Source organism: Leuciscus leuciscus (assembly GCF_965113295.1).
Source record: "Leuciscus leuciscus genome assembly, chromosome: 10".
NCBI classification, from domain to species: Eukaryota; Metazoa; Chordata; class Actinopteri; order Cypriniformes; family Leuciscidae; genus Leuciscus; species Leuciscus leuciscus.
The window spans coordinates 25,857,103-25,929,191 of record NC_138734.1 but is presented as its reverse complement, the minus strand read 5'-3'; the positions used below and the strand labels follow the sequence as shown (position 1 = coordinate 25,929,191).

The following is a 72,089-nucleotide window of genomic DNA, read 5'->3' as shown; positions in this document are numbered from 1 at the left end:
CGCGGCTCGAACAGAGGGGAAGAGCGCAGGAAGGGCGAGCGTCGTCATGTTTTGCGTAGCGTTAGTTTGCAGGCGTGCGTGCATAAAAACAGGCTCGTTACTGCAATATATGTATTTCCAGTCGCCTGAGCTTAGGAGGGGACTGAGAAATATGTCAGGAATGGAGGTTAGTCCGCTAACACTCTACTCTCCTTTAGCCAGTGACGGGGGGGTAGCTTTCTTGTAACGTAAAGGAAGCTATAGCCCGAGACCGTCCGTTTCTGACATCCCTTGTGAGCGGCGCCGTTTGCGCGGCTTGACAGAGGGGTCTGACGTCATCTGCTTCGTCCCCTGAGGCGACGGCAGTGCGGGCAATGGCCGGCCGCTGCGCGTCGGTGAAGGGCGGGGGAGAAGGAGAGAGCGAGGCTCGCGGGAGGGGCTCCGGCGAGCGCTCAGCTGTCATACCCGGCTCGCTGTACGCAGCCGCCCGGGTAGAAGGCCAGGCAGAGAGCGCAATCACAAGGCGGTCTCCGTCGCTGAGCGTGGCTCTGCACGAGCCACAGGATGAGCGAGGCATTTGAAACAACGCCTCGCGCTCTTTTAGATGCAAAGTGTGTCGCGGGGCGAGCACACAACACACACACATAGAGCAAATAAAGGATATATTCGCCGGATAGCGAAGCAGGCAGGGATAGCTGAAGGCGGCGAAGGCGGCCGGCTTCCTCAGGCAGAATCCTCGGCTTGCAAGGCGCTGGTTTCAACGGCGGCTTCCTCAGAGATCAGCGATGCCTAGAGCTTCGCTGAAGAGACAAAAATCAGTGAAAGCAGCCTCTCAGCCCATATTTATACCCTCTGCCACGCCCCGCCTCGGGCCGTGACGCGTAGGCGCGCTGCTCGCGCTCATTGGGCGTGACGTCACGCCAAGGGCTCAGTGATAGGCTGCTGCAGTTGCCGCAGAGCAGCCTATGAGCACGCTAGATTGCCTGCTCTAGGTCTGCTTGCTGCCGCACTGCGTTGACAAGATATAAAAATTAAGGATAATTTTTTGCTTCATATCTCGAGAAAAGATGACTTTACCCGTAGCGTAAGCTAAACTTACGCAATACGAGAGAACCTCTCGTAAGAGAACTAATCATTGTTATATAGCTCAACACAGTTAGTCTTTGTCCTGTCTCTATTAGAATCAGAATTATAAATATTATAATTTCGTGATTGTTTAATATTCTGTGTAAGCTTAATTTACCTGCTGCTATTATGTAAGTTCCTATGTGAGGACTTTTATTTTGACGCATTTCCACGAGCAATGCACATTGGTAAATGGCGAGCTCATGGTGCAGTGAACGCTTGAGATATGTTTGTGTTACATCAATCCTTCTAATCCCTGACGAAAGCATTGGCTGTAAGTTTATTTGAATAATTTATCTGTCTAGTGTATTGCAGGAGTTTAAACGTGATATAATTGAAGATGTTTATGTTATTGCCGTTCGACGCTGGTGCGTTGTATTGATAATGCTTCTAACCTGAGTTAGCAATGTATCTGTATACATTTTGCTTGTTACACTGTTAATAAGTATGTAATTTTGATTTCTAATACGTTTTTTATATTTCTTTCATTTTATTTACAGTTTTAGTCGGTTCAATGGCCGGTGTTTTTTGCCCATGTAAATTGTCGTTACCATTAAAGGACCAAGACGCTCATATCCTGGCTCTTGAACAGAGTTTGGCTTGCTGTTTGTCTATGTTCACGCTTTGAGAGCAAATATGTGGAGAGAACAGTACAGTCTTATTGTTTAAATCTCGTTTTCTTGATTTACCGCGAGTACCATGTGTGGCAGGTCTAATGAAATATATCCTGCCTGCAGGTGGCTGATTAATTCATTTGAGCTCGTCCTATCAGTGAGCTGTAGTAGCGCATATAAACAAGCTGGTTAGAGTGTATGGTGCCATGAGGCACCGCCCCTTCCCGTGTCGTCATTTTCTGTCGTCATTCAGGTATGTTGGGTGTTGTGAGCTGGTCAATCAATGGCATACTGTAGCTAACATTAGCTTATTTCCAGGGCGACATGCAAGCTTTCGCGGCTGGCATTCGGCTGAGGTTGTACCCTTGATGGTCAAAGTATGGTTGTTTATACTTCATGCCCAGAATGCTTAGTTATTGCCGACGCGCACGCTGTCCACCTGATAGATGGGATGAGCCCACATGCATGTAGTCTGCCTGACTGAGTTGGTCCCCAGAGATCGCACCTAAAAGGTATGTAGTTTTAAATTTGCGCCTAGGTTAAATGGCAATCTGTTGAGAGAAACAGTTTTTATTAATGGTTAGCAGTTAAATCACAGAGTTTGTCTGATTGTTTATTTGTAAATTTATAGATGTAGTATGGACCAATGGGTCGCATCTGCACCACCGATTAGTTTCCGTGCGGTTGACTGCGTGGGACTACTTCTGGAGGCGCTGTTGCTTTGCTGCTTTATGCTTTGCTGCTTTATGCTTTGCTGCTTTATGGCTTTGCTGCTTTATGGCTTTGCTGCTTCATGGCTTTGCTGCGTTACTCCTTTTGCGGTTGCTTTGCTCCGCTGTGGACAAAGGACTGAAAACACTGTCCTTTGTGTTTATTTTAGTGTGTGTGCCTCCATGTGAGCCTTTTATTTTGGGGGGAAAATTTCCTTTTCGTTTGTATTGGCTTTTATTTTGTATTTTGACTCAGAATTTTGTAATCTGTTTAACGTGAAACTGTGAATATTTCTACTCCAATTTCTGTCTCCTGGAGTGACAATTCTGAGTGTGTCTCAACAGTGACATTTCTGTTCCAGGAGCTGAGTGCACAAAGCAGGGGTGGATTGTTGGTGGTGGTCTCCCTCACGAGTGTTGTGTGCTGAGTGGTGTGAGTGTGTGTATTGGTGTGAGTGTATATGCACAGGTGTACGGAAAAGGTGACTTGTCGTGGAGGCCTTATGTGCCCTTATCCACTGCTCTGCCTCGGCTCCTGTCCCGCTGACTCAGGTCGCTCCATGTGTGTTTGTTGAACCAAAAAATTGTCTACATTGAGTGCTGTTGATGTTTGTGCATTTTTATATTGATTATATCTTTAATAAAACAAATTTATATTTTTTTTGTACCCACGTCTCCTGCCGCTTTACTGTGGACGAACCTGTGTTTCCTTAAGTAAACTATATTTTATTTTCCCTGGCAAGATTCCAGGGTGGCGTAGTCGCTAGCAGAGATCATTTATGCTTAAAATCATTCCATTCCATCCTCGTGCCGCTACATGTTTAGAAGAAGCGGAAGCGGCCGTCTGCGGCTGTGCGGTATAATAAAAGCTCCACTTCTCTCAGGCCCGTGTGTTGCGCTTGTCTCTCATTAACAACCGCTCGAGCGGCCTCTTACCGCTCCAACGGCTTTCAGCCCACCCTGCTTCATACTACAGTAATGTTAATAAATCTTATTATTAAGATCTCGTCCACGAATATGATTTTTGCCCGAGTCCCGTCTGATTCTTTTCCACCGGATGTAGAGAGACAACAACTCACATCATTTTGTGAAATCACGCCGTCATCAAGCTATGCCTTTGTTTTGAATAAGAGACCTCTAGCGGCAACAAATTACATAGTGTGCCTTTAAAGGAGACCATTGTGAGAGTTTCAGAGTTTTGTCTTAGTCGACAAGTGTGAGAAGCAGGAGACTCAAGCAAAAGTCTCAATTTAATGTTAATGTAACCTCATCTAGGAGAAACATTTGAGATGTTAAAGATATCTCATTTTTGTTTTTTCTTTCCTCTGGGTAGGGATTGCGTCAAAAGGAGTGGGGGAAAATGTGTTTCAGATTAAGTAAAAGAGTATGCATATTTGGCGTGCTGTCCGAGAAAAGGGGTCCAAGCTCAGAATTTGGCCCGAGCCTATAGTACTCCCTGGCTGGGATAGGAACCAGCCGATAGTGATTTGGGGTGGTGGAGGGATGCAGAAAACTATTGAGGAACATAGGTGAGTCAGCTACGAATATGTATCCTCTCTGGCAAATTGGATAGATAATTTGAACGTGCTCCTCCTGAACTTTTTTACAAAACAAAAAATTATTTAAAAAATCTTTAAAAATGCATAGATATATAACCCGGTTTCCCATCCCCAATAATCATCACAATTTCATGAATTCTTAAAGTACTACAGTACATGGAAATGAAAAGTCCAGAGAAAGTAAAATCTAAAAGCATTTCTGTCCTCACAATAAAGCAATCTATTTTTTCAGTGTTTTGGTTTTGAACAACAGGCTGTTGCATATTTTGATAAAACAGATGAATATGTCAGAGCAGATGTAACAAGCACTCTCACTTCTTGTTTGTGTATAGAAAAATTGGCTCTTTGGAGATCTCTGGCCTTTGGCTGATCCAAATACATCTCATATTGATCAAAGCCACAGCTAATTCCATTACCCAATACACTGAGTCATGCATGCCTCGACAGAGCAAATTATTATGCTTGCCTAAATGCTCCATTAAATCTGTTGGACTAACACTTCATAAGTATGAAGCTTCCTTCTAATAAATAAACATCATAATGTCATCTAGTCCTTCCTCAGTCCTGCACTACACAGTATGCAACCTTTCTACATTAAATACCCAGATGAACTATTACATTTGGCAAAATTTCGGCAGTATACAATAAGAGCACAGAATGTAATGTGATAGGCTTGACCTTCCATTTACAGTGTGATGATTTAACAGGAAACAATGTCGTTTGTAAGTTTTACCACATTTTCCAACTCATGGCCACAAAAACTGATATTTAATCACCACTTGCTAATTTAGAATGGTTTTCTAGTGCTGCATTCAACTTAGTTAAAAATGTTAGGGTCATTAAAATTTGTTTAATGTTTTTGAAAGAAGTAAAAAATACAGTAAAAATTGTCATATTCAAATTGTGAAGAATTTATTTATGTTTACATTATTTATTTTTTATTCTAGTTTTCATCACAATCAAGAAGATGTTTAAAATCATATCTAAATACTTCTGGTTTATCTGTTAATCTGTCATCTCAGTCCTCTGGAAGAGGTTGCATAGGTTTGCGCAGAGATAACTGATAATCGTTTGCACTTTGGAACCTATTTCCGGGAGTGCGTTCTCGAGCCACCAGGCACTGTTTAGTGCGAATGGGTGGCCGGAGCACGTTGAGGGTTTTCTGTTAGAACGGTGTCGTGTTAGCGGCCCCTAAGTTAATAACTAATGATCTTCGCAACGGAAGTGAATCAATCAATCAAAACTAACTTTAGCTAGACAATAACTTTATCCTAGAGCTGCTGTAAAGCCAAAACAATCTCTGTTACTGTAATTTCCTATTATCACTGTGAACCTGCTTTGAAACAATTCATATTGTTAAAAGCGCTATATAAATGAAGGTGACTTGACTTGACATTGCATTATGGGAATGCTGTATTATTTATATATATATATATATATATATATATATATATAAACATTACTGGTGTGCATCTTAAAGGTGGGGTAAGTCATTTTTTAAATATGCTATTTGGAAGTTAGTTGGACCGACACAACAACAAATGTGTAACCAATCAGCATTCGGGGGCGTATGATGGTGGAAGAGAGAGAACAATCAAGAGGGAGATTTGAACTGAAAAAAAGACTGCAGAAATAGAGATGAAACACAATACAAAAGAGAAAAGCTCAGAAGAAATCACTGGAAAATAAAGGGTTATGTCTTGGCAAGAGCTTTAGGACCCGTGTTAATATTAGAAACGTTGTCCAGCACTGGAGAGAGTGGGAAGTGGGAAGGCCTGAAAACAAACCTGTTGCTTTGATTCGGGTCCACACGTGAGTAACACTGGGTTTGAGTGTCATTGTTTGTCTGGAGCTGCTGTGCTGTTGGCAACTAACAACCAACTCTTGTTTGTAATTACTATTGTGTACTGTACGTTAATTTTATGTGCTTCCTTATCATTCGTTCATCATCTGCGCTTTATTTTTCGTTAAGCATTATTCTGTTGCGCTTCTGCTATGATAAACAAACATCCTCTCTTGGATTGCATGCCTAACTGAGGCCATTTAGTCAGAGTCGCCTTGGCAACTGCTAGACTAGTGAATGCGGTGTTTAGAGTCATTGTAAGTGCACTCGACTCGCTTGCAGGGGTATCGGGGTTAGATACCGACTCGGAGCAGGGAGCGGTTACTCTGAGCTGTTAGGATTGGAGTGTGAGTTTTGAAGGTTGAGCAATGAAGAAGGGGTGTTTGTTTGGGTTGATTTCAAACATCAACATTGGCCAACAGCATATTTCAAAAATAACTTACCCCACCTTTAAAACAATATCTTAAAATATGTCAGTGCAAGTTGCTTTCGGTTAAAACAGCTCAAACATGCATTTTAGTCTGGGACTAGGCTTAAGCCTTGTCTGTGAAACTGGGGGGTAGTGTTCATTTAAATAGGCACATCAAATTTGATAATACATTAAAAAATAAATAATGTTTTCCTTTTATCTGAAGAACGTCTAGGTTACTTATGTAACCCCCATTCCCTGAAGGAGGGAACAGAGACCTATCTTGCTCAGTGGATGACAAATTGGGATCTCGTCTGAGATAAGAGGCGACAGGACGTAACGTCTCCATTCCCTCCTTCAGGGAACGGGGGTTACATTAGGAACCTAGATGTTCCCTATCAGTCAGTTACATTCAAAATTACGCCAGTGACTGACAAATTGGGATCCCTAATAAAAATGCCACAATCTTCCCAGCACCCCATGTAAGCCGCTTAATCCCCCCGCAGCTGCTGGTGTGGAAGAAAGGACAGGGCTTTACCTAGAGAATGTCAATCTGTTCCTCTTACCCCACACAGTGAGACTTTTTGGATAACACTGTGGAAGAATGCCAATTCCAAACGGAAAGGGAAACTACGGAGGCCACATCCTGCTCCTAGGGAGGTAACATGTGGAGTTACACATATGGACTGACCATTAGGGCAGTGCTACATATGGTTTCTGTAGTAGATCCTGGTCTCTATGGTAGCTAGGGTGAAGTACAGAGATGGCAGAGCGGACTCTGCCAAGGGAAAGACATGGGCTCGCCAACAGGGAAGCCATACTGTGGAAGAACACACATATGGGATCACAACATATGGGCATCTAGTCTAGCATAAGGGCTGACCTACTGGACATACAGACAGGTGCTAGTTATATACCTCCACCGCGTCTGATTCCTGAAGGGTGCTGGAGGAACTCCATCCAGGTTTCACCAGGCGGGGAACTCACCTGGGGAGCAAGATAGGTGCTTACATCCCATCCTCAGAGGGGAATAGCGCTGCAAGCGAGACACTGAGCCAGTCCTCTTGCCTATTAGCTGTTTGTAGATGATGGCATCCACTATCCAGTGGGCCAACCTCTGCTTAGAGACAGTCTTTCCCTTTTGGTGGCCTCCATAGCAGACAAAGAGCTGTTCTGAGGTTCTGAAGCTCTGCATGTTGTCCACGTACAAACACAAAGCACGAACGGGAAACATCAGTGTAAGGGATGGGTCTGCCTCCTCTGAGGGCAGCGTTTGCAAGTTTACCACCTTTGGGCACTTATCCAGGCGGGGGTCTCGGGATTAAGCAAGAGTTGGGAAGCCCAAATTCCAGTCACGTTTCGTTGACTGAGAATGCCTGCAGGACCCTTACCCTCTTAATGGAAGTGAGCACAGTCAGGAGCGCTGTCTTAAGAGACAGGATCTTAAGCTCAACTGACTGTAGTGGCTCAAAGGGTGTTCTCTGCAAGGCTGACAAGACCAAGGATAGGTTCCAAGAGGGAATGAGGCGAGGGCGGGGAGGGTTCAACCTCCTAACGTCTCTCAGGAACCTAATGATTGGGCCATGCTTTCCCACAGACTTACCGTCTACAGCATTGTTATGTGTGGTGATAGTGGCAACATACACTTTCAGGGTGGAGGGACACTGAGATAGCACTGAGGTGGAGGAAGCACAACTCTGATTGTGCATTTACAAGGGCTTTTTTCACCACTCAAAGAACAGTAGGCAAGGTCAGTAACAGTGCACAGTTCCTGCATCAACTGCATCTCAGAACTTCTCTCTTGAATAATGAGTGCTTTGGCCTGGTGGACTTGCAGGGTGGCCATCAAATGCAGGGTGAGGTGGCCTGTCCAGCAGCACTGTAGGCCTTAGCATCCAGAGCTGCTTTTGCCTCACAGGCGCTGGATCAATGTTGCGTATGACCCCACCAGGTGGTAGCATTTTGCGGGCATAAATGCTCTGCATCTGCACACTCAATCTAGGGAATCCCCACGAACCCCCTGACAGCCCCACCATTGAGGGTAGTGAGAGAAGAAAAACTTTTGAAGCAGATTTTGGCACAAATTTGCTCTACATACTGGAACTAATTTGCCTCCATACTGCCACAGTTCTTCATGCACCTTGGGGAGGAAAGGCACAGGGACTGGGCAAGGCGATTTCCGTGTCGGGCTCCGTCCCCCGAAACCAATCATCCAGCCTCAATTGCTCAGTCCGATCGAGTCTGAGTTCTCAGCAACCCAGCCAAGCATTGCTGTCAACTTGAATCCAATTCAAGCTCAGCATCATCTTCCTTTTCAGAGGCCAATAGCCCTCTCTCTGCGCTGCACTGGGTTGCCATGATAACCCATACTGGCACCCAGCAGCTCGACGGCACACAGCACTCTGAGCAGCAAGAGGTCCGCTAGGATTTACCTGGCGGAAGAGCTCCTGCTGTAATTCTCGTTCTCCCAATTTGTTAAGCAGACTTGCGGATGTGCTTTTACACACATACAGCAGCTGGGCAACAGCTAAGGGTACTCAAGCCATTACAAGAAAGGCGAGTCACGACCAGCGTGCCAACGTGGTAATGTTCTCATGCCGAGAACATGAATCACCCACGAATGCCGTCTCTGCATGCTTATGCCCAGGCATGTGAGACAGTGATCGTGGTCATCAGATGAGGACAGGAAACGATCGCATCCAGAAATGCACGGACAGAGAGGCGTCTTTAAAATGTTGCTCGCCGTCCGCTTGCTCTTTTAGGAAAAAAAACTATTTTAAGTGCTGAAAAACACAGGGGAAAGGATGCTCTTTTAGAAAGCTGCGCAGTGTGCAAAGTTCTCTCAGGAAGGTGACACCAACATTTTGTGTGAAACTTCTTCCTGGTTTCGAGTACTAAACGAACGATGATTGTAGAGAATAATCAGTTCAGAAACGCTCGGCTCCGAAGTGAAAGCTTAATGTTTGAGTGTTTGCATGCTGCCTTTATACCCGTGAATACTGGTAGTGGTTTGCAATGCAAAATCTCACTTGCCAATGTCCATTGGCTTGTTTTGTTACCACTCGAAGGTGATTAGTCGAATATGATTGACTGATAGGGAACCAATTCAATCCTGATATCAGAAGCACCAGTGCAATTTTCATTTTCTCAATCATGGAACAAAATGTCTCCTATGAATAAAACTATAATCTTAGCCACCTGATACATCACACTATCATTCATGTCTGGAAAAACATCATCTCCCAGAAGCTGATGACTGGCATGTGGCTGGATGCTGTGAGCACATCTCCATAAGGCAAAGGTGATGTTTTATGAGCCATCTTTCATTTGCCTCTCTATTCAAAGCCAAATAGCACTTAAACACATGCAAATAACCCAGCGTCAGTAGTAGACTGCATGGCTTTTTGCCAGTTCAGCTGTAGTTAAAGACTCCCCAATGACACCCAAATTACCTTAACCTCACTCACTGGATGGCGTGACCTCCCTTTAACCGCACCGCCAAAATACGGATTGATATTCTGACTCAATTACACCTGAAACAAAATAAACGTGAACGTTTACAGATCCATTAGCTAAACTGAACTCAGCACAGGAAGAGTCAGAAACATCTCAGTTTTCAACAGCAGCACACGTGGTTTCCAAACAGACGTTTGAGTTGACCAGATTTTGCCAAGTAACACATGTTCCTGGATAAACATATTTGGTTGATCCTGAAACAACATTCCTGTCCGAAAATTTTGTCCTAACCCTAAACCTAACCCCACCCATAACTTATCCCTAAAATAAGAGTAAAATTATTGCTTTTGGGGGAGATAAACCCATTATGGTATATTAATAGTCAATAACAATAAACTGGGTTCGGATAGGCTAATTTATTTTAACATTAAAATTTGTTTTTATCATTTTGCAAACATTATGATATATTTTTTTCTTAACATTTAAGAAACATTAGATGAACGTCCAACTAAATGTTTTTTTATTTTATTTTATGTTTTAAACAACTTACAAACTATGTATAAATAATGTTTTTGTGCTAGCATTTTGAGAACATTATTAAAGACCAGATAACTTTGAACAAACATTCCATTAACGTTACTGGTATAATGCTTGTTCATAAGTTTGAGAGAACCTTTCCAGAACGTCCTGAGAACGTTCCCTGTTAGCTGGGATTAAGATGCTTTGATAGGAAATAAGAGTAAGAGTAGTGTCTGGAATATGTGCGCCAAAATTTTAGCAGCTATTTGAATGCCAATCTTATGGTCGTGTCTTCAATATTTTACCAATTAAATAGTTTGCTTCAGTATTTACACATTTGCTGTGGCTTGATTTAATTGGGCAAGTCTACTTATGTGCCTCCACGTTCCCTTTTTAATTTCCTACATATCTAATGAGCAAAGCTGCCGTCATTTACTTTCAGACATCAATGATCCTTTCATTTTTAAACACAAACAATCTCAAACAACAAATCTAATCTATGTTGAAACATGTTTCATGCAACACTGATAATGGGTAAAAAATATAAAAAAATCCTACAATAGGTAATTGTTTTGTTCACATAGATTACACAATACATGTCTGAAATCCTAATATTCAATATTTATAATTCTTCAGATTTTAAGTCCTGATTTTTTATTTTATTATTATTTATTTTCCTAGAGGTTTTAATGTGGACAAGGATTTAAGTTTGTTTGTAAAATCAGAACACCGATCCATTCCTCCTCTGGACCTTCAGCTTGAGGTTAGTCCAGCCGAGAACGGACCACCTGGGTGCTAGGAGGAGGTGCACTGGGGGATGCATTTTAGACCATTTTGAGGCCCACTCAGGAACCGAAACCCACTCAGGCCCACTCTGAAATCTGTCTAAAAATGATGGATTCAAATTTCACTTCACAGGTCCGAAGCTTAAAAACAGTTTAGACCTGGATAAAGGGGAAAATGAAATAAAGCGAGAATCCGGCAAGAACCTGTCGCTCTATAAATTGTCTTGATTGGCTGTAGAATTCTCCTGATGAATGTCGCCCCATTAAAACATTCATATTTAAAGTTTATGGACATTGCAATCTGCTCAAATGATGGTAACACTGATTGCTCACCTGTGACACACCTTGCGGCTCTATGAGGACAGCAGATGTGTGTGTTAATTAAAACATTTAGCATTGGCCTCATGCACTAGATGCCCATCCACAGCAGTGGTTGACTTTGCACAACACTCTCTTAACTGACACTCTGAGTGCCATTATGTCAGGTGCTGTGCTTCACTTATTAATGAAATGGGTCTCTTGGCATACCCTATGATTTAAACTGCCAACTGGAATCCCATTCAATCTCAGGGACTGTTGTAGAGCAAAAACAGCCATTTCAGACAAAACTGCATATCTCAGTTGGCTGGTCATGGATGTTTGCACTGCGTAGCAAAACAGTAGTCTTTCAGCAAAATTCTTGAAGAAGGTGTTTGAAGAAATTTCATGGAATGTTTACATATATGAGCTATAACCAGGGTTGCAAGTAAATGCGAAAGAGGAATCAATTTGGTGTTCTAGTGCTGTCTGAAACACGCCTCTTGTTTGAATGTGTAAATTGCCAGACAAAACATGTCCAAATAATAAACTTTCACTCTTTGATGGTTAAACTTAGCAGTTAATCCGCAAATCACATGCATGCTGAACCAGGGGGCCTGGTCCGTAAGGATCACGGATCAACTGCGATTCGTTGCACCCCTAATAATTAAAGAACACACTTATCATAATGATTTCTATCTTACCAGAGATGGAGAAAAATCCTACTCCAGTAAGTAGTCCCTGTCCCCAACAATGTTGGTACTCCCTCCATGTTTTCTGGTGCATCATTTATTTTTACCACGCATGCGCACCTTGCGCACCAGCTATGTGCACCCCTGGCAATAACTTTATTATATTTATATAATTATTTAATTTTATAATTATATTTATTATATTTTATTATGATTATTTTTATTAAAAATATGTTTATACATTTTATAAAAATATAAAATTACAATATAATTGAATTGAATTGAATTTTCAAGAAACATGATAGTAACATTTTACTATAAAAAAACTGTTTTTTTACAGTAAAATTTACAGTAAAAAAATAGGCAGCTGTGGTTGCCAGATTCGCCGTAAAAATATACTGTGACAATGTTTCCAATTTTACAGGATGCTTTATAAGCATATATTTTATTATGTGATATAATGTTAACATACCTACTTTAACTACCAAAATCTGCCTTTTTAACTTAATATGTACAGATAACCACCATAATAATACAAGTGGCACAATATAAAGCCACATGATGAATCAGAGTTCATTGTAAGCAGCCTGTTCAATACTCATAGACGTGCAGAGGGTCATACACACAAAGACAAAATGGCATCATTGTAACACGCAACACTAAAATTATGCAATAAACATTAACTAAATAACAGAAATTGTAACACAATATTTTTTTTATTTTTTTTACCATAAATTGTATACAAACATTTTACACAGTGTTGCTGTCTCCAAAATATTGAAAGGTTTTGCTTACAACATAATTTTTCTGAGTTGCAATGTGGAAAGTTGTTATTTTGGACATTAAAAATGATTTTAAATAATTACAGATTCAAATCCCAAATCTTGTCAAATATGTAGTTGAAAGCTGTTGTTCATCATTGTGTTTTCAACTCTAGTTTGTTAGTCGTATTTAGTGTACATTTATCTTTTAAAGTGTTCACCCTAATCGATATTGCCTATTCAATTTTGTGTTACATAAATACTGCTTAAATTCCAGTTGTATTATCTGATTATATTAAAGTATACAAATGTAGCCAAACTAGTGTTTCAAAATAGCTGAGGCATGATTCTTGTAGTCTGGAATGGAGATTCACACTGTGGGGTATCAATGAAGAAATTATAGCAGAACCAACTCTGTAAATGAGTAACATCTGGTTTGAAATGTAAAGGTTCACACAGTGCTGTGTCTAAAATAAATAACCTGACTGTGAGCGCATTTATATGGCCTCAGGAGACCGTCAAAGACATAGAGTTTTCCAAATCAACACTCGCCAGGGCAAAATCGAAACTAAAAGCAGATAAAATCACAACAAAATGAATGTGAAGGGTCAAACAGAGATGCCACATCAATACAACGTTTTATCTTTGAGACCTACAGAGAAATACTTATATTTATAAATAACACCCTTTGAAAATGTAGTGAATTCTTTCAATAGTGACAAATGCCTTCATTTCGGAATGATATTGTTATAGATTGGCCAAATTGTTTGTGTATAAAGTGACAAAAAATGTCTTATTTCAAAAAAGAATGGGGATGGTCCAAAATCCCCGTTCCACATAAGTGTACATTAAACTACATATTATGTCCCGATTGCCTGTCGGGCAGCATTTTTGCATCAAATTTCTATTTGTCATTGCAAACTACAAATCAGTATGCGAGCAACACAGGTGACTCAAGCACACACAATGCATTTTAAACATTGTTTACCTACACATTCATACCCAAACAGGAATGAAAGTCAAACCAGACTGAATAGTTTCAGTTAGACTCAACAAACATGCACACGTACACACACCTGTCATAGCCAGTGTGAACTGAAGCATAAGCAGCTGCAATTACCAGGTACCGGCCCCCTCTGCCCCCTGTCGGCAGTGGCCAGCCGTAATTGGCGTACGAGTGAAGGGAAAATTGTGTGGGCGCGCCGTGGTGTCACCGAGTGTCACGTGGTGAAATGACTCGTGAGCAACTGCTCAGACGGCCTGTTATTGGGCCTGTCAGCAATTTAGTGTTGCTTTAAGACTGACAATACAACAGTGTGTGTGTGGTGTGTGCTGACATAAACTGAAATAGAAAAGTGTGCATCTTAGAAAATTTGTATTAGCTTCATTGCTATCAAATTAGCATATTGGAAAACTATTAGTCTTGTAGCTTTATTTGACAATGTCTGACTAAAAAACAAGCTTCATTATAAGTTTTATTTTAGGAAACTTTGGGGACAATTTTATTGATTTATTCTATAAATCATATTTGAACATGTTGCCTTTTTACTGTGAGACAATATAATGCCCTGATTTTTTTATTATTATTTCAAATCGGTCAAATTAATTGTTAACGCTTGTGCGTCAATAAAAAAAAAGTTGCACATAGGTCCATAGAGGACAAACACATCCGTGTCAAAAACCTGCCATAAAAAAAATTGAAGCTTGGGAGCACAGACTTAAGTTTGGTCTCATTTTAAAGAAGACCCCTTGACAGATTATTGTCGAAGTAAAAAAAATAATATAATAATAATAATAATTTAAAAGTTTAAAAAGTGAAACTTCTTTAGTACGTATTTTATTTGAGATAGTTGCCAAGGCGACGTTTCTAATTTGCAGTTTTTTTAAGTTTACGTTTTTCATCAAAAATATACGTGTTTTATTCTATTTCAGCTTTACTTAAAAAAAAAAAAAAAAAAAAAAAAATAATGTTAGTAGTTTTAATTTTAGTTAATGGCAACACTGTGTGAAACAAACAGTTGTATTAACCATTGACAAAGATACATAAAAGCTTATTGTTAATTCATGTTAGCCAATGCGTTAACAACTGTAACCTTATGTAAGTCTCACCACTGGAATTATTGTGCTATTCAACACTACGTTTGACCACATTCCCAGATTTCTTAAAATTACATGATATTGAGATCACTGCCCACACATTATTCTTCATCATGATAATATAGTTATATATTTTTTTTAATTCCAAGTGAAAACCTCACACCAACTGCCTAACAGTGGAACCTCTCAGAAAAAAAAACTAAGTTTGAGTATTCTGGTTATTTCAATGTTTTCTTTGTGGTTTTGTCCCCAGTTCATGTTTTCTCTTATGTATTCCAGCATGCAGATACAGCTAACACTCAGAATCACATGTTGATGCTTTGAAGTCACTTGAGTGTACGTTTCATCTTTCATGTTGTCTTTTTGTTGTCCTTTTTATATATGAGTACTCTAACAAAACAGGCTTTGTTTGGAGGGTTGGTTAAATCAAGACAACCTTCTCTTGTCTGTTTTTGATTTATCTGGATCAGATTGATTGTTTTAATGCACCTGCATTTTGACTGATGTCTGGTTTGCCTGTATACAGCAAAGAAACAAAATAAAGTGTGTTCAGAGATTAAAGTAAATATCGCCATAAAATCAGCCAGTCAAATAAGTCACAACCTTCCAGAGGTTTAAATCACTTTATTGCGGTTTTAAAAATCTTTCTTCATGTTACAGATGTGTGATTATTTCATACGTCTCTTAATGGACGGCAAGGAATTGTGCATTTCCTCATGAACGACTACAAAAAGGAATGTTGCTATTTTTCTTGTAAAAAACAACAACAACAAAAAAAACGGAATACAGGAGCACTGGATAAACACCTTTCACGTAATAGAAAACCCAAATAATTACAGTCTCAGTCAGAACGGCTTCATCCTGTTTCACACTTGAAAAAAAAAGTTCTCAATTATCATTGTTTTTAGGCTAGAGTCTAAATATCGAAGGCACACCCTGAACGCCCCCTTCCCCGCGGCGTCCATGTTTCCAGCTCGCGATGATTGCCAATTAGAGCAGAAATCAATTTATAGTCTCCATTGCTTAATTGATATCATTATGTTTACTGTAGAATGAATAATCGAATATTGTATCATTACATCAAAATGAAGTCGTGCATGAAGCGGGCCCGGCAGGTAGCCGCCGCTGAGAGGTTTCTCGTTAAAAAGAAGTGATTGCTGATAATTAAGGGTTATCATTATATTCCCACTTCCCCAAATGCCGGCATTAGACATTCAGTCTTCCAAGTTCAGCCTAAAAAAACAACAACAACTAAAAACGAATAGTTTCTAACGTGAGATCCAAATCAAAACGACATCAACGTATCTTTCAGAACAAAGCATTTATTTGATAAGAAATCATTTCAGATTTTAAATATTTACCACAAAAAGCTCTTAGCGGGAAATGTTAAATAAATTACTAGTTGACTAAACAGTCATAAATAAACCGAAATAATCATGCTTGGCTAAAGCCCGTCTCCTTAGACTTGTGTTCATGTCTCATCTTTCCTCCAGGTGATTGTGAAAGGCTTTTCAATGGTGTGAGATTGTGGTCCTGCGTTAATAAGCAACTCGTGATTCTGAAGGAGAGAAAGAGAGAGTTATTCGAACAGAAAAATGGAACGAAGGAGTTTGTGATGCAACTTTACAGATGAAATGAAAGCTAAAACACACACTCATGGTCAAGAGTTGCTGCACAAATTCTCTTTAGGAGCTTAAACTCGTGTTTGACTGCAGGCTGGTTCCGTCAATGACCTCATAATGGCGTGATGAAGAAAAATAAATGGTGTTTCGAGCGAATCGTTGGAAAACGCCACCTCTGATCTGACATACGCTGCTGAGGGCAAACGCACGCATAGAGACAGATGGAGCTGCCTCGCCTCTTTCAGACTTATTATGCAGTCGGGAAATACTAAGAAAGATAAATGATTTGGTGTGGGCTGGAACACTAGTTATTCAGATGCGCACAGTTTCTTTGTCATTTCCCCCCCTTCGATTCTTCTCATGGCTGGTATAATTCTCAGTCTCTGGAGCTCATGCCTGCATTCTTATTAATAGAAACGGTCGATGCGCACACAACTTTTAAAAGGCATCTCTTTTTCTTTTTTTTTGTCAGAATGTAAACTCCTTTCTGTATTTCATCAAGCTCACTGTACAGGGTGAAGATCTATATAGAGGACTAGGAGAGACACTTACAAAATACAAGGAGGAATCAATTAGCTGAATGCATTCAGATGTTTAGCTTTTAAAGTATTCTTAGATATTTTAGTGATTCTCATTAGTGTAATACAATTTAAAAAAAAATCGTTTTCAGCATCATTTAAAGGCGGCAAACACGATGCATATAAAAAAAAAATCATCGATTACAAATAATTCGAATTATTATAAAATTATTATAAACAATATAAATAATTAAATTGTCATGAAAATGATATCACTTATGAATATTAAAATCTCTTTAAAAATTTACAAATATTTTTAAATAAAATATAATTTTGTCTTTCTTTGTATTGATTTTGGGGTGAAATACGACCAGGATCAATACAAGGCAGCAAACAAATACTTCCATGATGTATACATAATTCTCAATTTAAATAATATAATCATTTATAATATCCTCAAAAGTCATGAAAATAATATATCTTGAAATATTAAAACTAAAATATTAATATTTTAAATAAAACATTTTCATATTTCTTTGTATTGATTTTGGGGTGAATTTTTATTCACCCAATTATGAAAGTAAATTTCAAAATGAAACCTTGAAAATCATTCACTTTATAATTTGGCGAACACGAATAATTTTTGTATTTAAAAAAAAAAAAAATGTATTCCATATAAAATGAATTCCATGTATTAAATAATTATTAAATTAAATTAAATATAACTTAAATTACAGTTTACATTTTTAAACATTGTGATAATATATATATATATATATATATATATATATATATATATATATATATATATATATATATTATTATTATTTTTTTTAAATGAATAAACAAAATACAAATTAAATAGATTCTTTTTAAGCAGGACCTCTTGTCCTCCTAATTGTATCAGTGATTCTGACAATATGACTGAAGTATATGTTTGCATGAAGCATCTCACCTCAATGTTGTAATCAAAGGCCAAGTTGGCATCAGGCTTCCCAGGTACACTCATGGTAACCACAATGATGCTCTTATTTACACCCCACACCTTCACATAACCCAGGGTTAACCTGTCAACCTCGGCCAAACCATCATTGAGAACCGTGTTAGTAAGAACACCCTATAAATATAAACACACAGCACAGCTGTTACACAAGATACACACACATGCTTATTTAAAGTTAGAGCAAAAATGCTATTGCAAATGATAATTGCTGAAAGTAAAACATCTGGATACGTTATATTATTGCATATTTGTGGGGGAAATGTACTTAATTATCATAAATAATCGCAAAAACTCGACAATATGACCCGTTACTTGAGATTCACTCATTCCACTGAAATTGTGTTGTTTCAGTATTAATGTAACATCTGTGCCGAGACAACTCAAACTAGCTGAGTTTGACCTCGTTTTTACAAACAGTTTTCAACTCCATAGGGCCTTGTTTTTTCCCAACGCTCCAAAAATCTCCCCAAATATGACATCAAACCCACAGGAAGTCCAGAGAGCTCTGACCTGGGCCAAGCGGCCTTGAGCTGCTACAGCATGAAATAGTTTTGGATCTGGATTTTGTTTCTAAATTGAGAGTGGCCACAGATGTTTGGCTTCAAGTGAGATGGACAATCTTGAAGTCCCTATAGGTTTTTAATGGTAACTGTGCATGACCACAATCCAAATAAATCTGAAAGAACTGCACACATAGCGTTCTGAACATATGAACATACCAAAGACACGTTGAAATTTATCAAGAGGGAACCGTTGTTCTGAACAGTATCTGTAAGGAGAAAGACGGGGAAAAAAGAAGACGATTAAGAGAAGTACAGGAAAGGGCCATAAAAAAAAAAAAATAAAAAAAAATGATACAATTATTGTGATTTTAGAAAAAAATAAAATACACACACTTATAAAGAAACATGTTAAGAACATTTTATTTTATTGCGTGTAATGCTGATGAGACCTATTATTAAAATTAAATATGTAATCAGTAATAGTATTAACTATGTGGAAAAAGTTGTAAGTGGTAAATACATGCATCTACTGTACTAACATTTTTTGCAAATCTCCAAAAACAATTCTATATTTTAAAATGAACACCTGGGGAAAGCAAAACACCAACTTGTATTCCTTTTCACACAAATTATGATTACAGGGACAGATTATCATTTAATTAAAACTTACTTTAGAGCGGTTCCTTGCAAACTATTATGTTATGATTACCTCAAAATGCTTTGTGCATGATTTGATATGAGCGTCGCATAACCAGCTCCATATGTATGACTTTTCTGATGTTGTAAACTTATCTGTTAACTTACCTTATTGCACTTGCAGTGCAGAGTAAAAATGTGTTTTTATCTCACGTTTGCTTTTGTTAACACTATTAAGGTTTAGGGCCCTATCATACACAATGCAGCGCCAGGTGCGAGGCAAGTGTTTTTTGCTAGTTTCAGCCTGACGCAGTTATCATTTTCACGCCCTGCGCCATGTTGTTTAAATGGCAAATGCATTTGCGCTCATTTGTGCTCTCATGGGCGTGCTGGTCTGAAAATGATTTTGCTAATTTGAGGCAACTGAAATAGACTGTGCCATTGACCAACAAAAACAAAGATATGGTGGAATCCAGCTTGTCCCGTCGATGGTCTGCTTACGCGCTTTAACCTCACGCACGAAAAGATCCATTTCCTCTCTGGAGAAGCGTTCAGTCTTTCCGATTGGAAATTCCGCCATGTAAATAGCCAATCCGACATGGCGCGAGCACTACTTGCTTTTAAAGGCAATGGGAAATGAGACTCTGATTGGTTTATTACACGTTACGCCCAAAACACACTGAACTATTGCAATACGTACAACAACCACTGAACTTGATGTGTTTTTAGAGTCACTCACTGGACATTTAAATTTGAAGCGAAACGGTGCAAGAAGCAACATAATATCGTTTTGTAGAAATGTTGAGTCTGGGTTGAAGAAATCATCAATGGAATATATATATATATATATATATATATGAATGAAGCCCAAATTCAATCTATACATCATATAAAGCGATCATGTCGTTTCAGAACATTTTGGACTAAAACGCTCACTTCATATGGATTAGTTTTACGATCTCTTTATGATCTTTTTGAAGCGTCAAAGTTTCAGTTGCATAGCTGTCAATAGAGAGTTCTCAGATTCCATCAAAAAGATCTTCATTTGTGTTTCGAAGATGAACGAAAGTCTTACGGGTTTGGAACGACATGAGGGTGAGTAATTAATGACAGAATTTTGGGTGAACCTTTAACCACCCCCCCCCCACACACACAACCAAACATAACCCACCAATTCCCTCTCCATCATCCCAGAACAGGGATCCATGTGCTGATTCTGCATCATCGAGAGCAACAAGCAGACCCAGAGGATTCTTACGACTACAAGAAAAAACACAAAACAAAATTGTGAACACAACATTCATGTTACGACATCACAACCATGAACACATGAACACCCACATTTACATATGAACACTTATTCAGTGTTCAGAATCTTGATCATCTTGATAAACAACAGTGTGAAGTCAAGCCACAGAGAGAGGGTGGAAAATGGACATATAAAAGAAAATTGACTGTTTGTGTTGTAAGAGACTTTTTGAATAAAAATAAATAAATAAAAAAACTATGAAGCTATAGAAACATGGCCCAATTATACATTAAACAAATCTTAATAAAGATGCATGGTAGCTTCTTCACCTGTAGTGTGTGTTGTTCTCTGGTTTCTGCCAGGGAAGGATGTAGCCTCCTCTCACGTGCAGGTTAATTTTCTCTAATGGTGTATCCATATCCACAAACTGTCCTCGAACTCCAACATCTTTGCCCTGGATTCGAAATTGCAAACAAGCAGATAAGAGACCCCAATATATAGAGGACAAAGTACAGCAGGTTAAAATTGTTGCTGAAAGCCAGTTGCATAATGACTGGTTGTTTAATTCACATGCTAACTAAATCTTGCTAATAAACATTTGCATGCTTGCTAATAAAATGTTTTCTTGCATGCTGATAGAATGCTTACCGTGTGGTAATCGTACCAGCGGGCATCTGGCACGTAGCCCTTGACCACAGTGGCGCCCTTCACAAAAAAAAAAATCAATGAGAACAAAATAATAAATAACAACATAAAAAAACACTAAGAAGAACCGTCTATCTCTCTTTCCTGATTGAATATAGTGCTATGTGACAGTGTGTGACTTGTGATTTGCTTATAGCACGAATATAGCGAAGGTGTTTTTGTGAGGATACCTTGTCCAAAGCAGGTGTGATTAGAAGGGCGGGACCCCAGAGGAACTGCCTGTCGATTTCCCATGTGTTTTCATCATTGACAAACCTACATTACAGGACACAGCGCTGAGAACATTATTTATACAACACAGTGCATGCAGATTGTAATGGAAAAGCAGAAAAAGTGGGGAGGTTTAAATAAAAACATGAGATGCAGAAAAAAAAAAATAGAACAGAACATTCAGTCCAATAGTTCAGGCTGCTAAAAACAGAGTGGAAGAGGAAGGTTACACAGGACAACAGGAAAGAGAAAAGCACTGATATCAAAGCAGGCTAAAAAAAAAATCATTAGATGGAACATAATAACAGAAGAGTTCTGATTAGTCATCTCTATGATTGAGATGTAATTGATAGAGAGGATGGACTGAAAATAGTGTCAGAAAGAAAATATGGTGTAATGAAGATGTATTTGGAGGGAAATTAAGGAGCAGAAGGTCTTAAAGGGATGGTTCACACACAAAATGGAAGTTTCGTCATCATTTCCTCACAGGCACTGTTACATTTACTTTTATTGCATGGAACAAGAATAGCATGAACATTCTAAACATCATGGTTTTGAAATAGTATGAGGGTGAGCAAATGGAAGACAAAATTATTTTCATTTTTGGGTGAACTACTCAGAAACAGGGGTACTGGTAAACACTCACTCGTGCAGCATGGGTCTGACCACAGTTTTTCCGTTAACGTGAGCTTCATACATCAGTGTGTACAAATATGGCAGGAGGGTATAGCGAATATTCAGCACATCACGGGACATATTAGCAAACTCTGGGCCCCAGGCCACGGGATCCTGCCTCTGTGAAAGATTACAAAAATCTCATCAGATTAGAAATATCCAACGCTACTTCTGAACACAACGTGAATGGATTCTCCTGCAAACCTCGTCACCGCAGTGTTTGGTAGGTTGCTAGAGCATTACTAAGTAATTGCCCGGGTGTTCTGGGTGCTTACAAGTGCATCCTAGTATTCTATTCTTCAATAAAGGTTATTTGCTGGCATCTATGATTCCATGAAGAACCTTTAACGTTTAAAGGTTATTTATAGTGGAACAATATTCTTTAAATTATTAAAATGTTCTTCAAACTAAGAAACAGTTCACTGAATTGCTCTTTAGGGAACCAAAAATGGTTCTTCAATGGCATTACTTCAACAAAAACATTTCTGGAACTTTTCTTTCTTAAGAGTTTTCATTGGAATGTACATGTTTTTGCTTATCTATTGGTGACATCTTTTATAAATGTTTTCCTCACAAGTTTTGTCTTAAGCTTGCTCAGTAATTGTATTGCACTGTTTTATGTAAAGCTGCTTAGCAATCATATTTATTATAACAACATGTTGACACTAATTCTATCTGTACAGACCAAACTTCTACTGCATGTTCACTTCAAAATGAAAATTCTGTCATCATTTACTCACCCTCAAGTTGTTTCAACCTGTATGGATTTCTTTCTTCTGCTGAACACAAAAGAAGATATTTTGAAGAATGGAGGAATAACCAAACAGTTGATACCCCATTGACTTCCATAGTATTTTTCCATACTATGGAAGTCAATGGGGTCCATCTACTGTCTGGTTACCGACATTCTTCAAAATATCTTCTTTTGTGTTCAGCAGAAGAAATAAATCCATACAGGTTTGAAACAACTTGAGGGTGAGCAAATTATGACAGAATTTTCATTTTGAAGTGAACTATTCCTTTAATATCAAATTTTCAGTAAAGATTTGTTTTCTCTCTATAATTCATTCATTTATGATCCAGTTCCAAACAAATCAAACGGGAACAACAACACATATCCTGCATTATCCATTATGAGATCATGGGAATAAATACTTTAGCCCAGAACTATAGTTGGTAGTATAGTATAGTAACCGTACACCACAGTGAGCATGTGTGTGTGTGTGTGTGTGTGTGAGAATCTGACTCCATATACAGGCAGAATGTTAATTGTCTGCCAGACAGAGAATCAGTTTGCCCCCTCAGTGGCACAATGAGTGGTGTTAAGAGCGGTGGGTGTGAGTTAATGTGCTCACAGATATAAAGGTGAACCATATCTGATAATTATTTCTCAAGTACCACACGTTCACAGGTCTGACCGCTAATGCGTGCATTCTAACACTTAACTTTTTTTTTAACACAGAATTTTCTGTCATTTATTATGCAACATTTCCCCGCCATTGACGAAATATGTACCGGTGTTGTAGTCTCCAGTATAGGTAGGTTTAGGATTAGCTGTCGGGTTAGGATATCGATATTTGGTCGATATTTGGCACAACAGCGGAAATCCATGTTTTTCACTAGGGGGTGCTATTATACATCTTCTGAAATAATACAGAATATCTGGATCCGAAAACAAGTGAAGAAGAAGCAAAAACAAGCTATAGAAGCATTGCTAATGCACATGTAAGATTACGTGATTATCAAATATTTGACGCCATATAAATCAAAACTGCCTAATGTAACCGAATGATTGAAATGTCGAACCCAAGTATGACTGTGCAAGCTTTAAGGGTGTTAATATTAGACAATCTGCTAGGTCTACTAGATCGTTCCGAATCCAATCCGGACAAAGTCTTTGACAAAAACACAATTTTCTCAGCTTTTTGTTCAAAATGTACTGCTCACAGAACTGCTCACAGTTTCTGTATGTTATGCCAAGGCTAAAAACGGCTGTTCGTGTCTTGTAAATGTCCTTTAAACAAGACACATTTATCTGATACGCAAAACTGTGTGAGATATTAAGGCTTGTTTTCAGAGAATGTATCTTGAATATTAGTGTAGTTTGTCTTGTTATACTGACAGATTTGTCTTCCAACTGCTCATGTTTAAAAGAAGTGAAAAATATGCCATTGCATCAAGACAAAATAACTTTATATTAAAGATAAATTATCTGAAAACGAGCCTTAATATATTATGCAGTTTGACTTTAAGATAAATTTATCTAGGCTAAGTCTATTTTTAAACCCACACAAAACATATTTAAGGAAATGATTTGTGCATATGAACATGATATTGTCAAGTTGTTTTTCAGGTTGAATATATAATTAGAATATACTATAGTATAATATATATATTAGTACAATTATGTTAAATATAAAAAAATTAAAAGTGGGGTTTTTTTTGGGACTCAATGTCAAAATAAAAAATTTTGCTCAAAAAACACAAAATAATGTGGAATTTGTAGGACAGGGGGTTATTGAAACTAAAACCATAAAGAACATTTTTAAATTGATATAAAACAAATGTTACCTGAAATAAGTTTAAAAATAATAAGAAATATAATTTATATATAAAAAATATAAATATATAATAATCTAAATTACTGATAAAAGTTACAATAGTATCTCACTTATACGAAAATAACACTGTGTGGGACAACTAAACTTAATTTGTTCAAAAGTTGTTGTTTTTTTTTTTTTACAATTGTAAAATAATAATAGTGATGCCAGCCTTAGTAAACACACTGAATTCTTTGGATTTTTAATGTTTCTAATGATTTTAATGCCCTTTTGACCTGTAGAACCTCTAGTATTTTCTCCTCTCTCCCGCACAGAGCGAAAACTCCTTCTCCTAATGTAATGGGAAAAGCTAATATCTCTGTGTTAATGTGTTTGAATGAACTAGACCTTCCTCCTGTTAGAGCTAACTGCTGCTCGCCGACAAAAAAACCCAAATTATTCCAAATGTACTGCCCTCTGACTCCATTAGCATGTGACTCAGCGTGATGGAGAGACAGCCGAACTTGGAAGCCTTGGCAGGAGCCTAAGAATTATGACCCTCCCTGCAGAAGCTGGTCTATCTCTCTTTCTCTGGCAGCTGCCATCACAGGGAACATTTGCACAGGCAACTGACTTTGCAAGATATTAGGAGTAAATAAGATGGTATTTTCAAAATTATTTCGGCATCTGTTCATCTGTTAACTCCCTCTTTTGTTTTTTGCCTTATGTTGGATTTATGTTTGCTCCCATTGTGCTTTTTAGGATTAGCCTGAGCAAACAAACGTTTTTCTTTTTTTTTTTAAATAGCTAGTAAGCTTTAGTTTACGTCATAGCCATGAACAATTTTTGTTATCACCTGACAAATATTTGGTCATTAATATAAGTCAATTTCCTGCAAAAGAAAAACTTTAAATGATTATGTGTGCTATAAGTGAATTTATTCAGCTTTCAAGAGTAACAACTCCCTTTCAACTCCCTTTTTTGATTTCATTAAGTGTCTCTGTATCTTATTCAATATCCAACATGTCTTTCTCTCTATCACTTTGTAATTCAGGCCACCTCAACGCCCTCCATCCTTTGCCATTTGTCTCTGGATGACCTTCCATTTGCCTCCGTAGCCACATTAAAGCTAATGACATCTTGGAGGGGTAATTACGGCACCAAGGGGACGTGCAGGGATAAACACGTCCGGGCGCAGGGGTAGAGGCAAGCTGAGGACAGTCTCTTATTGGAACTGTCATTGAGACACGCAGAGGGCACATCCACACCGGTGCAAGTGAATGACTCGGCAGTATAAAAGCGGAAAAAAATATGCAGACATGCTGTCTTGCAAGCGCTACTGTGCACTTTTGTTTTAATAAAGCCCTCTAAATTCCCTGGTCACTGTCAGAGCTTATCAAACACTGGAATTAATACACATCATGCCATTTTAAAAACGTTTTTGTTAGCATTTTTACTTTTGTGTTTTTTATTTTTCATTCTCCAGCCAAAATCTCCAAAGACTTTACACATAGAATACTGCATGAATGCTTTTATTTTTCTTATGCCTTTTTGTCATTTTTACTGCATCTTTTTTTTTTTTTTTTTTGTCTCTCTGAAAAGCCTGCGTTAAACTGATTCTTGTTTAAAAACGAATCAGCAGTAAAATGAAATGAACAGTGTCTCACTGACGTGATCTGGAACTTTAAGTATAAAGTTCATCCACGCTGTCGTAATGTTAGGATCACAAGGAAGATAATGTTTTTCCAAAACGGCTTGCAATCCTAACCAGCATCTATATGGTTTAGTTACTGGAGTAACCTTGTGTGTATGTTCTACTACATGACATGCGTGAATCGCTGGGCAGGGCTAAAGAGATAAGGATGTAGAAGTAGGCGTTGGTCTTTCATCGCACTATGACATCATAATGAGAGAAAATCTGGAACGAATCATTTCGTCAGCTTGGTTTCAATAAAAGCTATTTTTGGACTAGCGATATCAAAAACATACACTCAAAAAAATGATTTTTCAGTTTTGTTCACTTTACCTGAACAATTCATGTTGAAATAATGCCATTTTGGCTATTTTTCATTTCAACATGATTGTGTCATGTTAAACTGACTTAAAACTGTCACTCGTTGGTTTAACATAAAGTTTTCATTTTAAAAGTACATGTTTCAATCACTTAGCTCAGTCAAACTGTTGACTGATTAAAAAAATATATATAATAACTTACATAATATTTATAATTTATTTTAAATATTTTTGTTTATTAATTTATAGCTTGATTATAATTATAGAAGTGCAATTAAATGGTTATTGGTGTTTTTAGGTTTGTTATTTGTCTTAAAATTGCTGTTAAATCAGACTGATACAAATAATGTTTAGTAAAAGTCAATCACACATATAAAATGTGTGTTTTTATAAAGTCAGCCGGACTGAATGTCAAAACAGCCTGAAAACAAACCAAATTCTCAACCTAAACGAAACGGAAATTTGTTGTGACGCAATTTGCATATCCTGGCGGCAACATTCGTAAAATACGTTAATGCTGCGCATGTCTCAAATAGATCGCCACGCCATTAACTGGAATATAAGCTTAAAACAAACAGGTACGTGTTCATCCATTTCCATCACTGTTATTAGAAACAATATTATCAAACTGTTTTATGATGTCGGTTGATACTAATGTGTTATTATGACAGAATGCACGATTGTAAGCCTAAATGAGATGGCCGCGCCATAAACTGTATTAAACAGCACACAAACAGGTAACTGTTAACTTAACTCATCTATCCATTTGCATCAGTGTTGTTAGAAAAAATATTAGCCAACAGTTTTGTTATATTGATTGAACGTTATGTATTTATGGCCTGATTGCACTATTTTAAGCCTAGATGACCGCGCCATCAACTGAATTAAACGGCAAACAAACAGGTAACGTAACTTTTTCGTCCATTTGCATCAGTCTGATTAGAAACAATTTTAACAACTGCTTTATTATGTCGACTGATACGGATGAATTTATGACAGAATCCACGATGTTATGCCTGAAAGAGATCACCGCGCCATAACAGAATTAAACATCAAACGGAAAGGTATGTGTCTAAGTTTGCACATGTTTGTTAGTTTAATCATCTATCTTTGCACTCTGTTCATTTTCATGGCATCGATCAAAGATATTATAACAATGTTGTGTTGTGTGGTTGATGGTTCAGTGCGTTTTTAAAGCATTAATGACAATTATTATTGGTTACTGAATATTGTTAATAATAATTTCAATAATGGGTATTTAAGCCTTTGGTTGCTAGAATGGTATGTATGGCTAATAATTTTTAGTTATTCATATTTGTTATTTGTGTCTTTCAGAACCACACACATTTTAAAGTTGTATAAACTAATAGAAATACTGACTGTAACCAGTACAGTACAATGTGTTTTTTTTTTTTTCATGGTCTCATTTTACAACTCCCATAGAGAAAACCATGAATTTGACCATTTTTGAATCTGTTCAGCTATCTGTTGAATATAAGCATAAGACAGTCGTTGAAAGTTGTCTTATGAATCATAAAAATAAACTAAATAAATGTTGCTTAATTGTGTTACATTATCATAATTTTGTGTTTTGCCTTCAAGTGCAAAAATGGCATTGATGTCATTAGAACTACGATCCTGACATGTCTACTATCTCAAAGGAAGAGTCAGCTGATGATTTGAAGACACACAAGGTAGGACACATGTCAGGACTACATTATATTTACTTAGGAATACTTTATCCTTTTAGCATAAATCAGTATGTCATTAGAATAAATGTATGACTTGGATAGTGCACCTAAAAATAAAATGAAAATTGTCATGATTTACTCACCCTCATGTTCCAAAACCATAATTTTGTTCATCTTAAGAAAAATAAATAAATAGTATATTTCATACTTTTTGTCATATTTTATCCATTGGAAGGCTTGTATAAAACTGCTTTATTCATATGGATTAGCTATATCTTTATGTACTTATTGAAGCTAAATATTGATTGTCTATAGACTTTTGATGGATGGTCCATGACATAAAAAAATAAAAAATAATAATCATTTGTTCCAAAGCTGAACAAGATTATTGTGTTTGGTATGATGTGATAGTGAGTAAATGATGACAGAATTTTCATTTTGGGGTGAACTATCCCTTTTAAGTACCACTTTACTTTCTACTTTGTAATAAAGAACCGACTGATGCCAAATTCCATGTTATTAATGATTTTTTTTTTATGCTCTAGAACATTCAACTGATAAACCCCTGACATTTTTTCCCAATAAAATCCTTCTGACAAACTGGAAGACGTGTTGTTTAAAGTACTACAGGGTTTTAAATGGGCACAAACCCTACTGAATAAACACTACTCTGATCCTTCATGCCTTTATTTTAATTTATGAAAATTTAAATGTCTGCCCTCACAAAGGTCGTTTTTATGATATGTGGTGACATACACTAACACTTTCTTTTTTTTCTTTCAATGCATTTAGAAAAAGGAGTTTGACCAGGTGCAGCAGTCACCATCATTGCTGGTGAGGAGGAACGTTGTCTTTAAACTCACTGGATGTTTTGATTGAAGATGAGGTAGTGATGTCTACCAAGTCTTGGTCAGTGCACTGCTGCTGTTTTTTGCACTTATTTATGCCCTTATTTAGAGAACACTAACTTCTCAAAGTTTATTCATAAAGTGCTGTTGAATCTAGAGGAAACATTTTACTAAAAAATGGTCCAGTCTGTTTCAGTTATTTTATTAGTATAATATTATTTTATATTTACACATTTTAAACAAGCATATTTCCTTGTTTGTGCAGTTTTCACTTATCTGGTGAAAAAGTCTGATAATATTGTTTTAATGTTATATATATATATTTTTTACTATAAAGCCCACTGATTTTGTTTTATGCCTGAGAATGTTTTGTGAAGTAAATGTTGTATCTCAATAAATACTAAATAAGAATATCCTCCTGGTCTGTCGTAATTGCTTTGTACCAGTGTTCTTTGATAAGAAAAATGTAAGCAAGATGAGAAAATAGGGAGACTTGTTAATGTTTAATATTCTATTATGTTGGTATTTTAAACAACTTTCTTATATGTAGGTGTTTATGGGTGAGTTACCATTGTGGTAAAGTGTCGAGCATGTGCTTCGGTGAAGGACCTGCTAAGAATTCAAGTTGCTTTAAAAGCAACTCCAATGGGATTGCTAGTGATGCAATCAGTACCATCTTTAGACTGCCAACATCGTATGTATTAAAAGAAAAGCTATATTTAGGTTGATTGTATGTTATTTTAACTCTGTGTGTCTATTAAATAGACACAAATAAATAACTCTTTGGCTGAACATGATTGAAGCATGGACAGTGGTTCCACATGATGGAACCATGTTATCTCAACCCAAATACTTCATGTTGGATAAACTTAAGCGAAGTGAGTAAACTCAATTAAAATTAGACTCGTCCAAATAACTTGATTTAATCATGTCCAAATAACTTGATTCAGTCTTGTCCAAATAACCTTATTCAGTCGTGTCCAAATAACTTGATTTAATCATGTCCAAATAACTTGATTCAGTCTTGTCCAAATAACCTGATTCAGTCGTGCTCGAATAACTTGAATCAATCACGTGGAACCACTGTCCATGATTAAATCATGTTCAACCAAAGAGTCATTTTTTTGAGTGTAGGGAGTAGATAGCAAACGCTATGTCTCCAACTCCCCAATTTATATCATAATTTGGAACAAATCCTAAAGGATTCTAATCTGAATTCATATATGATTCCAACATAACACAAAACAAAAACTTGATCTTCAGTTCCCCATATCCTGTTTCCACAAGGTCTATAATTACCAACAGGATAAAAAGATTTAGTATGATAGCACAATAAAATGTAAAGAAAATACTTTTTAGATTTTAAAAATCCCACAGCTTCCCTACAGATTCCCTTTAATAAAGACATTATTTCAGTAGAAAGCATTATTCCAATAATATATATAATTTTCTGGTTAATAAAAATCGATATATACAATCAAAATACAATATATATATAACATTTAAGTTTATATAACTTAAATGTTTTTGTGTATTGTTATATTATTTTGTATATTATATTTTAACTACAACACACTACTTTCAACAGAACTCTCTAATTACCCCAAAATAATAAAAATAAGATCCACAGGGGTTTTCTATTTAAAACTAGTAGAATGGTGTTTGATTCCCATTAGGATTACATTTACATTTATTCATTTTGACAGACCATTTGTGTCCCATGTCCTACCACCTGAGCTACAGGATCCTTTAGGGCATTATGTGCACAATCCTTTAGGATTTTTAGAGTACAATTTCACTCCAAACTCTTTTTCTGTTTGTACGTCCTTTGTTTAATCACCCATTAGCAAAGCCATTTTTAAATGATTGAAGCCCAGAAGGGTTCTGGATAACTTTGAGCATTTAATTATACCCCCCAAATGTAGCGGTTAGCAACAAAGCTGCCACGTCCACTCACTGAAGAATTTTCCCCACGCCATATCGATCCCACTCACTCCCCAGGCTTATTGGATTTTTGTGACAGGTCCCAGCACTTGCAAAGGTCACATTTTAAACAAGTACCAGAGTGAATACCTGACAGCCCACCTGTCTACGGATCTCAGATATTAGTCAGCAGCCTGTGCGGGGGGCCCTTTTCAAGTGCCACCGTGTGTTTTGAGGCTTCGTGATGGACTACTGTCTGTCTCAGGGATTCAGAGATCATTTTCATACGTCCTAAGGGTGCCACACAGACAAGCGTTCATGTAGCAAGTTGTCATGGCTGTCCGTACAGTAATATTATCTTGTTTCACGCTCTATTTTGATGCCTGTCACTCAGTGTCAGTGATTATCAGGATTAAGACCATATAAGTCTCAATTAAGGGTCCGTTTCACGCTGTCTGCTGAACAATGGTCCCTCACGTCCATTGCCACATGTCCATCAATTTTCTGTCAGACCAAATTTGTAGATGTGCACGATTAATCAAAATAAAACCAAAATCGGGATTGTTGATGGTTAATGACAAATTAACAAATAGTAAAGGCTGCAATTTAATTAAATAAGTATTTAGATTATTTAAAGTTTGAAAATTAAATAACGCAGACAGCCATAAATATTAGTATAATAGTATAGTAAAAGTTGTACAATAAAAGTATTATTATTATTATTATTATTTCTCTTAAGTAGACTCTTAAGTCTTTACAGTGAAATATTAAAAAAGTAGCATTTCTTATTTTGTTTAATATAATAATAATATAAAATAATATTAATACATATTTTATTTTATTTTATTTATTTTTATTGTCATATTGATATATAATCACAGTTATTTTGGCCAAAATGTGAAGCCCTGCAAACAAGCACAGCAAACCTTGGAGGGGTTTTTTTTTATGCATTTGTAAACTGCAATTTTGTATCATAAAAATCACAACGATATTTTCCCTGAAATTGTGCAGCCTTACAAATATCTGTCCAATGTTCAGATCCCATTCCCATGCTCAGATCCAAACATTGGAATTCCCATGTTAAGACCCAAACATTATTATAACGTGATGTAAAACATGAGTTTTTAAAAGGAAAAAGGGGTCTGAAAACTCATAACTGAGTAACTCATACTAACCTCATATCTAAGCTTAGAATAAGATATTTGCTTTGGTTAACACTGCTAAGAAAATCCTAAATCTGTCCATAAAAAGGTGCTGTGTGTGTTCTTACTGGCATGTTAATGGTGTTGTGGTTTCTAGAGAATGGGTAGAAAGCTCCAAGCTGCATCCAACGCAAGCACATCTCGTATTCGGCAGGGTTAAAGAAACCACAGATATCAGCACCGGTCTGGAACACAAGCGGAAAGTGAGAACGAGAAGGGAAAAGACACATAGAGAGAGTAACACAATTATAGATCTCTGTAAAAACAGGGCCAACTCCAGAACATTAATGAATAAACTCTAGAGTCAGTGTAATGGCTGCATGCTAGTGTAATGCACCTAAATGAACTAAAACATTGTTTGATAGGAAATAAAGCACAAATGAAAAATCAATAGCAAGTGCTGTGGTAGGACGAGAGAGGCACTTACGTAAGAAATGCCAAATATGCTGAACTCCATCATGCCTGAAAGACAGAAAGAGAGAGAGAATGGGAGGAGGGTGTTCAGTTTCAGTACAGTAGACCTTGTTCAACACTTTCGTCCAACAAAAAACATCGGAGGTTCAATGGAGACAAAATAGATGTTTATATATTAAAATGCAATTTATTCCTGTGATGGCAAAGCTGAATTTTCAGCATCATCACTCCAGTCTTTAGTGTCTCATTATCCATCAGAAACCATTCTAATATGCAGATTTGCTGCTCAAGAAACATTTCGTATTACTGAAATCATTGTGATGCTTACGTTTTTTGTAGAAACTGTGATACTTTTTTTTCTCTGGATTCTTTTTTGATTAAAAAGTTTAAAAGAACAGCATCTTCCCAAGAACCAAAAAATAAATAAACTCATACCAATGATGGACTTCAGAAGCTGGTCCCAGGCAGAGTAGTTGTCTCCAAGCCAATGTCCTGCCCACCGACCACTAGATGGGTACGTTGAACGGGTAATTACTACACCTCTCTTGCCAGTGGTATTAAGCAAAGCTCTGTGACATACACATAAACACACACACACAGAAGTTAAAACTCATTCCAGAACAACCAAGAAATAAATGCATTAGTGAATATGGATGAACAGAAAACTCACTTATAAGTGGGTTCCGTGTGAGACCAGCCGTACAAGTTGTGGACATCATAATGTTTGACATGTTTGCCATCAGCAAGGATCTGCTCGCTGTTCATGCATAAAGTCTTATGGTTAAGACCCATATGCATGGACTCCAGTGCTGGGAAAAAGTATTAATATGAGCAGATTAATTTCAGATGCACAGTGCTAAATACACGTGTTGACCATCTGTGTTGTAAAATCTCTCTAGCCGTGTATACATGTCGGGGCGCACACATTGGAACTTACGGGGCATATATGGTGGATTTTCTAAATTGGGATCCCCTAGACATTTTCCTCCAACGGTGCCATGCACAAAACTGGCTGGCTCATTCATGTCCTTCAGAAAGGAAATAACAATGACAATGAGGGCAAAGGATAAAAACATTGATTATATGCATATGTGCATAGACAGTGGGTGTGGCTATGCTAAACCTTCACTCATTGCATGCTTACCATGACTTTCTCAAATAGGATATTTTTCTGAATCAACACCCTTGTTTCAACAAAATTCTTAAAAATGTAATATTTCACATTTGATTTTATATTTAATGGTTATGGTTAGGGTTATGTTGTTTCAAGAGTAACAAATGTTGTTGTGTTATGGTACTATATGTATGGACAGTGAACACAGATGTCCTCACATAACGTCTTGCACAATTGTAATTATTGAAATTGCTTTACTTTGCATTCCAACATTAAAAAGAAAAATGACAAATCACTCACAATCCAAAGTCCGTCAAACTTCATGATGTTGTTGTAGAAGTCTTTAATCTGATCCTGCCACCACTGTGATGTGCTGTTCTTGAAGAAATCAGGGAATGCCACGAAAGATCTGAATAACTGAAAGTTGATCAAATGAAAAATACATTTTAATAACTGTGCTTTAACTATTACTACACTTCAGCAAAGTGCTTTAACCATTGCTATAGTCTGTGCTTCAGTAATTGGATATTACAGTAGTGCAACTAAAATATGCTAATTTGTTTAAATAATGTGCTGATTCACTTTTGTAGGAGTGGGTCTGCTATGTTCTGAATCTGATTGGCTGCAATGACTTTGTTTACTACATGCTGATTGGCTGATATACTAGTGGGTGATATACTATAATACTAGTAGTCTGGTACAATGTGCTCATTGGCAGATAACATGTCTTCCACATGCCGATTGGCTGATAGTATTCTAAGATGTCACACTCGTCTCTCTTGACTGCATGTGCAATTATAGTCCATTGTACTGATGATTTCAGTATGAATAGAGTTGCATATGCGGGAACAAGAGAAAAAAGATGTCTGATTCTCTGATTAAAGGGAGAAAGGGAGAAAAGGAGAAAAGGAGAAAGGGAGGGAGGGGCAGATACCTCTACTTGAGTATCCCAATCCAAAGAATTGTCCACAGTGACATTGGGAAAGTCAGGCCACACCTATGACAGACACAAACAACAGCTAAAATCCATGTTTCAGGTTAGTCTAAACTAGAAGGATCATTCCTTCTTGCAGTACATGTCATCATACTAGATCATCATACTATGTCTTAAAACATTAGATAAACAGGTTCTCTAAAATCAAAATGTTTCAAAGAAATCAATATTTCTTGGGAATATGGTTTTATTATGTGATTAAGTTATACTTTTTTTCCTGAAGTGTCTTCATTATCACTTATTTTTTTTATCCTGGTAGTCATTTGTGAAATCCCTTTAACTAATGTCGCGTTCCAGATGAATTTGGAATTTCCCGTTCAGCAACTCTGAATTCCTAATTCTTCCAGCAACACTTGAAAATAATCAAAGGAATTCTGCTTCAGTCAACACCATTTTGGAGATGACATTGATTAAAAGATATCACTGATGTAGGGGGTTCATTAATTTGAGGTGTTATTCCAGTGGTTATATCCAATTAGGAGTTGGGAAAAGAAGTTGGGAAAATTCATGTTTAGGCCTGCGGAATGCAGCATAACAAAACATAATGACATTGTCCTCTAGAAAGTGACATTTTTGGAAAGAAAACAACAGCACAAACATCAGTAAGGAATAGCAAAGGATTTTATGAATTTTTTGTGGTATTATGTGGTTTGTTTCACTCTAAACATCGATCCTGTTTGAGAAAATTGGTATTATCTAAAAATCGTTTTCATGTAAGCTAATTGTCAAACTCTCCCTGAGCAATGGCAAACTATGAGGTATTGAATCAGAATCAATACATTTTCCTCTTCCTCTTTTCCTTTGTCATACCTTTCCCCACACAATGTCTCTGCTGAGCTCAGAAGGCCATTTGATGAAAACGTCTTGTTCCATCCCGAGTCGGAACGCAGGGTAGTCTTGCGTCTCATTGGCCGCTATGGCCGGGTCCTGAAGCACACAAACAAATTAAGCATGTAGTTCTGACAAGGTACAGAATACATCTCACTGCATGCGCCTGGCCAGAATAAGACCAGACTCTTTTCAAGACTACATCAATTCATATTTATGAACTCGGCTCTCATTACAGTTAAACGTCCATTACCACTTTATGATAACAACTTTGTTTTTCCAGTAATTGAGAACTGTTTGTACCAAAATGAAGATGAAACGCATCCCCTCAGCCCTCATATTGTCCACCAGAGCAGGCAGTCCATTGAAGTTCTTTTGGTCCAGCGTAAAGTCCATCTGCCTCTCCATGTAGTCAATGTCCGCATATTGCACATCCTTTAAGGGATCAAAGGTCAAATAGTATGATCATTAAACTTGAATGTGAAGTTCCAAGTTAATTATGGAACAATTTATTGCAAAAATAGCAATCCTTTGATTTGAAACATAACTTGGTATGCAGATGCTAGGTGGTTACTTAATGAAGTTCCAAACATAGGTTTGGGAGGAGCCTAAACATGCAGTCCTGTCAATCATCATTAAAATCTAGCGTATATAAACAGCAGTCATTGCACAATCCCAGGGACATTCCTCCTCCTCCCCATCTCAACCTTTATTTATTTTATTCTTCCTCTGCACAGTACTGTTATAGTTGGGGTTTAGCTCAGAGCGCAAGCCGAGTCTCGGGTTCGAGCCTCCTTCAAGGACAATAAGCCAAGTTTGTTTACCATTAACTATTAAGACTAAACGGGCAGGCGAACTTGTGAACTGGCCCATGTCAAAAGTCTATTAGAAAATGTTAACAATTTTATCATATGCCTTGCAAAAATTGCCTTGTAGAAGCAACGGCAGACTTCTAAACGAGCCGAACATTTGAAGTATTATTCATTATCAGTAACACAAATGGAGCAGGAAAAGCTACATGATGAACTTTAATACATGGTGTTAGGAGTTCATTCAAATCCTACTAGTGATGCTTGTCTTAGAAAGAACTGCCAATAAAAGTTTTTCGTGAAACGATGCACTTTTATGAGTCACTAACTCACTCCTGGTACCACATTAAGGGCCAGATTTACTAAATGGAGCAAATTAGCGTGAGAGCGCAATTTCACATATGCGCCGATGGGAGTGGTTTTGCGTGTGATCTACTGCTTACGCACAAATTAAAGAACTCAGACGCAGTCAAATCATTTACATAATGACCAACGCAATCTACCAAGAGCAGCGCAAATTAGCGTTCGGACCACTGATAATACAGGTGAAAATGCGGACTGTAAAATACCAGCTAAAGAAGCCACAGTACGTTGAAAAGGGTTGAAAAAAATTAAGGGTTGCAAGAAGTTATGATGCACCAGGTATTGCGTGACTCCTTGTAGTTGACGGTTCCAAGTCGTCTTTTATTTCCTGCAGCAAATTAAAAATAACATGGCTTGGCAAACGATACGTTCGAATTACGTCTTCTTCTGGCATTCCAGAGAAAGAAATTAATACGAGTGGAAAATATTTTCTCCCTTCTACCACGCGCTCTCTGTTCTCTGCGGTGGCTCCTCTTAGCAGCAACAATTGCAGCCATGTCGCGAAATGGATTAAGACATGTTTTTTGGGGGGCGTTAAATAATGGCGCAAATACCAGTAAACTGACTAGCGCAAACATTAGTATATCGCGTTGCGTGATTCATTTAAATACTCTACTCCCATAAATTTCGCGTCTGAACGGGAAATTCCTACAAATGCATATGCAATAATGTCAGCCTCAAAAACAACTCAGTCGACCCCTTTTCAGCGCTAATTTTGCCCTGCATGTCTTTAGTAAATCCGGACAGTCGTTTTTTTAACGCCAAAAGAGGGTTTGAGCTGGCGCAAGCTGTTAGTAAATCTGGCCCTATGTCTTAATATGGTCACATATTGCTCTGTGTTGTCATTCAAGTTGCACATTACAGCCAAATAACTGGTTGAGATATTTACTGCAAGAAACGTAATATTCCTGAAGTTCTAATAAAAGTTTTGAAAGTCGGTGAGAGTTACATAACCGTGCTTATTGTTGCGTTCAGGGGGATAAATCAAAGACACACATGCACACACTAAAAGATGAGATTGCTTACATAAGGAATTGCAGCAGCTTTCATGTCGTTGTAAAGATCTGCAATCTCCGTATCATTGGCGTAGCCGTAGCGACAAAGTTGGAATCCAAGTGACCAATAGGCTGGAAGAACCGGGCGGCCAATCATCTGTCAGACAAAATGCACAAAATGAGATAATTTTTTTTTACATTTTATGCAAATACATTTTAGAACATAAATATGCAAGTGGTTTAAGATAATCTAATAGCCCCTTCTGTCTATGTGACAAGCAAGCTTCTTTTAGATAAATATTTATGTATTTCATTTATGCATGTGAGTTTTTCGGATGTTATTTTGTGTGTGTGTTTAGATTGAGTACACTGTGGGCAATGAGGCATAGAGACTCCAGCTGCTAAACCTCATAAAGCCAGGAATAACACACACACACACACACACACACACCTCAGTGTACTGCTGAACCACATCTTCTGGAGTAGGTCCTATCACCATGTAGAAGTCCAAGATACCTCCAATGGTGCGATAGGTCAGAGCAGGAGTAGACTGGAAGGTCACATCTAAGAGCAAAACAAGCAAAAAAAACAAACAAAAAAAAAGACAGATTATAATCATCCTTGTGACCCAATGTGTCGCCTCGCCTCATCTAATTTTTTACCCACCTACACATGCAATCTCTTAACCGCAATAGTTGGTGGATTCCTTCTAACAATTTTATACCAGACCAATCACAGTAAATAACAGAACACATGAACACAGTATATGATAATGTTTTGTGGTTTTAAAGGCATAGTTCAGCCAAAAAATTTAAATTCTGTCATCACTCACCCTCAAGTTGTTCCAAACCTATATGATTTTCTTTCTTCTCCTGAACACAAAAGAAGATATTTTGAAAAATATGGGTAACCAAACAGTTGATGGGCCCCAATGACTTCCATAGTATTTTTTCTTCCATACTATGAAAGTCAATGGGGCCCATTAGCTGTTTGGTTACCCATATTCTTCAAAATATCTTATTTTGTGTTCAGCAGAAGAAATAAATTCATACAGGTTTGGAACAACTTGAGGGTGAGTAGGTGATGACAGAATTTTCATTTTTGGGTGAACTATCCATTTAAGTTGGGTTGATCTTATTAAAACATGTCTAGGTCACAATTCACCCCAAAATCAAAATATAAAAATATGCAATTATATTTTGGTTAAAGAAAAGGAGTAAAGTTTGTAACACATTTCTCCTGTAATGCGTTATAGGAGAAAATTATTTTTTAATTATTTTCTTTTCTAACCACAAATTAGTTGTAAAGTAACTGGCTTTATGTTATTCATTTTAAAAGTGTCTTCATTACTTTTGTCCATGCACAAGCTGCAAAGTCAAGTCAAGTCAAGTCTCCTTCATGTATATAGCGCTTTTAACAGTATGGATTGTTTCAAAGCAGCTTTACAGTGATAATAGGAAATTACCGTAACAGATTGTTCAGGATGTACAACAGCTCTAGGATAAAGTTATTGTCCAGCTAAAGTTAGTTTTGATTGTTGATTCACTTCTGTTGCGAAGATCAATAGTTATTACCTTAGGGGCCGCTAACACAACACCGTTCTAACAGGAAAACCCTTAACGCGCTCCGGCCGCCCATCCTCCCTGAAATAGGTTCAAAGGTGCAAACGATTATCCGTTATCTCTGCGCAAACCTCAAAAACGCAAACCCGCGAAACGCAGATGTCGCTCACATGCACATTACATGTTCAGTCAAAAGGTATGCGCTTTTGAATATATATGTGTGCAGGCGTGTAGTCCTTTACAAATCAACCCTCAATAAACTACTTGTCTGGCCTTAAAAATGTATACAAACTAAACACTATTGGCTATATTAAAAATATTCAATATGTACATTCCAGACTTCCTTTTCTGGTGAACTTGATTTCACCAAGTACAACATCTTTTTTGATCCTGGAATAACATTCCAATCAACCATTCAGATTTGAGGGACAACTTTACAGTTTATGTCAAGTTTACTGTCCATTTCTGCGTTAATATGTATGCAGTGAGGTATTAAACATCTGCATTCAAATTAAACGGCACTTCTTTGAACTTCTCTAGGTAAAGTGAACCGCATCAAAGCTATTCTCCTGCTGCGCTTTTCAGGATGCTCATTTACTGCCTGTGCGTGTGTGTTTATGTAAGAATTAAAACGTGTGTGTGAGCACTTGTGAGACAGCAGCTGAATGCAGAACACTTTCTGAGAACACAACTCGGTTAAAAGCCTCGCTGCAGCACCACCATTATGTGAAAGCAGCTCAGGAAAAAGTCCTGCAATAAGCATAACTGTTTCTCACACAAAAGCTCTGATAAATAGCACCTGCTCTAATCACGACCTTAAACCTGCTGACAAACTCCCGTCAGTGTTGGAGCCAGTGGTGAGCGACAAATTTATTTGCTCCAATGCTAAAGATGCAGCTAGTGGTCGACTGGCCAAGTTTAGACTCATAAATAGACAATAAAAACATTGTTCCCGGACATACTGTAATGCTCTTTACATAAAAATAAATTTGAAGGGCACATAAAATGATGTTTTCTACAATTGCAGTGGATAATACATTAAGAACAACTTAATTAGGAACTTTGGGATTTTTCTCTCGATTCATCCCAATGCATTGTTGGATTGTCTTCTCAATGAGGTATATTACAGCATCATAATGATGCGGACGATTATTTTAAAGAGATTTCACGAGTTCACATAATAATTAGATTGAGTAAAAGAGTGTGTGTATTTCGCGTGCTGTCCGGGGAGGGCTGTTTGGGAATGTGGCCCGAACCCAGAATACTCCCCCATATCAGAACTAGCTGAAAGTGAGGAGTCAGGGTGGCGGAGGGATGCAGAAAAGACTGTAGAGGAACGGAGGTGAGTCTGCTATCTATATATAGGCCTCCAAGCGTACTGATTGGTTTGATCATTTAAACGTGTTACTCCCGAACTTTGTTAATAAAACATAATTTAGTACTGGGAGCGTGTCTATGATGCCTTAACATTCTGCACACTAGGTGGAGGAACTAGGTGGAGTTTATATATTTATATATCTATCTATCCATCTTTCTAATAAAAAAAATAAAAAAATCTTAAACTTTAAATGGGAACAACTAGTCAACTTTAAACTAGCAAACCATCTTAGACCATCTTACAAACAAAATTGGTTTCAAGTAGACACAAATGTTTAGTATATGTGGTTGTACTCACCCATGGCATTGCTGTTGAGCAGGAGAACACCATGTGCATGTTTTGATTTCTCCAGACCCATGTAGAAGGGATGGACACCATAACTGTTCAGCTTAAACTACAGATGAAGAGAAAGAGATTAGAGTGTGTGATGAGATTTCAGTTGTTCTCAGTGTTAAACAGACAATTAAGTGTCAATGAGAGATTTTTATTTGGCTTAAAGGAATGAACCTTACAAATCCCATCTCTCTGTTTTCATTAACCTAATTGCATCTCTCTCTCTTCATTCATGTAGCTTTCTCTTTTGCCTTTCTTTTTCTGGGCACTGTGTCATGAAGTGAGTCAGAGAATAAGGCTGTTAGCGTGTCCAGTATGGATTAATGACAACCAATAACTGTCACGTTCTGTAGTGTGGCTTTCCAACACGCTCTACTCAGCCAATGAATACAAATAGCCTTTAATAAACAAGGAGAATACAAATACGAGAACTGACAGAACACAACTGAAAACACAGGACTATATATACAAAGTATGCTGTGATCATGCCATGTCATAATTACCGTAGGCTTTAAATGACAACATGTGACATTCTATTCTGAGCTGTTCACTTCACATCCTCAGACTGGGAATTATGCATTTCTATGGCGAGTGCGACACTATCAATGGCTAAATTAATCTACAGTGGTCAAGTAGGAGCTCAGAAAAGTCCCAATTTACAAGCTGTAATTATGAGCTATACAAGACGTGAACACTTTTTACAGGTTGAAACCTCGAATGCACCGCAAGAACAAAGGAAACCAAACTAGATACAGTTTAAACTAATACGTAAATATAGAAACAAACGAGGACCTAATAATTAACCAATGAAACAGAATTAACCTGTAGGACAAGAACCATAAACAGAGAAACGATTGCTGCATTCAAAATGGAATACTTCCCTACTATATAGTATGCGAAAAACATTACGCCAAAAGAGTAGAATATACAAATACATAGTGTTCGAAAAACAGCAAGTGAGAAGTCCCCGGATGACCTACTACTTCTGCCGAGATTCTGAAGTGCACATTCGATGGACACTTTACTATGCCATGAGGCTACAGGAGAGATTTATGAATGGAAGTGATGCGACGTAATTGGCGCTGGTAGGTCATGTGACGGTAACAACATGGCAGATGTAGTACATCCGAATTTCATTCATACTACCTATATCCATACTTTATAGAGCATACTTTTTTTAACGGCTGCAAAGTAAACTCAAATTCAAATAAAGCTGGGACCGAGATGGGTCTTGCACATGTTGCCCAGTTGGGTCCCACCTAGTGGCAAGTGGAATCCTATATGAAATCCATATGGGCAATTAACATGGAACATGCAGGCAATTCTATTTGAGGCCCACATTTCAGCCAATTTCATACCCATATGAGTCCCACATACAAATGTTGGCTGGGATGTAGTACCTACTCAGACAGTACGCGATTTCGTACACAGCAAATGAGACAACTAAACCAAACATAACCCTGACAATAACAGGGCGGTTAGTAGGACTCAGCCGAGAGATGGAAGAACGTCACTGCAATGGAGTAAATCATTTGTTTGTCACTTTTTAAAACCTACATAAATGAGTCAAATGCAATTCCTTTAAGATCATTCCTGGGAGCAGAGATACTGCTTATCAGAGGGCAGATCCATTTCTTCAATATAATATAAAATGCAGTCAAAACATTTACTTTATAAATAAATTCATCTACATTCATTAATCTATATGCAAATTATATACAGTATATATTTTTCTTTTGATATTGGGTTTAATATGATTGGCCTTAAACCAGGTACAAGCTATACACTCGCGTCAGCTGAGTAAAGTAATGTGTGAAGTGTGGATGACATATCAATGCAGGAAGGCTTGTAAAACATCACCAGTGGTTCTGACACTCACCCCTGGAGGCTGGTCTTTCGCAAACAGGCCATATTTTTGAAAGTTGAGGTCATGTTTGTAGCTGGGGTGCTCTGTTTCACCAAAACCATAGACATAGTTTGAGGGGAGGCGTGTGGAGATCTGAAGGAGCTGGTCGGAGAATATTAACCCTGGCACAGCAGAGTTCCATCTAGCGAGAGAATGAGATTTAACAAAACATTGAGAACACTCAAGATGTTTTCTGCCTTCTGAAAAACAAGTTCCTTTCATTAAGAAAGCAAACTGTGCATTTATAGTCCTAAAACTCCCAGAAAACCATAAAAAAGTGCATCATCAGCACTGCTATTTCTGCACTAAACTCCTGTGCTCATCTACAAAACTGCTTCTTTGTTGCTTTCTCCAATTAATTTGCAGCTGCAATACCTTTGGGAACTTTGACAAGCTAATCTCATTCTAAAATGATTTTAAATAGTATTTAGCTAATATTTTTGTATGCATAATTTTAAAATAAATATAAATAATATTAAAAAAAAAATATTCAATGCATTTTATTTAATATATCATAATATGTAAAATCATGCAATTTATTTGACTCAAACAGTGGGCTAGCAAAACCAAGGTTGTGGATTATTTTGATGATATATTGACAAAAAGTATACCCTGAATACAATGCAAGTCGTTTTGGATAAAAGTGTCTGCCAAATCCATACATGTAAATGCAAAATGCATACATAATGTATTACATTTATATGTATACATTAAAGTGTCATCCAATCAGATAAAATATACACTTTCCCTTAAACTAAAATGTTGATGTTGATTTACAATCCAGAACCTCTCTGGACTCCATGTTACCATAGTAATTCAGGGATATTACTCACATAGTTTCTCCTGAGCTTTTTCTGATCACTTGGATCCCAAATGGGTTGTTAGAAATTTGGACCCTATACATTCTCTTGGAATCGTCTGTCTCTGTAGCTGGTAGATTGAGGGGAATGGGGACCTCGTAGCGTGTATTTTCTGGGTCAAAGATCTACATGAACAGGACCAAAATCAATCTTAGTCTTTATCTTAATCTTAAATATATGCATTTATTTTCATAACATAACATAACATAAAAAATAAAAAAAAACCTGTAGCTCAAACAATAGAGCGTGGTTACACCAAGGTTATTCGTTCAATACCCGAGGGAACGCATGTTCAAAGTACAGTGTATCTTGATTGCAATGTAAGTTGTTTGGATAATAGAGTCTGCCAAATGCATGCATTTAAATAGTATGTTCAGACATTGTCTTTGTCTTAATCTTAAAATTGAAAAATATACCTTCCAACGTAGGCTGTGTCCACTAAGGTATGTGATTTCCACACGGAGCTTGGTGATGTCTCGAGATAGAGAACGCTGACTTGAGAAAGCACTATTGATGTCAAGATCTAGAGTGATGCCACTTTGTGAATCAGAATCAATAGTGGACGTGTAGCCGTGAGTCTCGGCGTAATAACACTTGGGAAAATTGAAAGGCTACAAAAGAGAGTAAAAACATAGGGAGCAATTACGTTACAGCAAATGCAGAAAAAGTACAATAACAGGAAATACATTAGCCGTTCTGTATATAGACTTCAGACCAATCAGTCTCTTTGAAAACAATAGGGTTAAATATTAAATATCATCTCTCTCTCTGACCTGCCAGATGCAGTTGCGGGCTTGGCATTTAGACTGATCGACGCCAGATTCAGGGTGGCAGTCGAAATTTCCAGTGGATGTGATCTCCCAGCTGACTGTATAGCTCTTCCCAAGCTCCAGCTCCAGATTCCTCAAATACATCACCTAGCAGACAACAAACACCCAATGATTTATATCACACTAAGACAGCATGAGTATTTACATCAGAATCCTAGCCGGCACCAATGGCTCCTCTAGTTAAAGGATGTGAATGACAAATACTGTTTCACTAAGTCTCTTTGTGTTACTTTGTAAATGTGCATAAATTATAGCAGCTGATATTAATGTGTTATGTAGTTTAAGACTGAAGTCCACACATCACTGTGTTGTCATTCCAAGACCTAGAGCTCTGGGAGAAAGCAATGCCCTTCATCATAGCCTAATATGTATGTGCTTTTGAGAGCCCTGACAAATTCAATCACTGGTCTGAGAGCATACCTGGACACTCACTTGGAATGACAGGGTCTCTCCTGGTACCCTAGGGAATCCTGCTCCGTATTAAACACAAGTCAGGCTCTGTTTTGTGGACATGGTTTGTTGGACTGGCTCACAGTCCAAATCACTGTATGTTATGTCAGCAGTGAATTCTTTTTTTTATTTATTTTTTCATTTGCATTTTTTACTTCATTTAGAGATATTTTAAGAATGTCAAATTAGCTAATACATTTCTGAGAATTATGTGGTGCCCTTTGAAGGACAGCTATTTTCAGAGGTCTTTTTATTAAGAAAACCTTGGCTTTTAATGGAAGTATTAGATGCTGTGGTGATAGTGCTGTGTATTTTTAATTATATATATATATATTTTTTTTTTTTATATATTGTATATTATTGAACAGGAAACACATTGATGTTAAAACTATATGATTACCTGTTTGTTAGAATCGTAGTGAACCTGGGACGACAGCAGAGTGTCACTAGTGGAATCGACTGTCACAAGCACGAGAACAGGAGCAGTAGTCACTCCCATCACAGTGATGTTCTCAAACTTCAAGTTGTTTGGATCCGTGTATCCATTGTGGGCAACGTGCATTGACAAGACTTTCTGATCAAGCAGAAAAAATATCAGATATTAATACTGATTACAATTTTACAATATGTATTTTTTATTTTTTTTATACTTAAATGTTACTGTTTGGACATACTGTACACTATAATGCCATCTAAAAGAACAACAACAACAAAAAGTGACAGTAGGATGACGTACTTCATTCACTGAAAACTGGTAGTGAATGTGGGAGCCGGATGAAACAGTATCTAAGAAAGAGAAGTGATGAGAGTCATACATTTACATTTACATTTATTCATTTAGCTGACGCTTTTATACAAAGCGACTTACAATTGCTATATATGTCAGAGGTCGCACGCCTCTGGAGCAACTAGGGGTTAAGTGTCTTGCTCAGGGACACATTGGTGTCTCACAGTGGATTCGAACCCGGGTCTCTCACACCAAAGGCATGTGTCTTATCCATTGCGCCACCACCACCCCTCATACAAACGTTTTTTTTTTTTTAAACATTAGCGTAGATCTAATAATTTAGCTTAAACAAAAGATTATTATAGGGCTCAACAATAAGGATAAACCTGTGATCAATTTGAATTCGTTTTAGGCCACTGTTGCTTTTTCACTACATCTTAAGTTTGTTGCTCATATTCATGTCTTTTTATGCCTTGCAAACTCTAACATTTGTTTTTCTCCGCACTGTTAATTTATTGAACATTTGGATGTTGCAAATTCTGATAATGTAAAAACCAAGGTAACCGAGAAGGTTTTCTCGAACGTACAAGCTTTGGATGAATCCAAGCAAAATGTGTGTTTACTGTATGAATTTATATTTGCCATGGGGTTAAATTATAGATGTCCTTGCGAAGTAAAAATCCAACTTTTAATGAAATATAAATACATTTTGTTCTGATAAAGAAAAAATGTAGCTAAGAATAACATATTTTTTAAGTGAAAACCTTGGAAGTATAAGTACAAATCTGAAATTCTGGCTTAACCTGGCTTGCAGAAAATCATCCGTATTATTGAGCCCTCTGTAAGGTAGATTTTTGTTTCTGACAGTGAACTGTCAGAGAGAAAAAAACAACAACTTCTAATTAATAGCAAGTCCCTCAAAAATACCTCGAGAGTCTCCGTCATCCCAAAATAGCTCGCCTGACGCAGCCTGGTTGTCATCGAGAGCGATGATCAGTCCCATGGGATGACGTCGGCTGAGGGAACACATAACTTTCATCACACAAACGTACAACTTTTTTACCAGAAACTGAAAAGCAGATAGAAAACGGATCCTTTGAAGTTCAGATGGGATTCTTGTTTGTGAATAACATGTCACAGACACCGTACAGCAAAGCGGGATGAATTTTAAATAAGTTGTACTGCACCTTGTATTTGTGAGGCATTCGTGTCACCCCTATTTTTTGTGCAAGCACACCCCAAAAGATACTTTGAGGAATAAAGAACATTTCCATGTCTATTGTTGAAGGTGTAATATATTCAGAGGGAAATAAAAGCACTATAAAATAAAAAGCTATTGAGAGAAATTCAAACAATTTCCCCTAATGTTTAATGGAAACTCAGGCCTTGCATATGAACAAGAATGAGATGAATGAAAACACAGAACTACCTCTGAGAGGAAAAATATGAAAGACAAATGTTTGAAGGCACAAACAAACAAACAAACAAACAAACATCTAAATATTTGTATGTATTTTAAACATTGTACTGTTAATCATATTATGGTGATGTTGTGAATCATGTTACAACAGTGCAAAATGATGATCATATTCACATGCTAAGGTAACTCAAAGAATATTATTGTTGTGTATGGTAAATGTACAAAACATGGACACTATTGTACTGGGCACCAGATGTGTTTGATGGAAGCGGGCGGGGCTAAAAGACTGAAAGTCAATTGGCTGTATTTTCATGGATAGAGTTTAGTTACAGTGGTTTAATATGAGTTTTTTTTTGTTTTGTTTTTTTGCCATTTAATGCTATATGTATTTTCAGGTAAAGTCTAGATGTATTTTTTTTTTTTTTTTTTTTGGTACCCGTCTTTACCTGTATGTGGTAGTGACATCTGGTCTTTGAACAGGCAGAATGGCTCCACCTCTCAGGTGTAAACCGAGTTTATCTTCGGGCAGGTGCATGTTAACTTTCATTTTGCGTTCTGTAATCTTTGTCTCCTAAAAAACAAATCAAAACATTACACTGTAAATATATACAGTATATATAATATGAAATATAATGTGTATACAAAAGTAATACATTTTAAATTACATCAAGATATATGTATTAATTTCAGGTATCAATTAAAACAGATTTATTTAGAATCAGCAAATTAGATTTAGGATCAGAGTCATAGTTTATAGATAACTTGGTATTCACCATCACTTTCATAAAAAGACAAAGATAATCTGAAACCCCACATTAATTCATTAGTGATGTTACAGTAATAACAATAACTGTAATCACTATAATATTACAGCAGAAACTGAGCTTAACATGCTGATTTTCAGTATGGTTTTCATTGTTAATTCGTCTCATACTGGCTGAGTTCCCCATCTCTTGCACAAGACCCCTCACCCCATCTCTCTGACTGTGCGACTAGGTCAATGCCGAGACAGACATTGAGTCTCCGCTCTATCCATAAGTAATTTTAGATCCAATCAGATTCTCCGTGTAGCTCCTCTCCATCAAACTTTCTCTTCCTCTGCCAGGGTCATTTAAGACCTGCTTTGCCAATCACGACTTATGTAATCGACCCGTTCTGGGACGCACAACACATTGACGCAATGGACCAATCCTATCAGTGATCTGATCGCTGGTAGTTTATCTGGATAGAGCACTAACCACACTCTCAAACAAAAACCTCTAGAGGAAGTTTCAAGCACAGATTTTACTGGAATAATTCACACAAACATGTACAATTTTGATGATGGTCTTACCGTCTCAAAGTCATACCAGATGGCATCTGGGATATAGGCCTCCACAGTTGTAACACCCTATAACAGAAGAACCAGCCGTGTTAAAGACATAAAGACGTGTGAAAGCATATGTGCATGTTGAACATAATGACAGAAATTATTTTAATGATTTAATAATGAGCATGATTCATTAAACTAATGGGCAGGCCCTCAGGGATGGTGTTTTTTTTTTTGAGAGAGAGAGAGAGAGAGATTTGGTCCTCCTGTCATGGTTTTTCAAGCTTCAGAAAGAGAGAATACAAGTGAGATTTTGGAGAGTAAGAAGCTGACAGAAAGAGGAGCAGCAAACGAACCAAAAGACAAGATGATTCATGCCTGTGCCTAAGGGAAACCCAACTGTACATTTCTGATGGTGGCACTCTAATATATTCATATGAAGCTGAAAGCAATCTGAACTGAGGAACTGGGTGACTTTAAGACAGGGACAGTGTTTCTTAAAACGAGAGATACTCCAGATAATGATTAACCTGAGCCACGTTTGACACCACTGTAAATGTAAACACTTGGGAAACATAAACAGCCTACAGTTAGTAACTAAACTAATCAGCAGAAGGTCCATGGAAATTGAATTTTATTTTATTTAGTCCTTTTTAACTTAATCCTAAACCCTAGGGATAACTACAAAACAACTCAAACACACAAGCAAGCAAATAAACAAACAAACAAACGAATAAATAAATAAATAGATAGATAGATAGATAGATAGATAGATAGATAGATAGATAGATAGATAGATAGATAGATAGATAGATAGATAGATAGATAGATAGATAGATAAATAAATAAAATTTTGGACTGTAAGATTGTTTTATGTTTTTGAAATTAGTCTCTTCTGCTCCCCAAGGCTGCATTTATTTGACCAAAAATACAGTAAAAACAGTAATACTGTGAGATATGATTGCAATTTAAAATAACAGTTCTATTTGAATATAGTTTAAAATGTAATTTATTCCTGTGATGGCAAAAACAAATTTTGTGAAATATTATGCAATATATTTTCAAATGTAATTTATTCATGTGATGCAAAGCGGAATTTTATATACATATTTATCATTTTAATAGCAATTATTATTAGATATAGTTATTATATATCCTTTATATATTATTGTTTTTATGATTTATATTTTTTTTTTACATTTGAGAGCCAGAGCAGTCCTGACCCCCACACAGCGGTGGCTTCTCCCTCTTTGAAGCTCACCAACATTCTTGACTCTTTAATTGAGAGCGAAGATGAGCGAGAACATCTGAGCACTTAAAAAAGATGGCTAAGATGACAAAATCTCTGAAGGTGGGAATAGATTTCCCTAGTCAAAACCCATGTTGAGAAGATCAAAGTTCAACTGATCTGCAAGTTAGATGTCGGGTGTCATTAAATTAATGCTTGCGAGATGAAAAACAACAGCAGTTTTTCTTCCTTGCAACTTGTTTTAGCACCTAACAACTTTTTTTTTCAGACCACATGGTCCAGTAATTATCATTTTCATGCATCTGATGCATATGGATTTTGCAAGTGTTTACATCACATGCACTCCCTAAAGATTTTAAATAAACCCAACACTCTCGTCTCTTGACGTATGCGCATCAAACTTTCTCAAAACGGGCCTTTTGCAATGTTCTCGTGGGAAGCTCTTTGAACATGAAGGGTTTCAGTCATATTCTTGATAAAATTCACGAAGCCTGTTCAAACAATTCATCACCCATTTTCACATGGCCGCAATCTATATTCAGTTCTAATTTCTTCATAATGAGGTCGACGAACTCATTAGAAAGAGAGAAAAGGAGGAGATGGAAATGAAAAGAGTGAGAAAAAAGTCCCATCTTCCTCGCATTTGTCCCAGAGGAGGTCATCTGCATGTGCACACAGGAAGTCATACAACACAGTGAGTGTGTGTGTGTGTGTGTGTGTGTGTGTGTGTGTGTGTGTGTGTGTGTGTGTGTGTGTGTGTGTGTGTGTGTGTGTGTGTGTGTGTGTGTGTGTGTGTGTGTTTGTGTGTGTGTGTGTGTGTGTGTGCGTGTGTGTGTTCACTCACAGGATCCAACACAGGTGTGATGAGAAGGTGTGCTCCCCACAAGAACTGCTTGTGCACCGCCCAGGTTTCACTGTCGGAATAGAACCTGCAAAGCGACAAAACTATCTTATAAAGCAGTTTGTAGTTTGTTCCTGGATGCTGACTGGTTAATACAACTTTACATACATACATACACACATACACACATACATACATACATACATACATAAAGTTAATAAACACAAAACAAATGTTTGTTGTTGAGGATGACACTGTTTGCACATGCTTACGAACTCACTCATGCATCAAGGGACGCACTACGGTCTCTCCATTAACGTTGGCCTTGTAGAACAACGTGTAGAGGTACGGCAGAAGGTTGTATCGGATGTTAAGGTAATGCCTGGAGGAGTTCACCAAGAGGGAGTCAAGGCCGTATGCTGCAGGGTCCTGGTCCTGTTAGAAAAGGGACATCAAACTAGTCATGGAGAGCAAGCTGAAGAGCAAAGAGAGACCGAGAGGTAAATGGATTTTACTGTGGCTACTGATAATATGTTCATCATGGTGGAGAGCCATCGGTCCCGGAGACAGCCGAGGAATGATTACTCTCTGACTAAAAGGTCAAATCTTATTCATCTAATTTCACCAAGAATATCATTTTCCATTCATCCTCATTTGCCCTCTCAAACTCTCGCTCCGGAGGTCTGATTGCTTCTCTCACGCCAATCTCACAATGATGATTAGAGAAATAAATCTTCTACAAATAGCATTTAAAGAGAGAGGACACGTTTGTAATTCCGAGCATTGCCGTTGGGCTAGTAACACATAGCAGAGATGTTAGAAGAGGAAGACGCTTTGTACACTTAGACTGAATGTTTGTTGGTATTTGGAGGTCGGGACGTACACTGTAACCTTGTGCGTTGTGGTTACGGCTGAAGGGGTAGAACGCGCCGACTTGCATCCAACGTCTGCAAAGCTCCTCTGTTGAGTTGTCGAAGAACCCACAGATGTCCGCTCCATTCTGCCGAATAAAATCATGAGATTCATTATCTCTCCAGAGGAGGAAAAAATCACAATGAGAACTCTGTTTCTCCAGAACAGCGAGGTGATTAAATTGAGAATTTAAGGTATTTTTATTTTATTTTATGGAAAATACACCAGTCAACTCTTAAACGTCTCTCTAGAGTATAAGAAAAGACCACAAAAATTAGCTAATTGTTGCCAAAATACTGAAGTCTGCAATTAAAAGCCTCAAATATGAACTCATTCCAAAACCAAGTTGTCTCATTTGTGAATCTCAATCGAAATTTAAAAATAATATTTATTTTTTATTTATTTTTTTCAGATAGTCAACTTTAGATATTATTATAAAATTGGTGACTTATTTGTGTTTATTTTTGACTGGCTTATGGACTTTTCAGAGAGGCAGATCCTTAAAATAAGTTACTTAACTTAACTTATACTGTAACTTATGTTACAAAAACAGCCTTTTTCCACCTTAGAAACATTGCTAAGCTACGTAATATGCTATCAGTTTCTGATGCAGAAAAGTTAGTTCATGCATTCATGACCTCGAGACTGGATTACTGTAATGCTTTATTAGCTGGTTGTCCTGCATCCTCAATAAACAAGCTACAGTTAGTCCAAAATGCCGCCGCTAGAGTTCTTACGAGATCAAGAAAATATGATCATATAACACCGATTTTATCATCACTGCATTGGTTACCTATAAAGTTCCGTATTAATTACAAGGTATTGCTACTGACTTATAAAGCCCTAAACGGCTTAGCTCCAGTCTATTTAACGGATCTTCTATCGCCCTATAATCCATCGCGCTCTTTAAGATCACTAAATTCAAGGCTTTTGGTCATACCTAGGATATCCAGAACCACCAAAGGAGGGAGAGCATTTTCACATTTGGCTCCAAAACTCTGGAATAGTCTTCCTGATACTGTTCGTTGCTCAGACTCGCTCTCCCAGTTTAAAACTAGATTAAAGTCGCATCTCTTCAGCCAGGCATTCATATAATCCTACAGATCAAACTACAATCCGGCCTCTAGCTCATAAATGCCAGAGGAGAACTGGCCCCCGACTGAGCCTGGGTTCTCCCAAGGTTTTTTTTCTCCATTAGGTCACCTGATGGAGTTTTAGGACACCATTAGGTCACTTGATGGAGTTTTTCGGTTCCTTGCCACTGCTGCCTTTGGCTTGCTCAGTTGGGGATATTTTGGGGATATTTAATTTAATTTTATCAATCAATAAATTCCTCTTGAAACAAACTTTGTTGTATTATTTTAATTTAATACTGTGAAGCTGCTTTGATACGATCTGTATTGTGAAAAGCGCTATACAAATAAACTTGACTTGACTTGACTTGACTTAACCCCTTCAAGATCACAGATGTTTTTTTGTTTTTTTTTTGTTAAACGATATTATTGTTGTTCAACATTCACTACCCGTTAAAACATCACACTCTTACTTGATCTAGACAAACTGAGCATCATTAGAAAGATTTAAGACTTCAATATTTTGACCACTGTTTATGATAAATCTGGTTTGCAGTAACATTAATTTCTTAATTTATGCCAGGAGTGCAAAATTATTCATAACATTCAATATTTTGAATAGGAATCATCACTTCAATCACGTTTTCTCCGGTTTATTTGTGTTCACATGCATGCAAAATATCTCCTGATCTTTGAAAGAAAAATTCGATCTCAGTTGAGATTAAGTGGAGAGTTTTGCTGAAGTCTCCTATTTCTTAGATGTTTCTACTGAGAAAAAGACTCATGATTCTTCACAAGATATCTTAACAACTGTGCTCAGATTTGCAAGGGCACCAAAGTCTGAAATCAAAAATGAGAAATCTCAGTATTTGATCAAATATTTCTTATCAAGCCCAACTGATCTGAGATGCTCTCCATGTAAATTTTTCAGCTTTAAAAGCTATTAGCAACTCAGATTATACTCTATACTTTACAATCTTACTGTATGTCATTTATGGCTAATTTTAGTAACCAAGTTTAGTTTAGTTGGAATTTGTTGAGAAACATCTGAGACAATGTAGATAATTAAATAAGAATGCAATACTGTAATATACTGCATTTTATTTGAGAACTCACAAGCTATGAAATATAAAACTCTGGCCAATATGGGACAGTTATATACTGTTATAATGATAATAAAATAAGAGGTTTAAAAAACGATTTACCTCAAAGTACAAATCACAGTACGTTTGGTGATCAGATAATATTGTGCAAGGCCTGCTTTTAAACGCAGCAATAACAAGAGATGTTTACATCGTCTGTCCAATGATGAATTCATTGGATCTGACTGTTGAGTCAGCCAGTCAATGTTAACTCAATTCAACCTGAACACTGAGTCCAAACGCCCATTCAATTTCTCATTGCGTTTCATGGAAACATAATCAAAACCAAAAGCTTTTTCTAAATGCTTTCCATGTCTCTCAGTGGGGCTGTTGCGTTTTGAAGAAAGACTGGTGTCTACAATCGATTACCCATATTTGAAAAGTCATTTTATTTGGACACATAAACTGAATGAAACCACTTACGTAAGGGATTCCGAAAAGGTTAAACTCCAGCATGCCTGGTATGGCCCACTTAATGTCATTCCAGTTGGCACCGTTGTCGCCCAACCAGTGCCCAGCGTATTTGCCCACCCCGGGGAAGGAAGAGCGGGTAAAGACCATGGAACGGCTGTTCCCAAACACTGCTTTCGCCGCCCTGGAAGCAAAAACACAATTTTAGAGCTAAAGGGAGTGTTGGCACCAGAATAAAAAGACATAAAGGAGGGCATTTAAAAGACACAACGCCAAGTAGGGTGGCCCAGGAAACCATAAGAGATGAAAAGACATACAAGCAGGAGTTAAGTGGGAGTTAAGCTGAATGAGAGAGGAGGCGTAAAGGAACGAGAGTGGAACAAATCAATGATGTAGAAATTACAAGATGAGTAAAACAGATTTCCTGCTGAAAATAAAAGGAGCAAGCATGTTACAACTCAACTCTCTTCACCCCCCTTTGAGGAAAACATCCTGCCATATGACAGTAAAACACTGAGTCATGTGTGATGCTTGAGTCACTACTGCTGACTCAGAGCTGTCGTGTGCTGTCCTACATTCATCAAATAAATCATTTCAAAACTTTTTGCTGAAAAACACAACAATTATTATTCCTTTATTATCATTTAACTTTGTCATTTAAATGTAAAGTAAATACTAAAATTGTAGGTAAAGATATTTACCAATGGATAATACAATAACAAATAACAACAATATTGCATAACTCTGATATTCTCTATAGCATCAGCATTCATTGCATCCATATCCACAGAATTCATATCTATTCCACTGTCACACAATTTTTAAGAGAACAAACACATTTAAGCAATTCCCCAAAATGCACAAATAATTTATATGACTCCAGCAGTTTTAAAATGTTTACTCGCAAACATTTTTTTTATCATATTTCTGAAGCCAGTTCTCCAGAGCAAAAAATATGCATCCTCCACAATGTCTCATGCCAAAAAAAAAAAAAAAAAAAAAAATCTTAAAATGACATCAAGGGTGTATGATCAAGAAAGTCCCTGCATCTTATTTCCAACTTTAAAAACATGCTTGCAAAATTAAGAAAATTAGTTTGTTATAGAGAGGCAACATTGTGCAATAGATGGTTAAAGTAATTTTGGTAACACTTTAGTTTAGGGTCCAACTCTCTCAATTAAAGTTGCTTATTAGCATATAGAGTGTGGAAAAAACAAAACTTACTTCTCAGTGGCCAAGACCATAGAGTACCCATAGAGACTGTGGACATCATAGTGGTTCCCCCATTTCTGTTTAGCATCCATACATAAGGTCTTACTGTACATCAGGTCATCAAGGACATCTTTAGAGCCGAATGGAAATAAAGAGTACGGATGTTTACAGATGGTGAGGAAATGCTTAGCTGATATGCATCTGCTATGAATAAATCTAACGGTAGATGCATTTCAGACTCACGTGGGGTGAATGGAGGATAGTTGAGTTTGTTTTCAGAGCAGCCTTTAATGCCTCCCTTCACAAAATTGGCCACCTCATTCATGTCCTTAGAAATAAAACAGCAATTAGTTCAGCGCTCCCTAATTCAGGCAGCAAATTATCTCGAGATTAAAGCATCACCCTTTAGGGAGGCTTTAAAGTCAACATGAAATGGCATTCGGAACCATTTTACTTTCAGAATGCAAGTCAGAATATTTCGTGAAAAAAAAACAAAAAAAACAAGATGGCCAGAACTTGATTTTATCAACCAGGAATTGATTGGATGGTGTAAAGTTTCTAGATTTAAATATTTAAAAAAATGCATTTTCTGTAAAGCTGCTTTGAAACAATATGTCCAGAAAAAAGCGCTATACAAATAAACATTAATTGGAATTTTTTATATCATGTTGACTTTAAAGCTTTTGCAGTTTATACTGTTCTGTATAGATCAGATGGAGTTTAAAATCCTACAGCGATGTTTATAGAGCTTTGCTGTGTTCGAATATCATGATTAATACATATTGAGTCAGTGACATATCATATTGATTCGGAGACTGTAGGAAGTTGGAGATAGGAATCAGAACATTTTTCATGACCTTTCATGACCTTTCTACCAAGTCGTAAAATGATCAAGTTCAATATTTGGCCACGGGTAATGATCTCTGTGGGTTACTTACAATCCAGAGAGCATCATGCTTGACTTCTTTGTGGAATCGTGAAATTTCATCAACCCACCAATCAATGCAAGCCTCGTTTGTGTAGTCAGGAAACACAGTTTCCCCCGGCCAGACCTGTGACATGAGAGAGAGGGGAGGAGGAAATATGCTTAACTGTCATTATAGAGTAAATAAATAAATATGCATTTATTAAAAGTAGCCTATATACTATTTCTTTTTATTATTTGGGTAAAATTCTCTTGTTTTATGAGATTCAATCACAAACATCACAATCTTTCACAGATGACACTTAGCACTGCCGCTTTCATTTTATTTATGTCTTTATGTTTTTAAGCCACGGGCGTTTCCATTTCCTCTTGTGTTCTTTTCTTTTCCTCATCTCACATGGCTCTGAGGTGCATGAAAGTGTGATATTAAACTCTAATGTAAAATCAATGCACACATTGACCTGAAATAAAACTATAAAAAAGCAATTAGCATCTGCCTCTGCCTAACCGGCTAAATAATCACAAGTGATATTGCCATGTGATATGTGTCTTGTTGCCTTGAGGGGTGGTTAATAAATGATCTAACTCAAGGTTACAAATGTTAAATTAATGGCCTCTCTCATGGGTATCACATGGCAACTCCAAATGTCCTTCATTTTCTCGATGTCTCTTTACTTATTCTACTTCTTTATAAATACCTATTCTAATTTTTACAAGGTTCAATTTTGTTTTTACAGTTTTACATGACATCACAAGTTTAATTCTTAAACTGTCAGTAAATACAATATAATCGTTTCTTAAAATAGAATTGGAAAATTAATGGGTTAAAAGGTGGAAGGTACGTTTTTCCTTTATGTTTATCGCGTACAAACGGCAATGTTGTCCAAATGATTTCCGTTCACACGGATTAAAAATGTTGTTGGCGATGTCACTTTGTAAAGAAAAACTATGTGCCTATAGACTAAACACGTAATAAAACATGCGCATGACGTCAACGTTTTACAAATTCAAACTTTTGTAGTTTACAGTTACACAGAGACAATAATGATTTTCAGTCCCCCAAAACGCCATTGTTGTGTAAATGAACGACTAAAACACATAAAAAGTTTTCAGTTTTTAGTTGAAAACAGTGTTGTGTAAACGGCCCCGCATTCAACTTGATGATTACAGGCTTTTAGTTATTTTGAGAAAGTGCTGTAGTACAATCCTCCACCACAAAACTGTAACGTAAACAGTTAATGATTATACTTAATATATAGAGAGAAAGAATATATATAGAAGTCTCTAAAGCTCATCAAGGCTGCATTTATTTGATTAAAAATACAGTCAAATCAGTCAATTGTGAAACATTATTACAATTAAAAATAACTTTTTTTTATTTGAATATAATTTAAAATGTCATTTATTCCTGTGATGCAAAGCTGAATTTTCAGCATCATTACTTCACATGATCCTTTAGAAATTATTCTAAAATGAATTATATGATATATTTACAGTAAAAATTGTGAATTGTACTAAAACAAGAGAACAAATTCTTAATTTGTGGGAACGAGTTTCTAATTCATGCATGGTCATGATATATATATATGAAATATATATATATTTCTTTATTTTTTGTATAGAAAACATATATATTTTAATTACACTTTTTTTAACCAATACACCAAAAATTTGTCCCAGACCAGGCTACTCTGGTTACGCTGTATGTTATCTGTTCCCATTAGCGTAAAAATGCAGATGTCCAACAACAATTACTAAAACAAAACATTGTGAAAACCATTCAGTTCAGTAAGTTTTATAAATAAGAGCCGGTTTTCCAATTCCAATTCCAACCCTAGTAACAATTAAGCAACAAAATATACCACGATCAGGAGTATCTTTGGAGGATCTTACCTCTCCTAGTAAAGGTGTTTCACCATCTGATTCAGTGACCCAAACTTTAGCAGCATGTCCCCTGTCAAGTGTTTCATAGGGTCCATTTATCCTTGAACTTGTGGACACAGCAGGATCCTACCAAAAAGGGTACTTTTAAACACTCTAAAAAAAAACACTGAAAACACTGAAATATATGACTCAAAACTTGCTATTGCCTACTGTCCAGAATCTGAAATAACTTGCCAACCTATAAAACTCTAAACCTTAGCATAAATATAACTTCGATAGCAATGGCTCACCAGTATGATGATGTATTTCTGCCCTTTATCATGCATGTAGTCAGCAAACTGAGGCAAATCCTTAAAGGTATCCATATCGTAGGTGAAGATCTTTTTGTTCTCCATGTAGTCAATATCAGTGATCTGGGCGTCCTGAAACACAAAACATGTGGACATAAATAATGGTTTGGCGTTGAGTCCCTTAAAATCAAAGTTTTCTTCTCTCATTGAACATCCTGTTTCACTTCAGCATCAAATCATGGAAGTTAAATAGGTTGTTAATGTTAATATTTGTATCAGGCTATTCTCGCTGAAGTCTTGTCCATAACTAATCCTTTATGCCTTTCTTTTGCATGCCAACATTGTCCATTCACTGTTGTCAGTTTTGATTTTTGAAGGCTTGACTTCCATCGAACATCAGCAGATGGTGAGATTCTCCAGCCAGTAATTTGCTCATGCTAATCAGACGGAGATGCAATATCCTGACATGCTAATGCCCTCTTTGTTCGAATCACATCAAACATTGAGCTTCAATACATCTTTCGGCAATTAAAACCCTACCATAAGGTGCTAAACGTTTCTAACTGCGTATACAGGTGAAATTCACATATGTGAAGTTATTATTAATAAAGCTTTGTTCCGTGCTTCCGATCGTGGCTTTGAAGTGCAGGATGGAATCAAATTTTGTAGAACAAAGTGAGGACCCCTCCTTCTGTTCCTGGCACTTACATACGGAAGGCCGGCCTGTCGGTTCCTCTCCACGACTGTCTTCACATTGTCCAGGCTGCCGTAGTCCCAGCGAGAGATCTGGAAGCCCAGAGACCAGTATGGAGGGATGAAAGGCCTGCCAATCAGCTGGAGACACATAAAGCAATGTTAAACACGCTGGACATCACAGGACTCCCTCAGGCCAAAGGTTCATCTGGGCATATATGATTTTACTTCAACCTTCAGCACGAGATGACATCAATTAGCAGGGATGAAGTTTTGGTAAGAATTTATGGCGTTCTCCTGATCACCCTGTCAAAGTTGTACAAGTGTATGTATGTATGTATGTATATATATATATATATATATATATATATATATATATATATATATATATATATATATATATATATGAATATAGGTCTTATCCATTTTTATTTCAGATTGAGTACTACAAAGTAAATAGCTAGCTGAAACAAAAATATATATATATATATATATATATTTTTTATATATCAGCTATATATCAGAGAGTGTGGAGAAATAGGGAGGACAACAAATTATAATATTGCTTTATGTATATGTCATTAGTGTTTTATCTTTGCATTTAATAATATGTGTAATTAATAACACAACATTTAATGGTTATATACTGTACAAAAACATTTGATGGCAGAATTCTGCAAATGACCAATCAGAATCAAGTATTCCAGAAAATTGTGTAATACATTTTTTTGTTTTATTTATTTATTTATTTATTTATTTATTTATTTAACCTTTATTTATCCATGTAAACTGTTTGAGAACCACTTCTCATTTACAAACTCATGACCTGGCAAAGTTGTAAATTTAATAGAAAATAAATATTCATAATATGTTTTTATAATGTTTATGATTTATATTATAGTGGTTAAGCTGTCATTTTACAAAAAGTAAATAAATAAATAATTGACTGCAGAATACTATAACTGACCAATCAGTATTTTTGCATAATACATTTTAGTATTTTGTTTAAAATATTTCCACAGTAAAAATATATAACAATTCATAAATATGAATGAATAAACAATCTATAAAATGTATTATTATACAAGATTTGATGCATTCAACTTCTGACTCTGTTACAATATGAAATGTTTAAAACATATTTGTAGCTTTTTTTTTGTCACACTTTATTTTGATAAGAAACTTTAGACATTTAACTAACTATAAATAACTTTGCAACTACATCTCAACTAACTCTGATTAGAGTATTAGACAGTTAAGTTAGGGTTAGGCTTAGTAGAATAAGTTGTACTTGCAAGATTTCTAAGTCAGTGTCTTTTAGGGGACCAATGTTACTTATAGTTAGTAGAATGTTTAAGTGGACTATCAAAATAAAGTTTTACAACTTTCTCTTTTTTGCTTTCAGATCGGACTCGGGTTTCCCACATACTTCCATGTGTAGTGTGTACTGCCCACCTCGCCATGTCTCTATCTAACACGTAAAAGCATTTCTAAAATGCAGACAATTTTGTCAACAAGTGTTGTTAGTGTTTCTATTTATATGCGACAGCAACGCTCACCTTCGTGAACTCGCCCACCACTGCCTCCGGTGTGTCTCCAACCAGGATGTAGAAGTCCAAAACTCCTCCAATAGTTCGGAAGGTTACAGCCGGAGCAGGCTGGATAGTCACCTCTGCACACAGACATTAAAAAAATTAAATTACCCTAATTTGCTAACCTTAAGCAAAAGCAGCCATTCCAAACACACAAGCACATCAAGACGCACTATATATGCTGTGCACAGACATTACAAATCATTTTGTTAAAGATTATGACTTTAGCCCACGGCAAAGCTCATGTTTGTGACTGGGAATGCAAAAAAAAACAAAAAAAAACAATGGCAATGACAAAATAAAACGACTGTTTACCCATAGCATTGCTGTTCATGAGGAAAACTCCAATGGATTGGCCACTGTCATCTTCCAGACATGTGAAATAGGGGTAGTGTCCGTACAGGTTGTGTGTGCCCTGGGGTAGGAAAAGGCATTAATGTTTGTCATGGCAAATGTGTCATAAAACATTTATGACATTGTCTTGAACACAAATGCCAGAGCTAATCCCACACAGAAGTTTTGTTAAGTAACCTAAACAATGTGCTTCATGTTAAATATTTAAATTAATTGTTTTATTCATGTTAATATGACAAAATGAACCTGATTACATTGGGTTATTCCAACAAAAGTAATTTATATGAGTAAGATTAGTTATAAATAGCTAATTAAAGGTAAAGTTAACCGAAAAAACGACAATTCTACCATCATTTAGTCATTTCTTCTCTGGAACACAATATATAACTTATTCAATATATTTTAAGTCCTCTGATATCATGCAATAATTTTAAGTTGTAATTCACTGAAAATCTTGATATCCGCCCTAGATCTCGGAAAAATAGCTATGTTGTTCAGACTGATTCATTTCTTACATTCAACGATGACTCACTGATCCGATTGCAGCAATTATCAGTGAACAATAAAAATTGTATTTCAGTCATTTGACTTCAGAATATTTGGAATATGTTGCATGATGTGTATTAACTACTTCTATGATTATTTTATGATGCGTTTGCATCCTTTTTGAAGCTTGACATCCTTAATCCTTCATTCCAGAATGGCCAGGATATCCCTCAAAAACTTGCCTAAAACGTTGTATTCCAGTGAAGAAAGTAAGTCATACTGGTTTGGAATAGTGAAAATGTTGTGACTCACGCCATTGGGAAAAGCATCTCTTGTGAAGATAGGCCAGGTCCTCCAGTTGGTGTCATGGCGGAAGGTCTGATGGACATGCTCTCCAAGTCCATAAATATTGTGAGAGGGGAGTTTAGCTGAGAGCTGAAGGTACTGATCAGCAAAAACCAGCGGCCCAAGGGTTGTGTCAAACCTGATGGAGCAAGAGGTTTAGAAATGTTGTAAATAGTAAGTTTATAATTCATTTTGTGGGTGAATGTCATGAAACCCTTAACTAACATGTGTACAGTTTCACCCTTCCAGCATGTCATCAAGAGGGGTCTGAAAACACTGAAAATGCACGTCCAAACCACATGAAAACACAACTATCGACTGATAGGATCGGAAGGATCATCTTCTGTAACGTAAGGAAAATGTCTGCCTATTCCCAAAACCAAATCTAAACTGACTGCTAAGAATCTTTCTGTGACAAACACATCTTCTTATCTAAACTTCTACTTGGAGTTTTAAAAATAATATTACTAAAAAGATAAGGTAATCAGCATATTACGCAACTACACTTCTTATGAAATACCAATATATGCTGAAACCTCTATATGAACCATGCATTTCTATGATTAAAGCCATTATTGTTAGGCTTTAAAGTAATACAGTTCAGGAGATAAAAGATTACCGATCCATTTATTGTTTTGCAACATGCATACAGACAACAAGAAAATGGTCACGTAAAGGGAAATGTGGCTTTTGTTGCCTATTCTTTGGAAATAAGGTCCATTTCTCAATGGGCAATCCTGCTATTGAAAGTTTTAATAAAGAAAGAAGCATCTAATTTGGATCATTTGATGTATGTATAAAGTCTGTTTCACACATATTGCATCTGCAGTGTTTGAGCATTGCAACAGCGGTCACAGATTGAGCTTTCACAGCGTAAAACAGAAATGTAGCTTTGTAATGGATGTCTAGCTTGCTACACTGATAATGTCCTTCGATAAATGTTAAATTATAAAATGGTTGTCAGTTTGAAAACTAATACACTTTTTTTGTAAACTTTAATTTTTAAATGTTTAAATTACTTAAGCATCATATATTGCATATCTGTACTGCAGAAATATATTGACAACAAAGTTTAAATGGCATTCTCACTCAGTTTTAGTATACAGTGTGCACTAAAAGTTCGCCCATGCCTTGCTGCTTCTGCTATGCTCTCTCATTTAATATGAATGAGTTCTGTTTTAAAAAGGCCCCCAAACTGAATATACATTACTTAAGTGACAGATGCAACATCCATAAAGCTGGCCTGATACAATCAAACAATCAAATTCGACTTGAACATGTGTAAGAACTAGGAATCAGAACTGGCCATTTCCCTGCCTTTCATTTTCAACAGTGTACAAAAAAAACCGCACAGATGACGGCAGACAATAACAAAAGGAAACAAAACAATTTCCATCTAGAGCATGTAGACAGCGAGACGAAGACCAGCTCCTTTACAAAAAGCTTGTTTGCATTGCTTCAGGCTTCTTTCAGACCTATTCGGATTCCCTCATTCTATTCATGCTTCTAATTTCTGTCTTTTTTGGTGTTATTGTGATTGCTCTTTATATAGTCAAAGAAACAATTTAAAATGATTCTATGCTGTATTGTTAACGATGCACTGAGCTCACAAAGAGTCAACATATAATCCATCTGTGAAAAGGAAGAGAAAAGACAAAAAGCTCCCAAGTGGACGCCACTTACAGGAGTTTTTCGGGAGATGTTCTCCAAACTTTCAGTCCAAAGGGCTTATGGATCAGCTCCATTCTGTATTTTAGGGTGCCGGTGGGAGGACTGGAAGGGAGATTCTGCACATGCTCGTGAGGAACCTCATACCTGTTTTGCTTTGAATCAGTGATCTGGTAACAAAGAGAACATTGCACGTCATTATAAACATGTTTACACTGACATGATGTCGTGGCTATTTGTGTCAGTTGGTAAACAGACCTTAAATCGAAAGCGGTTTTCTGTCTGCATTTCAGCGTAGAAGGTCAACTCTTTAATATCAGCTCCAAATAGAGATGGAGCGTCCATTCTTGTCAGCTTGGCCTCAATATCTACAGCAAAACATTTTCCAAAGAGGTCTTGGTGAATTGTCTGCTTCACACTGATTGTTTTTTATTATTTTTTTATAAAGAAACTGGGAAAGAAACACATTAAACCATTACAATTTTGAAGTAGAAAAACTGAAATAATATTTCCGATAACACTTGTGACCCTGGATCACAAAAAACAGCCATAAGTTGCACGGGTATATTTGTGGCAATAGCCAAAAATACATTGTATGGGTCAAAAGTATCGATTTTTCTTTTATGCCAACAATCATTAGGATATTAAGTAAAGATCATGTTCCATGAAGATATTTTGTAAATATCCTACCGTAAATATAAAAAACATTTATTTTTGTGAGTGAATGGAGCACAATCGCGAATATAAATGGACAACTTTAAAGGCGATTTTCTCAATGTTTAGATTTTTGGCACCCTCAGATTCCAGATTTTCAAATAGTTTTATATCGGCCAAATATTGTCCTATCCTAACAAACCATACATCAATGGAAAGCTTATTTGTTCAGCTTCCAGATGACATATACGTCTCAAAAATGTCGTGGTTTTGTGGATGTAAGGTCTCATTTGTTAGCATTAGTTAATGTATTAACTAACATGAACTAACAGTGAGCATTATTATTTTATTTATTTTTTTACAATTTGAAAAAAGAAAAAAGAAAAAAATCTGTGAGTATGTTTGTGTATTTTCTGAAGGAAATGTAAGATGTGTGGCTCAAGTCCTTCATTCAATGGAATTTTAAATGAGGTATCACTTATGTCCATAGTACAAATGTTTACAAGTTTATCTTAAACCCATATTATGATCAAAAGTCATGGTAAGCAAACACTGCTAATAAAAAAAATAAAAAATAAATAAAAAAAGCCTTCTTTTAAGCCTTGAAATATCTCAATAATCTTTATTTATCACCACAAGACCAGGGTTAGTGGAATTTGATTCACACGATATCGGCAATTAAAGAATAATAAAAAGAGACTGTTCCACCTGATATAACCTTGATCAAGGGTACGATGGTGATATCTCATGGTGACATCCACTATTCCACACCACTCCCAATTTATAAACATTCTCTGTGTAATTGGCTCGTGACAAAAGAGGTATTAGGAAGACTTATCTTAAACCCAATGATACATGTCATAATGTTTTATCACAGCAACGTCTCGTTTCAGGCTGAACTCACGTGTGCTGTCAGGCTTGCTTTCACTGACCACGCTGTAGCCGTGGTTTTTGGAGAAGAAGCACCAGGGGACGTTTGTCTCATTCAGGGGGCTCCAACAGCATGCTCTGTCTGAACATTTTTGCTGTAAGGACACACAGGAAGATTCAGAAAAGAATGCTGGAAGTTTTTACGGAATGTAGTAGGCCATGTCCACTTCAGTTTACCTGGGAAGCACCGCCATCTGGAAAACAGTCCACTCTCTCTCCATCTGGAATTTTGGGACATTCCGGGACAATGTCTGATCCTGAACCTGAATCTGAAATAGCAAATAACCATCATGATATACTTTAACAGATTTTAAGCAACATACAATGAAAACAGTAATATCGTGCAATATTATTACAATTTAAAATAACTGTTTTCTATTGGAATTTATTTTAAAATGTCATTTATTCCTGTGATGCAAAGCTGAATTTTCAGCATCACTATACTCATCATACTTTAGTCTTCAGTGTCACATGATGCTTCAGTGTCACATGATCATTCTTATATGCCGATTAGCTGCTCAAAAAACATTACTCATTGTCAAAAGCAGCTGTGATGCCTAATACGTTTTTTTTATTTTTTTATTATATATATATATATATATATATATATATACATACATACATACATACATATCCTTAAAACGTAACTGTTGCAAAATCACTAGTAACCAAACTCTGGCTTATTGCCATACAACATACATTTACAAGGTCATAATTTTTCAAACGTACATAGTATATAACCCAACAGATGTTATTTTGTAATCATTGACCAGTATGCAATCTGATATAATCATAAACCAAACACCACATTTATCTAAATTACCTGCTACATGTGATGTTTTCCAAAAATGTGTATACTGTATATATTGCTTTTGTAACCTGATCTCCATCAGTACCCTGTACCCCTAAAACAAGGTCATATGCATGAAACCATAGAGACTCCCCCCACTCATCCATCTGTCCGAGGCTCAATTTGTTCCCTTTAAATATAAACCACTTGACCAACATCAGGGCGGTAAATTGAAATTGAGAGTGACAGCTGTCATAATAACCCTGTCTGTGCGTGCTTGAGCCCTCGTCCCCATGTGAGCCATTCACCAATGTCTCTGTATACTGTCTCTGCTTTTGGTTTTCTCACTGCTGGGTGTCCTTGATAACAATCAGGGTGGACATATTTATTTTATTTTTTTTAGTGGAACAGACGCACATTTCTCACTGTCCTTGACGAAGTGGGCGCAGTTTTTTGTCGTTAATAAACTACTCCTCAAGAGCTGCAGTCCCACTCGACAATATGTTAGCCCTCAGTCCACAATGCTTTTTTGAGGTAATAATTTGTGTCTAATATCTCTGTCAAACATCACAGTACTACATTGAATGAAATATTCAACTTGTAAAGAGGGAGATCATATTGGTTATTTATTTTGTAATAATAGAACTTAAAAAAAATTAAAAAAATCCATGCATAGTTTATACATGTGTGCTTGTGTCTCTGCATGTCGTCATTCAAAGAGATAATACTGGCATCTCATCACCTACCTTCTCTCATCACCCCTGGTTCCCCAGTGGCCAGTACAACGACCAATGCGACAGCGACCACCAGCACCAATGAAAACAACACCATCAGGGTCACCTCCAACCCTGAGAAGTGCCGCTTTCCCATCTGATTAACACACACACACACACACACACATACAAAGTATAATCAAACAGCATCCAGTAATTCATCTTCCTGCACGTCTTTGACATACGCAGTACATGTCCTTGAGTCTGTGTATGAAATGCAGAGAATAATATTCAAAAGGTTTTTCACTTTTGCCATATTTTGTTTCTTCGTCACTAAGTTTAAAGTTACTGCTTTTTGAGATGTATTCTTGTACATGAAAGGGTTAAAGATGTGAAACATCCAACAATAACAGGACAAAACATTCAGAAACATTTGGAACACACACACTGTCTTTTCTGCCAATTCTGCATTAAGTCTGTTAATGTTGTCCAAATGGTGTTTAGCATGTTTCTTCTCTATTTCTGCTTTGTTTTGTTCAAAAAGAGAAACTGCATGCTGCATCAGTAACAATCTGTTACTGTACCATCTACACTCTGTATTGTCTTCCATCTTTTATTTGAACCCAACTCAGTCTTTTTCAACAAAACACCCAATTTTTCAGTATTTAAAAAAATATTGTTGACTTGAATCGATTCACATGACAAAAAAGAATAGCGACCTAATTGTTCTTATGGATCAAACAGTCTCGATTTAATTTCAGTACTTCAAAGTTGAATTGATCGTTTTTTTTTTTCATTTTCACAGCAGCTTGTGGGTTGAAACAATCCTATCAAGATAACATTTTTGGAAAGGATTCTTGTCTAGCTAAACAACTGAACATTTGTACATGCAGTAAATGGCATATGAAGCGTCATAAAAGTCAAGATAACAAAAATCATCTTTTGACAGCTATGTATTTCAGCTGAATTTATACATGGACGTCTTATATCAGATGATAATGTATTATACATTGAATATATATATATATATTACATTTCAATAAATTTTTACAAATTCTTTCATTTAAATATATTCTATTTACCTTCACTATTGTTAGTTGGAAATTCACTGTTGTTAATTCCTTCTTTTCCAGTCTTGTGTGCAGTTGAAGTCGGAGCACACTAAAGAAGAGCAGAGCTGGAATGCCTACTTTATGTTGCAAAATAATTAAATTAAAATCGTGGGTGGGTGTGTTTGTGTTTTACAGCTTTACAACCATGATTTGTTTTGCATGATGGGTCTCTACCAAAGGTCGTGGTTATAAAGTAGTGCCCCTTGAGACAAAGTGTATTTGTATCCATTCAGGAATCATTCACAGACAATGGTTTAACCATTTGTTCCTCGCATTGTGCTGTTAGTTTATGTAAGCATTTACTAAAATGCTTACATAATGTAAACATGTAAACATTTCTTCTTTATTGATGATGTTTATGTTATCTCATTCACCTGAAATGATATTAATGGGTACTTTATCATTATAGTATTGTTTATCAGTACATTTTACAAACCCCCATGCTGAATTTAGCTGTCAAATGAACGAGCTGTTACGGAAAGTCTTTAGCACCACATCTGTGTTGAATAAAAATCATTTTGCAAGATATTTTCCGTTCCAAAAATATTACATGAACTCTTTCAAACTGCTTCAAAGAAGCAATTAGACAATACTGGCTTCATGAGACATTCAGATTTAAGCTCGAAATGTGTGATTTCCTTTCAGTGATGTGTTGAATGAGAGCTTAGAGACATACAATTATTCTCAGACTAATAAGTATATTTTAATGAAGCAATTACATGTGGCGTTCATGGGCTTCTTTAAGGCTTTATTAAGTTGGATTGTTTTATGATCTGAGGATTGACCTTTGAGCTGAAAGAGATGAGACGTGCATGGAAAAAAAAAAAAATCTTGTTACTTGTTGCCTGACTGTTTTTTGATAGATAGACAGACAGACAGACAGACAGACAGACAGATATATAGATAGATATAGTCGCCAAAATCACATCCCCTTGTTTACCTACTATTTCAGACCATGGGTCATCAGTTCTACAGAAAAGCATTGTGTGACAGACTCTGCTTAACCTGACCCGTAGAGTCTATTGTGTGATGTAGCACTCGAAACTGAAGCAAACTGTCAGGTATAATAGCTCTCCTTCACCTCACTGAAAACTACTTGGTGGTGATGATACCATTAGAGTCAGAGCTATAGTGCTGACTGCATCATGCTTTCTCTAGCGCTAGCACAATGAGCCACAATGAGCTAGCATAGCGATTTCTCCAGATGTGCCTATAAGCCCACAGTCAAGCTTTGATGGCCATATCAGGTTAAGAGCAACGCAAGCAGCTATCAGAGCTGAAAGCTGGTTCCAACTGAAGGAATCAATACCTTGGGATTGAATTGCCAGCTCTACTTTGAGGTACTAGAATTGGATTGGAGCTGCAGGTCCAATGTGTGAGAGAATAGATTTTGAGTCGGCTGTGGGAAAATGGATGCGGAACAAAACTGAAACAGATTCACAATTCACAAATCCAGCCAAATTGCACTGAGTACGGAGACTGCAGTGGATAATAATGGAAGACGACGAGGCAACATCCCAGAATATAAGAAATATAATCAATATATAGCTGATTACATTATTATTAATCAGACACACCACTTAATTGATTAGTTTATTATGAAAAGCCTTTCTTTTGTACATTGTGTAATAGCGGTGTAATGATACAATCATGTCACGATCCGATACATATCACAATACTGAACTTTCAATAATATATTGTTGCGATACACATGTGAAAAGGTTAACAAGGTTTGGTGCTGGTAACCCAATGCACAGGACAATGATGACACCAGAATAAAAATATTCATGATTCTGAAGCTGAAAATACCAAATGATTTTAGATTAATATGCTTCCACACTGTCACGGACTAGATATATTCAAAATAATGTAGACCACTTTTTACTGGTAGCATCAGACATTTGGCATTATCAGGACCCACAAATATTCACCCATTGCATTATTATACATTATATTTAACACTAAATATATAGTAGTTTAATGTAGTACAGGCACTAAACTCTGTATACTTATTTTTTTTTCTAACACAGTAATTATAATTTTGGGTGAACTGTACATAATACATATTGTCACTATCCACGATACATATTGTTGTATTTTTATATTGCAATATTTTGTGACACAATATATTGTTACACCCCTATTGTGTAATCTTACTAATAATAATAACAATAACAACGATATAATCATCGAGGAAACAATGGAAATCATATTGTAACGATGTGATAAGCACGCAAGAAGCAGAACCAACTAGATAGTCTTTATTTTAAAATATATGAGAACTCAGTCAGGGATAACCGCTAACCACATTAAAATCATAAACGAAAACCGGCAAGGGACTGAACATAACAGAAACAAACGAGGATAAAATCAGTAACCCAGAAAACCGAATCTAAACAGAGCAGGGAAACAGGAACTAAAGGAAACAAAAGAGAATTTCACAATAAGAGCTGTGACACATATGAGATTCCTACACATTCATTTTATTATATATTATTATTATTATTTTATTATTAAAAATAATTTATTTTAGATATTGTGTCATTTTAATCAGAGCTCTAACTGTATAAAGCCGCGTTTCCACCGCAGGAACTTTCCCCAGGAACTAGGAACTTTGGGCTGGTACTCGATGTGTTTACACCGCAGGAACCAGGGTCTAAATGAAGTTCCGGGTAAATATTTCCCCTTCCGATAGTCCCTGCTCATGAGGTAGTACTTTTTCAAAGTTCAGGAACTTTCAGGGGTGGGACTTGTGCACTGCACAAGCTGATTGGTTGTGTTCACGCCGCATTTTGGTTGGATGATTCCACGCAGCATTTATTTATTTTTAACCTCCCTTTTTAAAAAATCTATTGCGGTTCGTGTCGTGGCTTCATGCAGTAAGAGTTGTCTGTCTGCAAATATGGAATTTAATAAAAAATAAAAAAAACTGGTGGACTGGCGACGACTTTCAGGCTTTATTAAGGGTATTTGTGGAAGAGGAAACTTTCTGCGCGTTCGTCCCAGCCATCTCACGGTCAATGTCTGCAATAGCTGATAACATACAAATTTTATATCTAACGTTAGCATTACGAGCTTACTGAACACGCTTTATCAGTGCTCGTCTCTTTTCTGCCACAGCTTTTATTATTAAGTCATTATGTTTACACATTGTCATCTATTGCAAGGTTAGGTTAGTAACAAACAACTATTTACAAGACTGTCACTATTTATGATTGATAGACGTGGTTCAGGCTTTTTTTAAGCGTATTTGCGAAAGAGGAATTTTTTTTGCGCGTTCGTCCCAGGCATCTCACAATAACTGATAACATACGTTGTCTAATTTTATACGCATACGAGCTTTCTGAACACGCTTTAGTATCAGTGCTCGTCTATTTTGTTTTGTTAATTACCTCGTTAGTAAACCAATACATAACTGCAGCACAGTTTGAATCTCCTCCATACTTATTATAAATGTACGTGGCGCAACTGATTACTGTCCGTCGCAGACTGGGAGGAGTTTACCTTCCCGGTACTTTAGACCGCGGTGTAAACGCAGAAAGCAACCGGTCTGGGGCAAAAAAAGTTCCTGGGAAAAAAGTTCCTGGTACAAATTGTTCCGGGTAATTTCGGTGGAAACGCGGCTTAAGATTGAAAATCTGGAGTAGATTTTCAAATCCTAAAAGATTTTCTTTACTTTCCTTTTGATGCCCTAAAACACAATTTTCTTCTATTAAAATCTTAATAATCATACAAGATTTATTTTTATGTTGAGTTATGTTAGCATCCAATAAGAAAAACTCATTAGAAATCAAATTTAGATAATTAATTTCCAACAGGAAAATCCTGGACACATTGGATTTTCTAACCTGAACTTGACTGATGTTTATATCACCTCCTAATCTTTATTGTACCTACATAAACACATAAAACATTCCTTATTAATTCATGATAGAACAATAATGCTAGTCGCTGTAATAGTTCAACGTGTGCAATATAATACAATAAAATCACATGCAAGCCACCTGTCAAAGTTTACCTTGGACTCTATCCTCTAGTCTAATGCAGTGGTTATCAACTGGTTTGGCCGTGGGACCACGACCCGGCTCACACACACACACATATATATATATATATATATATATATATATATATATATATATATATATATATATATATATATATATATATATTAGTGCTGTCAAACTATTAACATATTTAATCACGATTAATCGCATTAATGTCATAGTTAACTCGCAATTCATTTTTATCTATTCTAAATGTCCCTTGATTTCTTTTTGTCCCATTATTTTTTTTTCTTCTCATTTTAATGCTCTTATCAACATGGAAAAGTGGAT

General features: G+C 36.8%; 1 protein-coding gene and 2 long non-coding RNA genes across 4 annotated transcripts; 1 reads left to right on the top strand and 2 right to left on the bottom strand.

Moving 5' to 3' along the window:
- Positions 1 to 15,455: 15,455 nt before the first annotated feature.
- On the bottom strand, positions 15,456 to 67,908 carry si (sucrase-isomaltase). The gene is made up of 48 exons (XM_082182847.1): positions 67,723 to 67,908; positions 66,674 to 66,797; positions 65,315 to 65,406; positions 65,112 to 65,232; positions 63,812 to 63,921; positions 63,569 to 63,723; positions 61,853 to 62,024; positions 61,016 to 61,115; positions 60,668 to 60,780; positions 59,124 to 59,249; positions 58,416 to 58,547; positions 58,135 to 58,251; positions 56,255 to 56,368; positions 55,560 to 55,644; positions 55,329 to 55,446; positions 54,117 to 54,288; positions 51,450 to 51,566; positions 50,847 to 51,001; positions 50,570 to 50,654; positions 48,501 to 48,557; positions 47,614 to 47,738; positions 46,675 to 46,763; positions 45,757 to 45,806; positions 45,421 to 45,594; positions 44,514 to 44,657; positions 44,157 to 44,351; positions 43,714 to 43,865; positions 42,854 to 43,022; positions 40,939 to 41,035; positions 38,153 to 38,265; positions 37,733 to 37,858; positions 35,838 to 35,969; positions 35,517 to 35,633; positions 34,647 to 34,709; positions 34,013 to 34,129; positions 33,536 to 33,626; positions 33,269 to 33,407; positions 33,034 to 33,167; positions 32,612 to 32,646; positions 32,253 to 32,369; positions 21,939 to 22,087; positions 21,253 to 21,337; positions 21,026 to 21,082; positions 20,707 to 20,831; positions 20,300 to 20,388; positions 18,709 to 18,758; positions 17,942 to 18,103; positions 15,456 to 16,404 (listed from the first exon to the last, which is right to left on the bottom strand). The coding sequence occupies exons 2-48, from the start codon at positions 66,795 to 66,797 to the stop codon at positions 16,318 to 16,320; spliced, it is 5,448 nt and encodes a 1,815-aa protein (XP_082038973.1). The 5' UTR covers positions 67,723 to 67,908; the 3' UTR covers positions 15,456 to 16,317.
- Positions 26,487 to 28,961, top strand: LOC309508537. Of its 2 annotated transcripts, XR_014209517.1 has the most exons (4): positions 26,487 to 27,257; positions 27,379 to 27,423; positions 27,520 to 27,584; positions 28,123 to 28,961. It is a non-coding gene; the product is annotated as an uncharacterized lncRNA (long non-coding RNA). The 2 variants fall into 2 exon arrangements; XR_014209518.1 differs by having other exon boundaries at positions 26,487 to 27,423.
- LOC309508661 lies at positions 51,864 to 54,107 on the bottom strand. The gene is made up of 2 exons (XR_014209651.1): positions 52,930 to 54,107; positions 51,864 to 51,996 (listed from the first exon to the last, which is right to left on the bottom strand). It is a non-coding gene; the product is annotated as an uncharacterized lncRNA (long non-coding RNA).
- Positions 67,909 to 72,089: the final 4,181 nt, after the last annotated feature.

Bases quoted from the DNA above. Each gene is read 5' to 3' on its own strand.
- si (XM_082182847.1), bottom strand. From the start codon at position 66,797: ATGGGAAAGCGGCACTTCTCAGGGTTGGAGGTGACCCTGATGGTGTTG. The intron at 55,645-56,254 runs GTAAGTAACCCA...TTTATTTCTAAG, and splicing joins AGCATGATGCTCTCTGGATT to GACATGAATGAGGTGGCCAA. The intron at 45,807-46,674 runs GTATTTTTGAGG...TCTCTTTCTTAG, and splicing joins GGATGACGGAGACTCTCGAG to ATACTGTTTCATCCGGCTCC.